The sequence below is a fragment of the Corvus moneduloides genome, chromosome 4, assembly GCF_009650955.1.
Source record: "Corvus moneduloides isolate bCorMon1 chromosome 4, bCorMon1.pri, whole genome shotgun sequence".
Classification (NCBI taxonomy): domain Eukaryota; kingdom Metazoa; phylum Chordata; class Aves; order Passeriformes; family Corvidae; genus Corvus; species Corvus moneduloides.
In genome coordinates, this window is record NC_045479.1 from 11525847 (window position 1) to 11597413 (window position 71567).

The 71567-nt window shown below is 45.5% G+C and overlaps 1 protein-coding gene and 1 pseudogene across 8 annotated transcripts; both read right to left on the reverse strand.

Moving 5' to 3' along the window:
* Window positions 1-11717: 11717 nt before the first annotated feature.
* KCNA5 (potassium voltage-gated channel subfamily A member 5) lies at window positions 11718-38935 on the reverse strand. 8 transcript variants are annotated; one of them, XM_032105732.1, is made up of 6 exons: window positions 35435-38935; window positions 22811-22967; window positions 22257-22315; window positions 16803-16909; window positions 14845-14969; window positions 11718-12453 (listed from the first exon to the last, which is right to left on the reverse strand). In XM_032105732.1, exon 1 carries the CDS (start codon window positions 38862-38864, stop codon window positions 36972-36974), a length of 1893 nt encoding a protein of 630 aa, XP_031961623.1. In that variant the 5' UTR covers window positions 38865-38935; the 3' UTR covers window positions 11718-12453; window positions 14845-14969; window positions 16803-16909; window positions 22257-22315; window positions 22811-22967; window positions 35435-36971. The 8 variants fall into 8 exon arrangements, with proteins under 8 accessions (XP_031961623.1, XP_031961622.1, XP_031961626.1 ...); XM_032105731.1 differs by lacking the exon at window positions 16803-16909; XM_032105735.1 differs by lacking the exons at window positions 16803-16909; window positions 22257-22315; window positions 22811-22967 and adding an exon at window positions 16241-16301.
* A 928-nt stretch (window positions 38936-39863) lies between these two features.
* LOC116442566 lies at window positions 39864-57477 on the reverse strand (annotated as a pseudogene).
* Window positions 57478-71567: the final 14090 nt, after the last annotated feature.

Sequence of the window (71567 nt, forward strand, 5' to 3'; positions counted from 1 at the left end):
ACACAAATTCAGGAGCAAGCCTGCTTCTTGACACTTGATGTTCCCAACTCTCCCACTACTTAATTCCATCTAGAGGAAATAATGGGGTTTTGCCTTCTTAGATTGTTCCATTTTTATGGCCAATGTGTTTTCTAAAGACAGGGAAGGCTTTTAAACATAGGCAAGCAGAAGCTGGAGCTGTCCCTCTCATAGACTGATTTCTGCAGCTGAGGATTTGAAGGTGCTCAATGCCTAAAGTTTATGATTGGACCCATGTGTCCGAGGTCCATTGAAATTTATGATGTCACTATCTGGAATTCACTGCCTCAGTCTGGAAAATAATGTTTCCCTTCTTCTCCATAGCTATCCTAGAGCCACCAAAACTGTTCTACACTGTTGAAACATTGCAAATCTGGAAAGGGATACTTTTGGCCTACATGTGACATATTTTTGGCATCTGCTTCAAAATCCATCCAAATCAGTGGACTTGGAGGAAGAGGGAACAATATGAGTCCACATGGGCCAAAAAGGTCCACTTACAGTGACCTAATTCCAGGCTGAAGTCTCAGAGCAAAACAAGCAGAGCTATATTCCAGCTATTGCTACTGGGTACCCATTTTACCAAGTGAGTTTGGCAACTATTTAAAAAAAAACCAAAACACCTCAAAAACACCCCAGAACCATCATATCAGAGATATTGTTGTATGGTCAGTTGTATGCTCAGCCTGATTGCAGGTTCCTTTCTCCACACTCAGCTGGACACTCTGACAATGATGAGAAACCTCTATGATTACAACTCTCCCATGTGTTTTACACCTGTTTCACCGAGGAATGAAAATGCTACAGGTCAGTCATTCCCGAAGATTTCCTATAATTATGTTATCTGACTATGATGCCTCTTCCTAATTATTTTTTATATCCTGTACCCGTGTAGATCTTCCTTTTAATGGCATCCCTGGACTCTCACAGAGCAGAGGACAATATCCCTCATCCTCTTCTTTTTGTCTGGCTTTCTCATTGGATCCCCACAGTTTGCACCCTTACCTGTTTATCTCCTGTGCCCTTTGGGGTCTGTAATCCCTCTTCCTACTTTCAGAATATTAGTATTTTGACTATTTATCTCCCAGGATCATACAGTACCTTCTTTCTCCAGCCCATGGCTGCCCTCATGGTGGGAATTTCACCCTCACAGAGGAAACTAGATAAAAAAGCAGGCATGTTGCCTTTGCCAAGAGCCACTTCTGCAGAGACCATTTGGAGGGCTCTGCTGTCCCACAGAACTTAAATTGGGACCTTTCAGCAGCTCGTGATTTTACTTGAAAGAGAAGGGAAAAAAAAAAATCAGAGCTGTTGAGAGAAGTTTCCCAAGTGAAACTCAAGTCTCAGAAGGCGAGGAAAGGAGGTTCTTTTTTAAAACATAAACTGCTATAAACTACAGCAATATAAACTGCTGCTCTGGAATTGGGATAAATTTAGTATGAATTCATCACTGAGAAGTAACTTCTCCTGGTATGTGAGCTATCTGTGAGCTTTTGAAGCTGTCTTCACTGGACTCTACAGAGGGGTAAACAGGCTGGCATGTATCTCACTGTATACATGCTCTTGCATGGGAAAATCCAATTTAATCCCTGGAATTTCAGCTTTCCCTGTTCTGTTCTTAGCGAGGCAGCTGCTTTTAGGAAAATCTTATCTTCAAGAAAGACAAGGAGCAAACAGTACGGACTGCATGTGACCAGAAGCAAAATTTCTACTGCAAGCACTGACTACTTTGAGGACTTTCAAACACCTGATTTCTGCTAAAGAGTGTTGTGGGAGCAAAGGACAGTGGACCAGAGAGAAAGGAATCAGAAATTAGAGGGAAATTTGGGATCTAATAATAACTTTTTTTTTTTTTTGGTCACAAATTCTTCCAGAAGTCATTCCATGGTTTTTGAGTTTGAAGACCCCATGCAGGGCAAAATAATCTACTTTGGGAGATCAACTCAGTGAGCCAAGAACTTTACATTTGCAATATTTGTTTTCCATCTTCCAGTGCTCTGCTGACTGTCAAAACAATGCACATTTCATGGAGCATGAAGAGAATCACTGGAGAGAAAGGGGAAAGAGCCACTGAGGTCACTGATCCCACAGCTGATGTGAGGGCAGATTTTGGGGTTGTCAGGTCAAGTTTTCTTCATGTGGTGAGCAGTTCTATCTCTTTGGCCTGGAATCTTCTCCCACTCACCTGATGTGAACTGAATGGAGTTATCTGAAGGCCAGCACTTAGACTTCTCTAAGTGTGACAAATAGAGAGAAAAGTCATTACTTTGTGCATTTATTTGCACTTCGATTAAGTGCAGCTCTGTGGTCTTTCATGCTCATCTTGCATTTGCATATCATCAGATAAGTGTTGGGGTGGAGAACAGTCAATTTAAAATTTAAATCCTGTGTGGAAAAAAAAAAAAAAGAATTGTTGGGCCACCTTAATCACCAGATATTAGTAGGGAACCATGCTCATTCGATCCAAGTTTCACAGCCAGAGATGGAAAGATTATTTTCCTAAACATCTGAGTAAATAAAGAACAATCCACAGACACAGGGGAAACTTCATGGGATACAATAATCTGGAAACCTACTCAATCAGATTTAATTTATATATATATATACACATATATTTTAAGAAGAAAGGATAAGTAATTACAACCAAAAGAAAAAAAATATATTTTGAAGGACATTAAGAAGGATGACGGCAGAAGAACTTACCAAATTTACCAAAGCTCAAAGACTAGGTTTTTGGGAAAGCTGGAGCTTTGGAAGATGGGAGTGCCTGCATAAAAAATGTTCCCTATAAGAGCTCGGCCCTGGTGCCAGGCTGTTTTAACCTTAAACTACCTAAGGGAATGTGTTGCAACCATACAATTTTATCTTAATTTATGTATAGTAAAGGCATTTCTGTGCCACATTATGTGATCGCGGTAACTCTTCTGACCTGTTAAAGCTCCAAATAACATGAGGTCCAAACTAGATCAATGCTACTGAAACGAAAATTTTATTATTTCCCTGAGTTATGTTCTGTGGTATCTGAGATATCAAAATAAAATTTCAAGTACTGATAGAAACCTTAACCTCCATTAAGCTTTTCTGGCAACAGAGAAACAAACACGAGGTCCGTAGCACCAGGCTGAAGCACAACGGAGCTGTTACCTCAGTAGGGCTGGTATTTTTAAAATCCTATTCATTCTTCTTAACTCTCCCACAAGTATCAGCTGTTCCATACTTTTCTTCCTTGTATAAGTGAATTGACAAACACACTTTGAGATATGTGTGTGGGTTCTCAACCCCCACATGTCCTCCCCGGATGGGGGAGAAAGTCCTTGCCAGGAATAAGAGACGAACGGGACTCTTGGATCTTCTTGGTCTTCAGATTGTTTATTATATCTTATCAGCAATTTACATGCTGCCAACATAGCATGAAGCAGAGCAAGTACCAAAAGACATGATACAGGAAATTCCAGGCCCTTTTAAAGGTAAATCACCCAATTGTCACCAAGAATGTACATTATTTATACTTTTCCACCAGTGCTTAATGAACTATCCATTCACGTAGCCCTGTACTGCAGCATCTCCTAACCAAGCATTCTGTGCTACGAACACTGCAGGAAATGGAGTAGGTGAAGAAGAAGGAAGAGACCTGAAAAACCACAGGGATCCTCCGTCTTGTCTTCATCTACTTACCATACTAATAAACCTAAAACTCTAAATTTTTCACCCTGTAACAAACTATGTATTATACTACCACCTAACTCACACCCTTGTAGATTCTAATTCACCCCAAAGCCTTGGCAGCCCTCTCCATGGACGAAGGTTAAAAACAGTGTTTCCCTGGGGGGATGGGCCCGTCAGGACAGGCAGAGAAACATTCCCTGCACTCTGGGTTCCAACAATATGGGCTCTAATTTCGGGTATATCTGGAAAGGAATGATTTCATTTCCAGAACGGGGATCAGAAATATAAAACTACTCTCCTCACAGATTATTCTTCATATTTCCACACCACTCTTCCTGCACAGGGTTGTGTTCATTGCAGGACCTGTTTTTCCACAGCTTCCAATGGATTGCTGGAGGTGTTTTGGGACTACAAGGACAGAGAAAAGCTCACAAACAGGCTGATGGGGATCCTGGATGGGAGCCACGGAAAGCTGACCACACACATCAGACCACATGATCTTCCACACTAGAATATATCCACACTTTATTTACTCTCAGTTTATGTCTTGATCACCAGTGTGGTTTTCTCAGCCTTTAACTCCCTGGAAAATGGGAAAGTATCTAATGGATGTTGAGTCAAAATGGAGCTAGTGGAAAAAATTAGAACAATGTTCTTCTGGATAACATGGTTTAGGTGACTGGGGACCTCTCATCCAGAGCAGTAAAGCTCTGTTTCACCTTCTTATCTGGTTTCTATGACAATCACACCAAATAATATTATTCAGGTGTAGCCATAATTTCATATATATTCTATTCATGGCACTCTGTGTCATTTCAGCTAGGACAAAAATTGCTGACTTACAAAACACTCCAGTTCGAGCTTTCGAAATTTCCAATTATTTTCATGAAGTATTTTTATTTCTGTTCTAAATTTTGGACAAAATATAAGGGGGAAAATAGAAAAAAGATAAATAGAAAAAGTAGAAATTACTACTTCTCAATTTTTTAAAGTGTTGGCACAAGTGACCATCTATAAACTGCTATTATGCATCAAACTACATCAGGAGAAAGCCAAAAGTCTTTCTGAAAACAGTTTGTGTTTTAAGTCTCACACACTGTGGTATGCCTCACAATCATAAACTCATGTTGGAACAGAGCTGAGGTCTTTACACTATTTCTAGCCTCCTTTAGAAAGGGGTTACACTGGTAATGTGGCCCTTGAGTGAAGCTGATTTATTGACATTTCTTTCAGAAATGTCACGAGAACTGCTCTCAGTGCCAAGGCTACCTGAGACAAAAGATTGATGGAAATTTCCTGTACACATCCTGCAGCTTTTTCACTCGAGATACTACCATCAGAATCCTGTTTAGCAATATTACCATCACTTTTACTGAAAGGAAAAGGCTGATGAAATTGATTCACCCCATGAAAGAAAGATAGCACTGTGCTGGCATCAGCCTTTTAAAATTCACTGGGATCAGTGGCCATGGAATCAATTGGCCATGGGATCCTAGCTAGTGCAAATGTTCCTTCTTTCCCCTTCCCTTGCTTGCTGTTCTGTGACTAGCAGAGACACATTTCCAGCACAAAGCAGACAGGATAACAATGAAGAAGCAGAAAAGGGGGGTGATTTTCACTTCACCCCATCCTTATACCTTGAGAGGTTCAAGCTGGTCACCAAGGAGTGTTTTCACCAGCTGGATTTGAGTACTCTCTTTGGGAGGTTCATTACATGGAAGTTTTGGAGCTTCAGGGTTTGGGGTTTTTTTCAGTCATTCCCTGTTACTTTCTTCGCCACTGTACAACCTTCTTTCCCCAAGCCTTTCACACCTTCGTTATAAGGCCATCCTATTCCTTCAGGAATTTGGTACATTTATTTGCTAAGATGGATCTTTGGGACGCATCCCTACACAGAGAAAGGGGTGTTGTGTAGGCTGGAATCAACTTCCACTTAATCAAAGCACCTTGCTCAGAGTGGACTCGCTGTGCCCAAGGGGAGAACAAGAGAATATTCTTACCTCACTTTCAGCTGATTCACCTGCTTATCAGCGATCCCATCTTCCTGGCCTTGAGCCATGGCAAAAGAATTTATTATTATCCCATATCCCATCCATTCTCCTACAGTGTTTCTGCTTTTCCTTGGACTGTATCTCTTCAGAGGATGGCTTTCCCTCATGCCTATCCTCAAACTATGGGCACCATAAAAAAAATGAACAATTTTTACACCAGACCCTTCTAGGCCTGAGTTTCATTTTTTTGGAGGGTGGGTCAGGAGATACTTAGCTAGATTTTATTCTTAGAACCTTCTTATATTGTGAATAAAGTAAGTTGTGAGGAGAAGTTTTTATTCTGATTCATAGCAGTGCAAACAGAGAGAATGGCAAAGCTCACCATGGAGTCCTTAAGTGTTCATCTCAGGGGAAGGGAAGTCTTACCAGCAATTCATATGGACAGGGCCAGGGAAGTCAGAGTTTTAGCTGTCACATTTACTCAGCTGCACTAGCCTGGATGGCCAGTTTTAAAAACCACCATTAACTATTGCCTGTCCCTTTTTTTCCCCATCAGCTCTTGCTCATATTCCTCACAGAAAACCTGTTAGATGATCAAAGGCAAGTGATAAAAGCTGCCTTTTGTGCACTGCATTCTGGTGTATCAAAGTGCTTTAAATAGACCTTATAAAAAAAAAAAAAAAAGGAAAAGAAAAAGAAAAAGAAATTATTTTATATTGGAGGGTTTTTTTTCCAGAATCTCAAACCTTGCCTAGCAAAACCCCAATTTAAGTTGGGAAAAGTTGGGACAGCTATGAACTCTTTGACTCTTTCTCTTCATAGTTATTTGTACTTTGAAGGTTTTCAGTATAGGCTTTATTTGTAACAATTTCCAAATGAGGCTGAGCAGGGAGTGCCAGTTTGGCAAAACAGGCTGGAAAATCTACTGAGAAAAATATGTCCCTCAGCATTTAAAGATCTTTACTCTTCCCTCTATGTGTGCCTAACAAATACATGCTGGGAGCAGCCTGGTTTTTTTCACACTAATGATGCACAAAAAGAATGGAAAAATCAAGCAAAGACAAAGCAACCCAGAAACTCCTCTGGGTGTGGTGCTGAGCCTAGGAATTCTCCACCTGCGTGACCAGGCAGTGCCAGTGGGGCCCAGGGATGCTGGACAGAGGATTGAGAATGGCATTGGGAAGGCTCTGAACGGAGAATTTTGTTCTCTAGTGCATAATTCTCATAGTGCAACACTGAGCAAAGGCAATAATTTCTGTAACCAGGTAGGAAAGGGTTTGCTCTTACATCCTCTTTGCCTGTCAGCCTGAGATCTGCAGTCAGTGAGAGAAAGAGTTGAAAGAAACCTGTCCAGTGAAAGCTGAGACTGCCCCATCCCTGGCGGTGTCCAAGGCCAGGTTGGATGGGGCTCTGAGCAAGCTGGGATAGTGGAAGGTGTCCCTGCCCATGGCAGGGGGTTGGAACTGGATGGGCTTTAAGGTCCCCTCCAACCCAAGCCATTCCATGATTCTGTGAAACCCATGGAATATCAGGGTAAGGAATTCTAGCAACCAGGTGGTTTTGTGAGAATTCTGCACTGACAGATGGGATATTTTTTCCCCTCAGTCTTGTTTGTGACTCTCTGCTGAGGTGCTTACACGGATACGTTGGCTCCACACTGTTGCGGTGAGTTGTCCTGTTTAAATGAATCCAAATGATTGGTTATCCTCCACAGAGGCTGGCAACCTCCACGCAGCTGAGGGGTGATAGCTGTGCTCCATTTATCAAACAGTCCTTAGCCAACATATAAATTGCACTGAGGCTGCAGCCACCCCTTCAGTCCCCAAAGGCTGCTCCGCTCATTCCTCACTCTTTGACACTTCTCCCTACTGGAGTGTTAGAAGCCCTGTTCCGATGTCCTGGAGGACGGCCTGTGGCAGAGAAAGGAGCACTCTGCTGTGCTTCCTAAGCAAGAAGGGAAGCAATCACTCACACTTCATTAGCTGCTGGAGCACACATCTGTTCCCAGCTTCCACACTGCCATCCATCTCACCGATGGGGGCAGACCTCAGAGTGAGCAGAGGAAAATTAATTCCTGCCGTCTACCCCCTCTTCTTCCCAAAAGCTGCTTTGAGCTTTACTCTTTAAGGACAGAAATCAAGGGCCCTTGACTCAGCCAGGACTCAGCATGGTTCAATAAGGTCACAGAATCACAGAATACTTTGGGCTGGAAGGGACCTTAAAGACCATCATGTTCCAACCTCCTGGTCTGGGCAGGGACACCTTCAACCACACCAGGTTGCTCAAGATACTTGTTCCCTCCTTCCCCTGGTCAACAAAGAGGGGAATAAGGGGACACTCTCCCTAGAGGACCCCTCAGCAGCAGCACTGATCTTGGCACTGCCAAAGAGACCAGATTTTGGCCAGTGAGGTGCAAAAAAGCTCCCACGCAGACACATTCCCCCCAACATATTAACTTAGCCTGGCTCAAAACAGCAGGTTCAACTCTGGCCTGAAAGGCACTTTTAAACCCAGAAGCACATGAGCACAGAGCTCCTCTGCCTTGGCTTTGTGGGTGAGGCAGGTTCAGGGCCTGGGTGAAAGGCTTTACTCCACCTGAAAGTGAGGCAGCATGCTCACTGCAGCACCAGACCTGTTAATCTCTGTGGCTAGAAAGATCACCCTGGCCCTGTCTAGCATCAATTCAGTATTTTCTTCCTTTTCCTTCTGCAAATTACATAAGTGGGGAGCCCCTCAGAGGCAGAAAAGAGGGGCTGTGGGGGCAGCTGCTGCTACCTAGGAGGGAAGGAAAAGGGAGCAGTGAGTGGAAAGGGACTGTCACCACCAGAGTGGTTTTGCTGCAAGTAAAGGCTCTCCAGCTGGGGCTGTGTGGGAGGGAGCAGAGATTCTGCCAGCAAGCAGAAAGGTGGAGGATTTGTTGTGATGTGGTTATGTTGTTTTTTTAAAAACACAAGCTAATTTTATTTCTCCCGTGGCCCCTTCCTCATGCAGAGCTCTCGAAAGTAAGAGATCACAGCTCTTCAGACAGACTGGGCAGACAGGGCTTGTATCAACAACCCTCAAGCATTTTAAACCAACAGCAAAGAACCCAACCAAAAGTATCCCCTCCCTATCACCAACAAAACATTTTTGGTCGTTATCAGATTTCTCATCCTACAGCAGCTCCCGTGTCCCATCCTTGTGTCCCACAGAGCCAAGTGTGTGTGGGTCCGCACATGAGAGACAGCAAAATGACAGCTGAGATCCCTGAAAGTTGTGAAAATCCAACATGATTCCAAGGCAATATTTTGGGGGGGAAAGGATAATACAAATACCCCAAACAAATCAAACTCTTTGTGCTCCTTTCCCACCCTCAGTTTGTCTGCACTCAATGAGCAGGGTGAGAGCAGCTCTATCAGAGCACATCATTAATATCTTCTGCCTGCATCTCCTCTACCCAGGCAAAAAATGCTCCCAGCCCTGCCCCAGCCTCACATCCCCCAGTGCAGCTAATGTGCTGAGAGGCACTCTTTTGCCCTAGTAATCTTGTTCACACATGTTTCTGCTGCATTTTATTTTCTGCATGCCTGTGCTGTAATGTCATTTGCCAGCCTGAAAGGTAAAAACAAAATAGAATGAGCTACCAAGAACAAAAAAAGAAAAGGCAGGAGGCTCGCAGGAATGCCCTTGTTCATCTCACGTAGGCAGGAATGTGCTTTTTCACCGCTGCCACGTGAGGAATTGCACCTCTGTGCTCAGTGTTCCCCGAGTCCTGCCTGAATTCCCGACTGGGCAGCACAAGGCACGGGGATTTGCGGGCAGTTAATTCAGATAATTGTATTTTCCTGCTGCCTGTGTAGCGGAAATGCCGGAGCTCCGGGGGCAGAGGATTCCACGTGCGCTCGCCTGCCGTATGTAGTGCACCGTATGCCTGCAGCTGCCCTCCTCTAGTCCCATCTGTTGGAGATTGATGTTGATTTTGCTCATCTTGCCTCCTGAAAACCCAGCAATAAAAATGAATGAACTCAGTGCTCGGCAGAGTGTTGGCAGCCGATTCAGGCTGATGGCAGGCACACGCGCTGCAAGGTTCCTCTGCTGCAAACACGCTCACAAGGCTATGGGACTGGATCCTGGGATTAAAAGTCCTGTCCTAGACAGGTCTTTGCACCACATTCACCTCGGTGGATTTCAGTCCGTCACTTTCTTATCATTAGGAGGCTTCTGTTGTGTTTCCTGACTACCTTGGACCTTTTTTCCTGTAACTACAGGCACAAAGCCCAAGCACAGAGCTGGCAGCTGGTTAAGGACAGTCAACTTCTAAGCAAAATCCCCTTTTCAGGTTGAAGATATTTTCATCTAAATTGAATCTCTTATTGCAAATTAAAAACTGATAAAATGACCAAAATGATTTGATTAGCCTAGTCTGAAACTCAAGCTTATTAAACCATGAACATGCTTCCTATCCTCTAATAATGACAAGGAGAAGCTGGAAAGAAATTAATGAGCATGCTTTTGGCAAAACAGCAGCAGTAGTGCACCTAAGTGAAAGATGATGACCTATAAATAGAAACCCTAATTATAAACCAGCCCCAGATGTTTGTTTACAGGAATATATCTTGTTTCTGATTGGAGATGTCTAGTTGTGTATACTATGCCTCCAAGATGTAAGAGGAATCAGGAGCTGTCATTTTGGGGTACATGGGAAAATAGAGCTCCACTCAGTTCAGTGATGGAGGTGTAGGTAAGTCTGACAAGTCACCTGTCCCCATCACCACTGTCACCACTCACAATCCTCAGGCTTCCCCTTGGAGGTCCTATTGCCCATTCCCTGTGGTAAATATCCCACAGCTTGAGTGGGTTCAGCCTTCATTCTATTTGGATGGGACACTTTGCAATTTGTACAATTTAAAATCCTGAACAGAGGCTTGGCATACAGCATTAAATAGACAAGGACGAGAAATGTCCTTCCCTCTTTGCTTTGTAAATAGCTGTATTTGATGGGGTCTTTCTTGCAGCAAGGACATGTTCCCAACACACTGAAAGTGATAGAAAATTTCCCACTGACTTCACTAAACCTTTGAGACCCAAAGCAATATTACAGCAGTAAAAAGCCAGCATTGTACCATGGCCTCAAGTTTCTCCTGGCAGTGAATGCCTTTTAACAAATATGCCAAAAAAAAAAAAAGCTGAATCTCCCCAAAGCAAGAGAGACACTGAATGGTTTCATGTCCTTGCTCTGAGGGACTTTAATGTCCACGAATGCTCAGAGCGCTCAGAATTTTGATAAGTTCACTCTAAGATCAAAGCCTGTTTCCAGAGACTCAGAAACCTCCTCATTAAAGCCTCAGTCCTGAATCCACTTGTGCATCTGTTCATGTCAGTCAGGACTATGCCTCAGCACAGAGCTGAGTACTTCACTGGATCTATCCAGCAAAAGAAAATCAAGGGACTTGGAAGAACTGGAAGATCCATGTGACAAGGATGAAGCCCTCCAGTTAAAGGCCTAAGGCTTGCATCAGCCCACAGATCTCCCAGGTCATGGTACTCTGTTCCTTAGTAGAGAGGGTTAGAAACAACCCAACAAATTCCTTTAAAAAGTTTGCGCTTCACAGAAACAAGTTTCATTTAAATGCAGATAAACTCTGAGGTGTTCAGTGAGCAAAAAACAGCAGAGCTCCACTAATGTCAAGGAAATTAGGCTGGTTCATGCCAGCTGAGAATCTGCCTTAAGCACTCTAACAAGGCAGGGCCAGGTCCTACAGCATCCAGTTCCAAGAGTAGCACAGGGAAGTACTGTCCTCACACAAACTTCTCTGGTGAAATGGGTGACACTCCACTGATTCATGTAATATCAGTTCTAAATTTAGCCATGGATGAGAACTGAAATAAAGAACATAAGCCTTTAGGGAGCAGGACAATCTACCTTTCAAGTCCAAACAGGTTTATGAAGAATTATCCCCGAGCCGAGCTTACCACTCGCTGGTAATTTTTTCACCATCTCAAATCCCACATCAGAAGAATTTCAGGCTGTGACAGACAGATATACAGAAATAGATATAAATATAGATTAACACATTTAAAATTATCAGTCATTATTACTCAGAAACTGTTGTCGCTGTCACACACGTGATATGGTTCTGCAGAATGGGGACATTATTTTATTGAGTTATAGATGGGGAAAAGGCATAAAGAATACAGGCAATGCACATATTTGAAATAGCAATATAAACATAAACAGAAAAATGTTCAAGTCAAAGTCACATGAAAAATTAGACTAATCTTCAGATTCATTCTAGACTTGTATGTACAGCGTTTTTACGCTAAAGGTAGAAATACAAACTCCAGAGATGCAGCACATCTCAAGAATACAAAATAAATAAACAAAGAAGAGTGCCAGTAAAAGAAAGAGAACAAACACTTGAATCTTCTTCCAGAATGATGAGAAAGTTTGATATGTAAGAACCATGGGAGAAGATGCCAAATCTCTGACAAGAACTCAATTTATTTCCAAACAAAAGCTCAAATAATAAGTCTTGTGCCTGGGAGTGAGCCCAAAGCATTTAAACTTTTCTCACTCCTGTTGCGGAGCTGAACAATTCCTCTATGAGAGAAACCTTGGAGCAGACCAGTGTTTCAGCAATCTCAGTGAAGAAATCCAATTCTGGGGATGATGGGGACATCACAGTTATTTATCCAGAAGGAAGTGTTTCGGCAGCTTCCAACCCAAGATGACTTGAGAACAAGGAATAGGCTGGTTTGGTTTCAGACTCTGCAGCAGTGTCTTCCTAATGGTCAGCATCTGCAGGAGGAAAGCAATCAGGAGACTGTCATGCAAAAAGCTGCAGTAAGTAATGAGGAAAAATCATTAGGCTCCACACTGGATACAAAATGATAGCTTAGAACAAAGTGGAAGGTGTCCTTTCCCATGGCAGGGGGTTGGAACTAGAGGATCTTTAAGGTCCCTTCCAACCCAGGCCATTCTATGATTCTCTGATTCTCTGAAAGGTTCACTGTTATTTCACTTTCCTTTCAAGAGTGTTACAATTAATCGAGTGGCACCGAGCACCATTAGTGGTTTTCCTGCTGGAATTTTCTTCTTCATCAATTTGTTTGCATAACCAAATATCCTAGAGAAAAAACAGCCCTGTTTCCACTCCCACAATCCTTTCAAATTAGATTTTTATGGTAGATTTTTCCTCTTCAGAAAAATAGGTCAGTTCCCCTGCAGTAATGCACACAATCTGAGGCCCACGTTTCTGCCTGGAATTGAGCACACATGGAATGCAAGTGCCCCTTGGAGCTGGGCATCTGCACATGCCACCGACTACTTCGACTGGTCAAGAGACTACTTGCAGATTTCCCCTGCCTTCAGAGCTGAAGCGAGGCCTAAATACTTAAGCCCTTTTCTACTTCCAATCTCCCTCTCTGAAAATATGGACCATAAATATCCTCTCCCAGAAGATTAGTCCTGGAACCTTACTGGGCTTAAAGTTACGTTCAAACAATGTCCTAATAAAAACAAATAGTAAATAAAGTGCGTTCCAAGGACATCAAATCATGATTACAATGACTCCCATTTTTGTAGAACTTCCAAAATAAGTCTTTCTTTCTTTACGCATTGGAAAATAAAAAGCCTTGGTATACGGGAATAAGTTAAATAGATGGGAATATGGAAGTAAAAAATAACAGGAGATTGCTTAAGAAGAGTATTTAAAACCAGAAAAGCTATTCCCAAGTAGCTTCCCAGGCAGCCTCTGTAAGACAAAATAGAAAAGAAAGAAGCAGAAAAAGAGGGATTTTTCAGCTTAGTGGGATCAAAGAAGTTGGTTTCAATGGGGTCTGAAAGGGAGCAAGGAGTACTCTGACCATAACTGCACACCTGAACCACATGATTTTACACACAGACAGCTTAAATCCATCACAATCGAATGGTGCCTTCTTTCAGCATGTGTGCTAATGCTCCACTTCATAAAGCAGCCCTGAAAGGGTAAAGAGGAGAGAGAGCCCTACAAATATTAGTCATTCACACTGTGAGTCCTGCAGCGTGGGGACCACACAGCCACCTCCCTGCCTGCCTCAGAGGGCTGTTCCCCAGTTTTGATAAAGTTTTCCACAGTCTTGAAAGTGAACTTAAGCCCAAAGGTGACTTACATGGAAAAGAAAAAAACAAACCAACGACAAAAAAGCAGCGAAGTGAAATCCTTTGGAAAGGTTTTGAACTGAATATGTGTGAAATGAAATAAACAGTTCTCCCCACCCTGAAATAACAAGGGCAGTTTCTGTCAGAAGAGCTCCCCATGTGTTAATCTGCAGTGAAGCCTCAGTGCCAGAGCTGGCACTCTTTGAAGTTAAAGGAAAAGCTCCTTCTGTCTTTATGGTGCCCAGATTCCTGACTGAATTGAAAAATAATGGAGCAAGAGGCTTCCTAAGCTCCCAAGAGCTCTTTGAAGATCACTGCCCAGTGATTAGAGGAGATGTCAAGGGGACTGGGTTAGAAAGCTCACACTGGCTGAGCTGGAAATGCTCCCTAAAAGGGCTCCTGATTTTGTTGTGAGTGATCTCAGAACAAAGCTCAGCAAATCTGATGGCAGATTTGAGTAGAAAAAGAGAGATCCATTTTGTCAAAATAAAATACTTGGCTTTTTTTTTTTTAATTTTATTTTGCCAATTTCACTTTTCCTTTTTTTTTCCCTACAGATTTATGTTAGCTAGAATCAAAGTTGAATTTTATGTGGGTTTTTCATAGTATTTTCATAGTCTTCTCCTTTCTTTTCTCCTTTGGAAGGAAGGAAGAAGGAGAGAGGGGAAAAAAGAAGAAGGTTGGAAAATGAAAGGGACTTTATTCATTTAAATTTTGCATAAATAAATCTTTTAGTTGAAGTCAAATTAACTGAAATCAACGTTTTCATGTAAACATGAAAAATACAAATGTAGCATTTTGACACTCTTTGATTACATATTTTCTACAGCAGGAACTTCTTGATTAAGAATTTTCAGCCAACTTAAAGGCACAAGTATTAGGAGTCCCTGCAATCTGGCATCCTGAGCCATAATCTTTTTGAGCAGCAGAGCATCTACGCTAGAGCAGAGTAGCGCCTGTAATACAAGCGAGGATAACACAGGGTAAGAGATTAATATTCTGCATCATACTGGGCTCTGTTATTTTTATCCTGCTGTTTCCTTCACTCACCATCTCATGACTCACACCCTCCCCACACTGGAATTTCTGCCTCGGTCTCCTGGCTCACTGGTGTGTTAGGGAAGACGTGGAGAGCCATCTGGAGAGCACCGCTCCTGCTTGAGCTCCAGGTCGCTCTGGAAAACACAGAGAGGCAGCAGAATTTACTGATTTATCATGCACCTGCACTGGCTGTTGAATCCCTTTAGCAAACTGTCTTCAGCACTTGTGAGGGTTGCAGTTCTTCCTTGTTTTCACAGCCTTAGTGAATCCACTGGATACAAGTCCAAGTTCCAGACAATCTCGTGGAAAGCTGGCACTGCACCAGCCTTTAGTAAAAATACAGGGCTCAGCCTGTGAGGTGAGAAAGGGCTTGTGAGAGGTGAATGTAATTCAAGATGAGTAAAAGAGCTGTTCCCTACACATTTCTTGGTTATCACCTCAGGGATATGGTCCTTGATGCCACACTAGGCAGACCATCCAGGATCAATACTTCCTGAGGCCAAACCACAGTTCCCTGAAGTGGGATGGGAAGGTCACAGGAGGAATTAGATGTTTAAATCCTTACTAATTGCACATATAGCTACCATGATCCCAAAGGCGGAACATATGAACCCCAGTACAGTCTGCTGCTGTAGAACTCTGCACTCACACTTCCCAGTGGATTCAGTTCCCCAAGTGCCTGAACTCTGCCTTCTCTTTACATCCAGAAGTAGCATGGAGTTTGCTAGTTAGGAACTTAAATTCTACCTCCTCCCAGAAATGAGTCTGATCAGAGGAAGCATAATTATTTTCTCTTACCTTCCCATTGAGTGGTAAGAGCCCCTGCTCAAGAATCACAATTCTCTCCCTTCTCTGTATCTGAACTTCCATCTCCATCTTCCTGAGGGCATTTTCTAACCAGTCAGCAGCCGAAAGCACAGAAGGTTCACTCTTTATATGAACAAGCAAATATTCCCTGGGCTAGAGGGAGTACTTTAGGCAGCAATTGGACACCATATCACCCTTCAAAAAAAAAAAAATCATACCAGAAAATGACCTCTAAATCTCAATCTAGAAGACGTTTCCTCCTTTTTTGCCCTGCCACTTTCAAAAATGAACTTCATTGAAAGGTGTCAGAGAAGCTTTGTCCACAGAATGTTTACATCTTGCCAAAAAAAGGTGTTTATCTTGGGAAGGGGGGAAAAAAATCTTAACTCAGTAGCAAGATTCCCCTCATGCAGGTAGTGAAGCAATGGGCTCTCCAGGACCTTAGAGTGTGTCTAGCCAAAGTAATCCCCTTTTTTGCTGAGGAGGCAGGTAGGAGTCAGCTTGGTTCTGGAGTCAGTTTAGCAGAAGGATCATTTGTGTTATTCCAGCTTTCACAGGCAAACATAGCAAAGGATGTCAAATAGCCCTTTCTCACAACCTTTTAGATCCTCTGGCCTCCTGCTTTTTCTTTTTTCTCCCATCTGGCTCTCCAGGTAACACTGGAAAACACAAAGCATGTTTTATTTTTGTGGATGTTTTATTCTCCAGATTTGCCCTGGGTCAAACTTCCTACTCGGGTCACATCAACTCAAGTCCTTCACATGGACTGCTGATGATGACTCAGAGCAGTCAATGAGCCTTTTGTTGGTGAAACAACCTCATCCAGCAGAGACTTTGTCGCTCAGAACCCAAACACCAGCTCAAGCCACCCGTCACATGCTCTGCCCTCTCCTCTTTTGCCTTCCCAACATAACTGGCTGCCTGGAGGGGGGCAGATGTGCATGATGGAGCAGGAAGGCTGACGGCTTGCACATCCACGCCACATCCAAATGTCAGGTCTCCCCTGAATCCAAAGGGCAGAAGCTTCCCTCAGTCCACCCTCAGTCTAGAAATGTGATTTCAACACAACAGTCATGCCCTTCCTCTCAGACAATTCCTGCAGCTGGAGGATGATCAATGCAAGAGCCCCAGGAGAGGCTGAGGAGGATGTGATTGCTGACCTGAAATGAAGCCTGTGCACACTGCAGGAGAAGCTTCCACTAAAATCTCTTCCACTGGAGTCAGCACCTCAGGACAACAAATGCTGCTGCAGTTTGAAAGACGATTACTGAAAAAAAAATAATAAAAAAAACCTAGAGGGAATTGGAGCAGCCAGAGAAAATCTCGTTAATGCAGCAGTGTCCTGCTGTGAGCTTTCTATTTAACAGAGAGGCTCTTGGTACTACTGAGTTAAACAAGTTTTTGCTGTCAAACACCTGTCAGCAGTCCTTTAGAGTAAGGTTTGTCCTGAGCTGCAATCTCCTGTTCTGAACCTGTCTTTGCCTGCAGCTGTTCTAAGTGGACTCTAAGAATCAAGAGGAACCCTTTCCATATCTTACCTTTCAACTCTGTCTTATCACCTGAGGTGCACAAAAGGTCAGGAAAGGACATAAAAATATCTCAAAGAGGGCGCCAAGAGGGTGGTGACAGGCCCTCTTCAGTGGTGCCCAGCGACAGGACGAGGAGCAATGGCCGTAAACTAAACACAAGAAGTTTCCCCTCAACATGATGAAGAACTTCTTTCCATTGAGGGTGGCAGAGCACTGGAACAGCTCCCCAGGGAGGGAATGGAGTCTCCCTCTGGAGACATTCTAAACCCACCTGGAAACATTCCAAACCCACCATCCAGGTGGGTGTTCCTGTGTCACCTGCTCCAGGTGACCGTGCCTAGTTGGAATGGATGATCTCCAGAGGCCCCTTCCAGCCCTAAGGATTCAGTGAAAGCAATCACTCAGAACAGTCAGGAAATGACTTGCAAAGAGCAGCTTTCCTTTCACACTGAGTTGGTGTCTGCACTTCCTCCCACTCCCCTCCTCCAAACAAAAGGAAAGGAAGATGCAGGGACACTTTTGTGGTCAGCTGGAACATTGGATAGAGCAAAGTGAGGGACTTTGTCCATGAACTGTTTTTTTTCTGGAGGATTGTTAGGTGCTTGGAAGATACATTTTTCATGGAAGTGTTCCTGATTCAATCCAGAGTTCTCTGGCAAAGGTTTCGTCAATCATATGGGAGACGAGCTCTTTGCCACCTCTCACAGACAGTAACTTCCAGGAGAGGCTGAGGAGGAGGCCTTCCTACAAGCTGGAGCAGGGTGGTTCATTTTACACAAGATTTTAAATATTCCAGAAAAAAAAAAAAACACCTAGTGTGATTTTCTTCTAGTGACTCAGAAGACAGAGATGCAATCCAGAAGGCAAACTAAATACTGAAATGTATATAACCACTGTAATTTCCAGAGAGCAATGATCAAAATTGCCTCATGTCTGTACACTGCATTCCCTGGAACTCAGCCTTCATGGCAAATGGATGCCTACTATTGGATAAAAATGTCATCTGGCACTGAAAACAGCAAAGAAGGATGGTAGTTCCTCGCTCAGAGCATCACTGAAAAGCACTTAAAATCACTGATGTAAGATTAAAGCCTTAAAAATAAAATCACATCATTAAAGAGCAGGAATTTTGCCTTGAACGTGAAATGTCACCAGTTTCAAGACAAATACAGTTCTATATTTGGAACAAGAATTAATGGGAAAGGAATCTGAAAAACCCAAACATCACTACTTGATCTTTCGGCACGAGAAACGTGTGAGATATTTCTCCATCTCACAAAGAGTTTCTGTCCTAAGAGGAAAGGTTCACAGTTTGCTTTTTTAAGAAACTACAAGTCTTGTACTTTCTAGTATTAACTGATTTATGCAAATTTTATACTTATCCTGTCCATGAATTAATGAGTTGCCAATCTCGCTGTATTTTCAGTCAGATCAGCACCAGGTGGAGAGCAGACTTGCTTAATAAGGGGTTTTATCGAAAGAGTAATTCAGCAAACATACATCAGAAATCCAGTGTCAATACTGACAAGCCTAACAAACTTTCCTAAGGAACCACCCAATTCTGTGGGGGCTGGATTCAGTTTTAAGTTCTTGGCAGAGATCAGTAACCTCTACTTGAACCGTGCTGTCCAAAATGTCTAAACTGAGCCCTGAGCTCAGTTCTGACCCCCACCAAGTCAGTGGCACCACACCAAGTGTCTTCCACTGCATCAGGACTGTGACTTAACTGTTTTTAAGCCAGACACTGGCAATTACCCAAAGTGCACCCTTTGGCTGCCATGGCAAGGTCTGGATTAACTCTTTCATCTCCAGCTTAATTAGATCACCCTTGATACATTCAGCAGTATGAGAGCAATCTTTCTGTGGCACTGCCTTTCCTCTGTTCCTGCTCCTACACAGGCTCTGTGGGCACAGACTTTATCTCTGTGAACTGGGAATGTAGCCCAGGAGCAGCTTCCCATCAGAAAAACACAGGCTTTACTGAAACAACAGCAACTCCCCTCATAAAATGCAGCATCAGGTCAGGTTTGCCTATGACAAAGGCAAATTGAGGCTGGCATAAGGCAGTGTTGAGTCTGACAGTGTGTGACTTCCACAGGTGTTGCTCGAGCTTGTGGGAGGTGTTGCTCTGACTCATGGAGGCTGTCAGAACTAACAGGGCAGCTTGGTGAGGCAGTCTTGCTAATGACTCTGGTGGTTGTATGAAGAACTAAGCCATTCACAAACTGAAAAGGAGCAAAAGATGTTTCAGGAGAGGGCATGGGGGCAGCCACAACTCCTCTGGGCAACTGGGCCAGGGCCTCACCACCCTCACAGGGAAGAATTTCTTCCTAATATCCGATCTAAACCTGCTCTCTGTCAGGGTGAAGCCATTCCCCCTTGTCCTGTCACTCCATTTGTAAAAAATTCCTCTGCACCTTTATCCCTTCAGGTACCGAAAGGAATTTCTTCCTGTGAAGCCTGCACCTGCTTCAAGAAAGGCTGAATGTCCCCTCTCAGTGAGTGACACACTTGGTGCAATCATGGGAGAAGACCAGGCAAGGCTCCCTGGCAGTTGTGTTCGACTGAGTATCTAAATTTTCTTTGGAAAAATGGAAATGAGACAGAGTAGCCTGCAAATAATCAATTCATTTAGAGTAGCTGGGACAAAAAGAATGTTGAGATCCTTCAGAGAAAGAGGAAAAAGCTGGGTGAACACACAGCAAAATGGCCAATAAAACTTGCAGCTGCATAACGTGTAAGAAAAAATCCTCACATGTATCACAGAGATCTAAACGTTTGTCTTCTGAAAAAACATGTTCTGGGTATTTGTAGTGATGCTGGTCAACGAGAAGCCAGCCCAGATTAAATCTGAATCAGCCTGACACTTAACCAACAATGAATATTCAAGAGACCTGGCTGCCACCACTTCGGGTCAGTGCTCTAAATTCTACCTGTGAGAGACCAGCAGTGAAGTTTCACTACCTGCAAAGTGAAGGCTTGTGTTCACTACACAGGGTGCAGCCAAAGCTGTAATGGTGACAGGGTGCATGAGTAAAAGAGAGTGAAAATATCATCTTTACTGTAATCTGTGGATCAGCCCATTTTAGGATCCAGCTTTAGGTGCTGGAGTTTAAAACTGAATAGGAAGCCTTACAGGAGATGTGTGAATGATCCACAGCAGAAAATTTAAAAGCAGGGGAAAGTAATTACTTTTAAACACAAGATGTAATTAGGCTATGGAACTGAGTGACACAGGTAATCAGAGAAGCCAAAAACTTAACTGGATTCCAAAGGGCCAGGACACTGAAGGGAATATCCAGATTCTAAACTACAGAAGATAAAATCATGGAATAGATTGCTATTCCAGCTATCTTTTCAAATAGTAAGTACTAATTTGGCAAGGTCTTTACACATCAGTTCAGCACTTGCAACCCCTCAGTTAAGTTTTCTTAGGGGGAGTCCAAAAGTCCCATTTGCCTTGAATTGTTCCTACCTTCTCCAGCTCCATTTTTTCCAGCTTAAGCATTATGGACTGACAGTGACACCCAGCCTTATATAAGAGACCACAGAAACAGACTGATTCATAATTTAGGCTCCAAGCTGACAGTGAGGAATAATTGACTCATCCTGCTCCTTTTCCAAAGTGATTCTTACCACTAGTTCAAAACACAGCTGAGACCGACCCTTACTCCATCCACCTAGCAGTGGGAAAGTACCAAAAACAGCAGCAGTGCTATTTCATGCTCTCTCTGTCTGCTGAAGCCAGTTGCAAAATATCCATTCAATTCTACAGCACAACAGATCTTCAGAGTCCAAATATAATTTGAATCAGGTAAGGGTGGAGTGGGCATCTCTCTGGTCCAAATTCCAGTCTTAGAATCATGGAATGGTTTGAGTTGGAAGGGACCTTAAAGATCATCCAGTTCCATCCCCCTGCCATGGGCAGGGACACCTTCCACTATCCCAGGTTGCTCAGAGCCCCATCCAACCTGGTCCTGGACACTGCCAGGGATGGGGCAGCCACAGCTTCTCTGGGAAACCTGTGCCAGGGCCCCACCACCCTCACAGGGAAGAATTTCTTCCCAATATCCAATCTAAACCTGCTCTCTGTCAGTGTGAAGCCATTGCCCCTTGTCCTGTCACTCCAGGCCCTTGTCAAGAGTCTCTCTCCATCTTTCCTGTGGGCTCCCTTCAGACACTGCAAGGCCACACTGAGGTCACCCCAAAGCCTTCTCTTCTCCAGGCTGAACAATCCCAGTTCTCTCAGCCTTTTTATATGGCTCTTTATCATCCCCATCCTGGACTGATCCTAGGGGTTAGTGCTCTGCAGCTAAGAATGGTACAGGTTTTGTATCCCTTATAGGATTAAGTTACTCTTCATTCAATGCCTATGAAATTTGGTAACAGCTATGACATAACTGGTACTGAGCAGCACAGGTCACCCTCCATGCCACCTGTACTTCACCATGGGTGATACTGATGGCCCTCAACACCCACACAGGATAAAAGGAATGCATCAAAAAAATGTTGCTCAGCACCTTATTGAAGTGTTCCCTTTGTGTACAGCAAATTATGGAGATGGCATCTCTGTTTGCAATAACTTCAGTGTCCCCCCTGACTTCTGAGATGACTTTTAACAATGGGGATTGTCTACCTAGGAAAAAGCCATCTGTGTCCTGGGTAGTCCCTGCACAGCCATTCTCCTTTCAAATAATAAAAATGAAATTTGTTTTAGTATTCCCAAGTGGACTCAGTTACACATAAGTCAGGCCTACCCTTATTCCAAATGTGATTATCCACAAAGGAGTGTGCAACATTTTGAGTCATCATAATCAAGAACTAATTTTTTCTAATATCCATTCAGATTACACTTCCCAAGTGTTCCCACGTAGGTGAAGCCATGAAGCTTTAGGAAAAAACCTCTTTCCAATCTCTGGGCATTCTCTACAGAAGAAAACTTGGTGTAAATTCTTGCCTGTAAAATCTGAAGAGCCACAGTACTGTCCCTGTTACATGCACTGCCTTTTCCCCAAACAAATGTAGCAGGAGCAAAATAGGCCAAAAATCTGCAACAGAAACTGCAAGATGATTCTCAGAACATACCTGTGTTGTGGCAATGCCCCAGATACACTTCTGTTCCCAAATACCTTTTGATTTATCACCTAGGGTACAACAAAAGGTAAGGCTCAATTATTGGGGAATTCTCCTTTTCTTTTTTCTCTTTTCTTTTTTTTTTTTCCTTTCTGGAAAATATGCTTTTGTAAGATATTTCTTGCTTTTAGCCTGTGTGCTTATAGCATTATTTTGAAAAGCCACTGGGCAGATGGTCCCCAAATGTGAGTTAATAACTTGTAGGTAGCTTTTGGGGAAGCTTTTTGAAATCCCTTCATGCAAAATGATTTCACGAACTGCCTGCACGCTGTTCTTTGGCCATTTGAACAGACTATTTCAAAATGGTCAAGGGAAAAAATGGCAGATTACGTCCCATTTGTTTTGCAGCAGGCTGCTACATTTATTTTACCGTGGTAAAAGACCAGAAAGGGAAAATTAAGCACGTACAAGACTTTCACTGAAGATTTTTCTAGACCCTGAAAGCCATGACAGGCTTCAAGGTGAGGATGTCTGGGCCACTGCCCCTCTTCTGCAGCATTTCTTACCTTTCAAAATAAGGTTGCTTTTAGAGAGAGCAGCACAGGCTGAGTGTTCAACAACCATGAGTCAGACTTCACAGCATCATAAGGTTAATGTAAAAATCAGATTTCAAACAGGAGGCTCTTCCTGCTCACCACTGGTTTGGTAGAGATACTGTGTGCTCTGCATGGTATAAAGTTAAAAGTGTTTTAAGTGGCTGGTCTGGCAAGAATTTCATCATCGGTTTTGAACACATTTCAACAAAAATCCATCACTGCATCGATGACAAAATTCTGCAGCCTTTCTTAACAATGGCAGCACATCAAATGCCTTCTGATCCTCACCCAGATCTGCCTCTGTGTGAACCAATCAAGCATGACTGCCCTCTCTCCAGGGTGATGTGTAACTTTAGAAAATAGAACCGAAAAATAGAGTATTTTCAGTTGGAAAGGCCCAACTCTCTGAGCACTCCTCTCCCAGTGTATATTGTGCCCAGCATTCCTCTGTTCTAGGTGCAGAATCCAGCATTTGTTGTTGTTAAATTTCACTCCATGGCTCACAGCCCAATGCTCCAACCTAGCAAGGCCTCTTGGCTCTGAAGAGAGTCAACAGCACCTCCCAGTTTGGTGTCACCAGCAAATTTCTCATGGCGTGTTCGACTCCTGCATCCAGCTTGTTGATAAATAATTGAACAGGACTGGCCCTAGATTTGAACCCTGAAGAAACAAGGCCCAAGGTATGAAAAACCATCAGCTCAGAGCCCCAGGTCGATAGTTACAGCAAGTGGTACTTTTTCCTCAAGCACAGCAAACTCTCCCACCATAATGGACCAGGAAGTAACACTTCTATCTTGACAGGGCCAAAGTTTTGAGGACAAAGGGCAGGTCTGAAATGTACTTTCTTCTCAGAAATCACACATTGCTAATAGATATGTACCTATATTTTCTTTTTCAAACCTTCAGCTGCCTTGCAGCTCACAGAGAGCCAATCCACGTGGGCTACGAGCCACATTTTAGATGGCATCATTGAAAGGGCCTCATCCAGAGAATCAGTGATGAGCACAGTCTAAGAATGTAAGCAAAACTGATTGCATTGGCTAGACCAGAAGGGTAAAGTCTGGTGACCAGAGTGATAAACATGATGGTAAACAACTTTACAGTTTCATGTTAGCTTATGTCTATGAAATATGTGGGCATAAAGTGTGGCCACATGGTCCTTCAGGTTAAGGTATTGGCCTCCCCATCAGGACATGGGCCCTACTCTTCTGCAGCCCAGCACTGTGGGATCTGGGAAAGTTATCTAGAGCTCACTCCTGCTTTTCAGTTCCAGTCTTAACATGGCATAGTTATAATGCTTTGCTTTCCTTCCTGTCCATTCTCAATTCAGTCCAGAAGTCCTACAGTAAAAGCCACCAGTATGGAAATTGGGTAGGGAAGAATCAACCAACTCTTTTGCAGTGTCTCATGCCTTGAAAAGCAAATAAAATTAGGTATTTCTCAGCTCCAGGAGGTAAAGGAGCTGCAGACAGTACTGATCCTGTGCAGGTTTCCTAAAGGAGGACTTAAACCCAGTCTATTTAAAGTCCAATAGTAAAGATCCATTCTTCTTGTAAACTATTCCCTTCTAAAGCGTTCCCTCTCGTCCTGCTGCCTCTCCAACATCACCAGTGCAGTGCAGCAGAAAAGGATACGAGCTTTAAACTCAAGGTTTTCTCTCCTCAGAGAGGGAGGGAGGGATGAAGGCAGGCAGGAAGGCAGGCAGGAAGGCAGGCAGGAAGGCAGGCAGGGAGGAAGGCAGGGAGGAAGGAAGGCAGGAAGGCAGGAAGGCAGGGAGGAAGGAAGGCAGGAAGGCAGGAAGGCAGGAAGGCAGGAAGGCAGGAAGGAAGGAAGGAAGGAAGGAAGGAAGGAAGGAAGGAAGATCTGCCTCAAGATACAAGGCACTGTTTGCCTTATTTCTAAGCACAGCTCTGCTTCTTGCTGTTGTCCTGTAAATCCCATCTAATCAGCATCTGCAGCACTTCAGAGAAGTCTGGAACATACCACGGTCTCTCCTGTGTTGATAGAGCGACAGCTTAGGACAGCTCATGCCACAGCTTTTGCCTAACAGAAGCAGTTTTAATTCCAGTCTTTCTTTCCCCCACGCAGCCAGCTACCTTTCCAAAAGCTGTAAAAATAAGTTATCTTCTTCAAGGCCAGTGTCCTTTGGCCAAATTCGGTTGGAAATGGCTAACAAGTTCAAAAATTACTGATGGACAAAAGAGTGACTAAAAAACCACCAAACCCTTCTCCAGACTGAGCCCAGCTCAGTCCACTTCTGTCTGCAGAGCTGATATAAACCTGTTTCTGTGGTGCTCCCCAGAGCCAATCACGTGTGAAAATAGCTGTACCTAAACTTTCTGCTAAGGCCACGGCGTCCCTGTGTGGGGAATCATCCCCAACATGAGCCAGCCCTGCAAGGCCTGCCAACACCAGAACATGTGCTCCATGGCACGTACTGGCATCACCAGCAACCCTGCTGGAGGTGCATCCAACTCCTGCATCCAGGTGGCTGATAAATACGTTGAAGGGGACTGGCCCTGTTCATTAGGGAGCACTGGGCACAGCCACATCCACTCGGCCTGGAGTACAGAAGTTGGGAGGGAGATGATGATGAGGCAGAGCCTGCTGAGCCTGCAGAAGAGAGAGAGGGATGGGCGAAGGATGGTGTGCACAAAAGTGCCCTGCCACTGTCCAGGGATGGCTGATGTGCCCACCAAAGCTGGAGGAGAGCCGTGCTGGCTCTGTGGAGCACCGAGCCAGGGCCAGCTCAGCACATCTTGATCTTCCCCATGCCAAGAGGCTCCCGGGCAGCAGGGCAGGCTCAGCACGGACTCTGCTGGAGCTGCAGGACCCTGCCACTCCCTGAGCGCTGCCTAGCCTCAGTGAAAAGCACCAGCTCCAGGCTCCTACCGAGATCCAGAGCCAGCAACTCAGCGGGGGCTGCCTGTAGCCCTGGCTAGAGACAGAGCCGGTCTGTTGCCATGCTGCACCCTCAGAGCACGTCCTGCACTGGCTGAACCCCTGTGCCACCCGCTGCTCGCTCAGTGTGAGCCTGCGATCTGCTAACAAGGCATTTGCTCTGACGAGGCAGCAAACACGAGCCCCCCACAGATCCTACAAAAATTGCTGACATTCACAGAACCGCGAATCAGCTGCACTCATCCTCCAAATTCCACCACCTCGCCGGGAATTAGAAAGCTGCAGGTTTGGTTCACTGCAAACAGGCTCAGATCTATGCTATGTCTTGTCCCAGTCATGTCAGCACCAAACTGGAAGGAACAGCCGCAGGGCAGGCAGATTTGTCTGCACCACTTTGTTACCTTCACAGTTAAACCTTGGAAAATCCACTTTTTGCCAGGAACTTTTCCTGTTGCTGTTCCTCCCTTTGGAAAAGATGCTAAATGGCTGTTTGTCATCTGATCAGAAAGGGGAATTGAATATTGCCTGGCTGAGTCACAGACTGCTGAAATTCACTCCTGCCCTCTCCCTAAATTGAGAAGGCATGTCTGGCACACACCTGAGTAAGACACTTTATGAGTAAGGCTTCTTCTCAGTACAGGTACCTGGCTCATGCTTCCTATACAACAGAGACTAAAACTTTACAAAATCAGCCATGGGCAGCACTCCCAGGATATTTTTCCATTTGCACATATTTCTAAAAATGTCAACACCAGTCTAACCATTCTCATCTGGGGAGCCTGACATCAGATGTACATTAGCCTGGGAAAAAAAACGTCCAAAATGCAAGCCCCTTCTAAAAAGGAAAACAAATTCAAAGTATGTTACACTGGCTCCTGCCTCTGGGCTCTCTGCAAACGAGAGGAGGAAATTTTACAATGTGATTTTACACCCATGACAATTCAATTAGAAAATCAGACAAAGGAATGGGCATGGGTTTTACAGGGATGAGACATGGGTGATATGTGAGATTCCTGTTCAGGCCTGATTTCCTGTTTGTTTGGGTTTGCTACCCAACAGCAGACAAAAAAAAGTCCCAGGCAGGACCTTAAGAGCTATGTGCAGTCCTGGAATGAAATCCAGACAGCTAAACAACACTGCATCTGACTGTGGGAGAGCTTCCCTGGGGAGAAAGCATTTTGGCTTGAGCATTTTTTTCCAGTCATCAGCCTCTGATTATTTTCTCTTCCAAATTCGGGCCCTTCACACCCCTCCCCAGCATCACCTGCCTTGCCTGAGAGAAGAGTACAGCTGAGACATGCCGTGCTACCATTTGGCCACTCTGAGTCCAGGCAAGAAGTGATGTTGTTTCCACACCATGCCCACAGCACATACTGTCAGCATTCCCTCACTGTTAAGAGAGATCTCCATTTAATTTGGGCTGCCAGGAGTCAAGCAAAACAAAGGATATGACTGCAGAGCTCAAGTCTATCTGAGCAGGATTCCTGGAATGGAATCCAGTTGACTTCAGTAGGACTAATCTACAGCTACAGAGTGAACAGAGTGCAGGGTGTGCTTCTGAAATATTTTAAATATACATTTCCATGAATGCTGCAAAAATGACTTTACAACTGCTCTCCCTCGGGGAAATAATTAGAAAGCCCTCCTCCCCTTACTGGCTCTGATGATGATTGCATCTGCTCACCTCCAAGATGTGTTTGGCACCTGAATTACACTTTTGCTTTCTTGCAAATCTTCATGTTTTCTACATGTGCATTTTCACTATGTGTCCTGCCTCTAAATATTAACTCATAAATACAATAAGCAGCATTTTCAGCCTTACTTATTGAAACAGACCTCAAGGAGTGATACCCTGACACAAAAAGTTCCATCACTTTTTCCCAGGTGGTGCACCTCAGCATTCCAAACTCCACAGTTCTGGTGGTCTTTTCTGTATGACACCCACACTAAACCACGTGCCCACTCATCTGCTGAAGGAAAAAATCCCATCAATAGGTTCACCTGTCCTTAGTGGTCCCTTCAGAGGGACTTACTTCTCACCCCTCTCTCGGAGTGGTTGACAGCATCAACATCTTAAACTACTGTAGTTAGAGCTGCCAAGACCCATGGATTACAGGAGAGATTTAAAATGGAAGTTTACTTCTAGACATGCACCCTTTCTTCTCCCTCTGACTGAATTTAGCTCATGTTCCAGTCCCTGGGGACCCCTGGCATGTAGGCTCACCTTGAAGCCACAGAAGAATTCTAGTCCTGGTCCACTTCCTGCCTGTGCTGGGTGGTCCGTGGTTTCTTCAGCACTAGAATGCAGTGTGTCCCCACCCCTTCCTTATTTTTTTATAGTTTTTTCTTTTAATTTCAAGTTATTTCATGGTGCATCCTGCTGGATAGCAAGACCAGGGGATGTGCTCAGCCACCAGGGCCTCAACTGGAATTCTAAGCAGAGTTAGAAGATGCAGTGACTGAAACGCAAGGCACAGCCTACACTAGGGCCGGGCTAGGAAAATCAGGAAAATCAGCCAAAACCCAAAGCAACAGTATCCCCCTCTCACTGTCAGATCCACTTGTGCTCCTCTGCGTGCAGCTGGAAGAGTGTGGTGATTTTTAGTAGAGTTGCATATAGATGAGTGCAGGTGGAAGCAGAATTAGATGAGAACAGATTTTGGCAGGAGTAACTGTGCTCAGTGAATAGAGGCTGATTATTGTTTAAGAATGTGCCAACAGGGGGAAATGTGTAAAGCTTTTAAGATACCCCAAAAATTGCCTGAGGGCAAGAGGCATCAGAACAGGGCTGTATCTACACTTGCCACCTCAAGAGTTTGAGGGAACTGTTCCCAGGAAGTTAATCACAATCAAAGGCTCCTGGCCACGCTGGTAAGTCTGTACCCAAGCACTCTCTCCCAAAGTACTTCCTAGGCACGATGTGGGAATGAGCAGAGGCCAGGAAGGGAGCCCAGTAGGCTGAGTGCCGAACACCTTGTTTCAGAGGGAGCCTCTGGCAGCAGGAGCACAGCCTGTCTCCTGCCAGCTGGCCTCAGTGCCAGGGAATGGTCCTGGGCACATTTCATTTTCTAATATAGATGCAGTCAGGATGTCTATGAGAATTTGTATCTCCCCCTCAGTGGAATATCCAGCTTCCTTTTTAAGAACAGAGCTACCCCATTTTCCACTAGCAAGGAGCAGTGCAAATTCTATTTCGAAATGCCCAGGGTTTTCAAGCCTTCCAGAGAGATTTCTCTCTCATGCTCCAGAATTCTGCACTTCTCAGCCTCTGCTCCATTGTCAGTATGTATCACTGAGATGGAGACACTCTGGGAGACAAGTGGGAAACAGGAACCTGACCAAAATTTTGTTGGTTACTGGACCCTACTCCATCAGGCCCGCAGGAAGATGCCAATGCCCGCCTTAGAGCCACACTTCAGCACATTCTCCTAAAGGCAGGTACCTGGGTCCTTCCAATGCACTGAGCAGACTTTTAAAACGTGATCCTGTGAGATACTGTGCAGGTATTTTGCCCAGTGGCTGAAATCCAGAAACAACTGTGGGAGCCACCATCCCTTTCTCAGCCAAATGCCCGGATACCTCAGCTGTGGACTCCTGCTCTTCGCTTTGCTCCCTATTTGGCTCAAGGAACACTGTCTCCTTCAAAGCACAGCGGCTAAGCTTAAGCTAGAGGGCATTCCTTCCCAGAACAAGGTTTGTCACCCTCCAGACTCCCTGCTTCTTTGCATCATTCTCTTGCATAATAAAACACCATGTATTTGCACAATAACCTTCCTTTAAACAACCCCCTTGTGCAGCACTACCTTGAAAATTACAGTGTTTGCTGAACTGAGAAACTCATACAATTTGCTCTGCAAATTCATGTTAAATGAATCACATTCAATCACACCCCATTAGATATTCAAATCATTTTAAACAAGACAGAGAAAAAAATTATAAGGCTACGTTGCTTAAATAATTCAAATAATTTCTCACCTCCCCAATCACAGGCATTTCTACCTACAATTAAGCAGGGAGGAGGGAGAGGAAGAGGTTTTAAATGTGTTGAACTTGCTTGAGAGAATTAAATAAGGTATAATGTAACTAATCTCCATGAACTGAGGAGAGCAAAGCAAGCCGTGGTATGGATCTGTGACAGTTTTTGGGGGAATTACTACATGCTAGGACACCATCACTAGAGTGAAATCATGCAAAGGAAGAAATTCTACCTGCTCCTTGTACACACCAGAGCCTCAGACCAATGCAGTCAATTTAAATCACACCTTTTCCTCCAGCATCTTCCCAGAAACATCAACCCTGACGTGAGTATATATCATGCAACTGTATCATCATGAGCAGAGCTGCAAGGTTTCATTGCACTCCTTGCCCACAGGAATGAGGAAACCACCACTCCTGGCCAGGGTTGGAGATGGGATTTGAGAGGAGACCATATATATTCACCATTTATCTCCAAACTGGCTTTGTCAGAAAACTAGAGAAGGTCAGAATTACCACTGTCTCGAGAGGGAAATTATTGCCTGTTTCCACCCAAGGTGGCTTCTCCAGCAACATTCTTTCCAATGTCAATTTTAACACAACACCTGTTTTCCACAAAATTGCAAATGACAATCTCCATGGCACACCATAGTTGAAGCACAGAAATAAGATATATATTTCTTTTTTTCTCTTCTTCCTGTCAATCAAGTGTTAAAACCTACACTGATTTATTTGGAAACATCCCCCTGATGACTGTGAATTACTAATACAGGAGACAACTTGCAGATGATTTTTGGTAAATTTTAAATTCTATCTGGAAAATTATAAATTCTTTAGTAACCATAAAGACTGTGTGCTAGGAAGCCCAGGCTCTAATGAAAACACTTTGCTGCCAGCTAGGAAGGTTATTCATTTTACTATTAGATCAGGTAACTTCTGAGGCATCCACAGCTTCTCTGGGCAACCCGTGCCAGGGCCTCAGCACCCTCACAGGGAAGAATTTCTGCCTAATATCCAATCTAAACCTCCTCTCTGTCAGTTTGAAGCCTTCTTTTTCTTTAAACAAGTTGGTATTTCTCTTCACAACTTCTAATTCCAATTAGTTCTTTAGTCATATCATTATCAGCCTTACTTTTTTCCTATTCCAATTAACATGAAACTTCTTATTTCATATTATTTCAATGGGTACTATACCCACATTTTTCACAATATTTCATCATACAAATATTAGGTATGTTCTGGTCAATGGGCCCACAGAGTTACTGGAGAATTTCCATGTTTACTCCTCCTATGAGCTGACATGCTGATGTCAGATGGGATGACCCAGGTCTACTGAAGAGTATCAGCACTCTGAGGTCCCAAATTTAGGCCAGAGAAACAGAACTTTAACAAGCTGACAAGGAGAATTGGGGACCAGTTAATGCATACAGAAAGAAAAAAACCACCAACAAACCACAACCAAACCAACCAAAACTCAAACATTTCAGAAACTACAAAAAGACTAAATGGCACAATCTAAAAAATATTTAGTCGTGCTTTATATAGCATAAGTGTTGGCAGAATGATTTGGGAACAATGATTTTAATTGGTCACAGGCTATATTATTATAAAGACCTTTTCTGTTTCATTTTTTAGACATTTGTAGCTATGGAGTGAGGCTGGTGGTCACACAGTGACATGGCTGAAGCTGCACCAAAGGCAGGCAGATGCTGCTAGAGCTTCATCTCCCAGTTTCCTTGCTGCCCCTCTGTCCTGCATGGGACCAACCTTGTTATTCCCCCACACGCTGCCTGCCACACAACATTCCGATCCCACCACTGGCCAAGTGGCAAGGCCAAAGCCTTGATGAGGTGCTTAAAGCCCTCCTTCCATTATTCCCTAAATCTGGCAGCAATCAGCCTGGAGGCCCCTGCCAAATTTCACTCCTGTTCATGGCATCTTGCTAAATGTCTGGATCAGATGTCAGTGAGGCAGCTTGTCCCTCACCACGGCTCAGTGGCACTGTCACATGCCACTAAACGCTCTCCTCATTTGACCTCACCACCAGCTTCACTGGCACTGATCAGGAAGGAGAATTCCATCACAGAAAAGGTTGTCAGGCATTGGAAAGGGCTGCCCAGGGAGGTGGTGGAGTCACCACCCCCTAAGGTGTTCAAGAAGCAACTGGACGTGGCACTCAGTGCTCTGGTTCAGCAGACAAGGTAGTGATCAGTCACAGGTTGGACCTGCTGACCTTGGAGGTCTTTTCCAACCTCAGTGATTCTGTGACAGGTTTCAGAAGAGCCAGACCTTTTGTGCACACATGCATCTCCCACGGAGAGTGCTCTGACATGTGCTTTGTTCCCTGATGGGAGGTGAAGGGCAGTGCCTAGAGAATGGCTCAGTGAGTGCACTGCAGCTCGACGGCCCCACCAGCACCACCTCCACCAGACCAGCAGTGTCTGCGGCTGGAGAGGCCAGGGAACAGCCAGCAGAAGTGCCACGTCCTCCTTACAGAGCCCAAATGAAAAGAGCACACAAAAGAGGGACTTGTTCGTACCACTCAGAGCAGCATTAAGTCCCCTCTGTGTTCAGTGACCCCACCAGATGGGTCGCAGTGCACAGCTGCTGGCACCCAGTCCTTGCCTGCAGAGCCACTCACACCCATGCAAGAGACCACAGGGGGAAACTCTCTCTTCCCTCAGATCCACGTTTTAGACCTCCTAGTCCAGCCAAGCCCACTCCTATTTGTGCTTGTGTCCAAGCCCTCTCCCCCTTTGAAAGGCTTGGTCTTCCCTTCCACAGCCTTTTCTTTACCCTGCCTGTACACAGAGCATGGAACAATGGTTCACAGAGCTCCAGGAGATGAATGGTGTTATATAACTGCTTGTTACTGTTTTATCGTTTTTTTAGGATGATGGAAAAGTAAAAGGGAAATGTGGACTCCCCTTGGGGCCAGGCCAAGCAAACTAAACTTACATCACTGGTGACCCAAATGAACATTCACCTCAGGACCCCCAAGAATGCATTTTAGTGCAGTGTCCCCACGTGAGAGCACAAGCCATTAATAACTACAGCATGTGTGGGGTGAGGGAGCTTCCCCGCTGCAGCTCCTAGCCAGACGAGTTTACAAGGAAGTGTTGGTTTGTTGTTTGGCTGGGTTTGCTTGGCGTTTTTTATGTCTGCAATGAGTTGCTATTCATTAAGCTCTGATATCTTGATGCTTTTGATAGGGCAAAGAGGTTTGATTGCGCTTGCTGTTCATTCCAGGTCAGCTAACATAAAATCAATAGTGGTCAGGACATGTTTCCTTCTTGTGATGGGCCTGGAAGAGAAAATTCTCTTCCTGTCTCACATTTCCAGGAGCTTTCTTGGAGGGACTCAGTTCTCTCTTACACTCTTTTGCAGCACAAATTTGCATCAGCACATTACGTGACTGTACCACATACCCACATATTAGCCCCAAAATCCAAGGGGAACCAATGGCTCCAAGGTTTCAGCCCAGTTTATAACTCATCTTTAAATAACCACCAGAGAATCAAAGAATACCCCGAGCTGGAAGGGACCCACATGGAACACCCAGGTCCAATTCATGATCTCAAATCTCAAAATCATAAAGATCAGTGCATCTACAACGCCTGCTGTAAACTGAGTTGCTTGAAGCACGTGTCCATGGTAAATGCTCTGCTGAACTAGGCTCTGACCATGTTTCTTGTCACATTACTCAGTGTTTGGCAGCAGTACCTCTCATTAGAAAGCAAATCCTTTACTGCCCTATAAGCCAGTAGAAGCTATGCATTTATTTTTAAAGGTGTCAAAGCCAAATTTGCCTGAACTCTGCTTAACAACTGTTTAGAAGCCCAAGCCAAACAAATATTTTTAACCATATTTTGAGAATAATTTGTTTTCTTTCTATTGGAAAGTTCTGTTGTTCTGTTATGGAAAAACAGCATATTCAAACTAGAGGTTGAAGAATTACTTGACAAGCTTGCGTGGAACCCTGTGCAGCAGTCAGGGTATTTTGCTCTCACTAGGCTTGGTTTTGGTTGGGACGAACCCTACTCTCAGTTGTAGCAGGGACATATTAGAAAAGATTCTTTCCTGTGAGGGTGGTGAGGTCCTGGCACAGGTTGCCCAGAGCAGCTGTGGCTGCCTGGAACCTGGGATAATGAAAGGTGTCCCTGCCCATGGCAGAGGGTTGGAATGAGATGCTCTTTAAGTCCCTTCCAACCAACACCATTCCATGATCCTATACAATGGAATCCAGAGCTGAATTTTGCAGCCTGGCTCCCGTGGGAAGTTAAAGGCCCTCAGCACCTTGCAGGACTCAGTCCTGTGAGGTACTTCTGCAAACATGAAGTAGGGTTCAACAAGCAGTCATGATAATGTCACAGTTCATGATAATGTCACCATTCAAGATAATGTCACAGTCCACTGCCACTGAGGAGTGAGGATTTCAGTCCTTGCTTCCTCATTTCCCCACACCACTGATCTTCTCCATCCCTTCCTTGCACCAGCTCTGGCACTCACTTGCTTTCCAACTCACTAATTTGACACAAAAGATCTACCTTGTTGTTGCTGCATTTAATTTCCTGTCAGATGAGTGAGCTCAGGCAGCTCCAGGAAGAGAAGGCAGCACCTGCACTTGTACTTCCACAAGGAGAGAACCAGTTCAGTGCAAGCAACAAAAGGACACACGGTGGGAAGAAGAAAACTGAAAAGGAGGAAGGAAGACCAGGCCTTCCCTTTGTGTCATCAAGATCAACTTCACCCACCCCCATAGCCCTGATCTGCTTTCGTCTACATCAGCTTCCTGCAACAACTGCAGAGCTGTAATCCAGACCCCTAAAATCCTTACACAGGGTTCTAAACAAGTGGCTGTGTGGACACAGTGCCCCTGCTCTGAGGAGCCGACAGCCCAGTTGATGTAACACACAATTGGAAGACCAAACTGGTGGTCAGGAAGGTGGGGGTAGTGGTTAGAGAAAGACCACCCCAAAACTTTATCCTGAAAGACTCACTGCAATTGTTTGGTGCTTATTCAGGCGAGTCAGATGGATGTGATCACTGAGAGCAAATCAAACCACTTGTCTGACCAAAAAGCCTTACTCCAAGTCCATCAATGACCTAGATCTCAGCACATGCAGCAGAGCTACACCACTTCTTTGTTTCATCTGAGATTCAGCCTCACCAAAGAGCTGATTCTGCACTTCCCCCTGATGCAACAACTCCCACCAAAGCTCACTGGAGATCTCCCTGAGTCTGGAGTGCAGCTGCACTGGGCGCTTTTCCTGTCAGTCTTGTTTCAAACAGCTCCTCAGCATATTACAGCCTCACTCCCCATTTAAATAAACAAGCAAACAAACCAAGAAACCAGCATCTAAAATCCTAAAATTAATGTGGAAGATGCTGTTCTCTATTACAAGATTCAAACTCTTTCCCCTCAGGCCTGGGTTTTAGGCTAAGCACTCTGTTCATGAAAGGTATGACTTGCTTGGCACTTACTTTACTGACTAGGAAGGAAAAAATCACCATGCATTTGGGCATTATCATTAAAGAGCACAGTCAGGGACAAGGGAAGCAGCATTTGTGTCTGGGGAAGAGAATGTCAGAGCACTGCTCGGCAAAGCTCATCTCATTTTATCTCAGGACATAGATGAGGTACTTGAATAAATTATAATCCCAACTGAGCACTTAGTTATATTAGCAAATTTGTTAGAAAATTTGTTAGAAACAAACCTTGAGCAATGTTGACAATCAAGCCTTCTCTTTTCTACTACTCTTGCTGTGCCACAGGATGTGGGAAAGGCATGGAACATCCTTCAGCAATAAAACAGAAGTTGGAGGGGGAAACAGACATGTCCTTTGCAAGAGAAATGGTAACACAGCTCTTTGAGCTAAAGGAGCAACTTTGTGTCGGTCTTCAGAGTAAGCTGTGATCTCGATGAAAATGTGTCACTCGTCTCTCAACAACACCTCAACTGTAAAATCCACAGCGCTGAGAAGGTTTTGTTTGGAAATAAAAGAAACCAAGGGTGTGTTTTGATGCAAAGATGGTGCTTTCCATCCGTGTCCGAGAGAAAAGCCACACAATGGTTATTTAAGCAGCACGGCATGCCACGTTCAACTCCTGAAGTGCCATCCACTCCCAGTCTGTGGTAACTAAAACCAGTGAACTGTGTACACAAATGGTGTGTGGATACATAGAGGTGACTGATACACATGCCCAAGGAACCTGGAGTGTACACTGAAAACAGTTTTGCAGATATTGCACTCAATATTCTACTTTCTTGTTGTGCCTGTCCACTCCCTCGTGCTTTCGATCTGTTGTGCACTTGAAAATCTGTTCAGATCACTTTTGATCTGTTGTGCACTGGATTGAAACCAGTAACAGCAGACAGTGTATTTTTTCCTTTCGGTCTCAGATATACAACAAAGATACAAAACTGTAAAACTACCAAAAAAAAAAAAAAAGCTGCACATACTTTTTTGAGTGGGGCCAGTAAGCACATGACTGAATTACTTATAAATTCTGAAACAGGAAGGTAATTAATAAAATTATTTATAAAGAAGTATATCTACAAGATTTAATAATTTAAGGCTCACAAGAAACTAACATATCAATGACAACAGAAGTTTTCTGCTCTAGGGTTCAAAGCACCAAATTCACTTCACATACAAGATAACCAGATGTGTACTGATCACAAATGGAAAACTCAGAAAGTGCTGATCTGCTAATGTTCCTAGTGCTTTAATGATATCATATTTCACAGGAATAAGAAATGTCCTTTCAACCATAAATACAGTCATACAGATACAAAATATATTTGAATAATTTCAATTTGAAACTACAGTACAAAACCCCTCAACCTCCCCCCTCCCATCCCCAATCCATTCACTCTCCACACACACATCCCCGCAGTTCTTTATACTAAATTTGGAGCAACTGAATTGGTTACAAATTACCCATTTAAAACCAATGACCATTTGCTAAAATAAGTTTCTACCAATTAGATTTTTCACTGTCATAATTTACCAGCTCCTGCATCATGGAGCGTAGCTTATTCTTAGTCTATTTTAAAAATAGGTGACCCTTTGTGTCATGGAAAAAGAACATAAAAACATGTATTCCTGGAGGACTGCTCAGGACAGTGATCAATTTATAAAATACAGCCTGACTTAAAAAACTAATTGCTACTAAAAGAATAATTATAGTATCAAGATTCTGACACCAGAGAATCCTTCTGCGCCTCTGAACTCTAACTCTCTCCTCTCCTCACAGGTCTGTTTCCCTATTGGTGTCCAGACAGAGAGCATAGAGGGATTTTCTGAGATCTACGTTACTTTTTGCTTTGATATTGGCTTTCTCTAAGGAGCTGGTGCCACTGTTGAACTCCTCACTGTTTTCCAAGTGCACAACAGATTTGTTCAGAGAGTTGTTACTGGGTCTTCTCTTCACTTCTCCCCCCGCAGTGCTGCCCTGAGCACTACTGTGTTCATCTTTGAGGATAGCCTGCTCTTCGTGGTCAGTCTCTCGGTGGTAGAAGTAATTGAAGTTGGACACGATGACAGGGACAGGGAGGGCAATTGTCAGCACACCAGCGATGGCACACAAGGAGCCCACAATCTTGCCCCCCACGGTGACAGGTCTCATGTCCCCATAGCCCACAGTAGTCATGGTTACCACTGCCCACCAGAAAGCATCAGGGATGCTGGAGAAATGAGACTCGGGGTCATCGGCCTCAGCAAAGTAGACAGCGCTGGAGAAGAGGATCACCCCGATGAAGAGGAAGAAGATGAGGAGGCCCAGCTCCCTCATGCTGGCTTTCAAAGTCTGTCCCAAGATCTGCAGCCCCTTGGAATGTCTGGAGAGCTTGAAGATCCTGAAGACTCTGACTAGGCGGATGACTCTGAGGATGGCCAGGGACATGGCTTGCTGCTGGCCCCCACCCCCATTGCTACTGCCGGCCCCGGGCTGCTGGTGCTGAGCCAGCTCGGTGCCCAGGGTGATGAAGTAGGGGATGATGGCCACGATGTCGATGATGTTCATGATGTTGCGGGAGAACTCGGGCTTGCTGGGGCAGGCGAAGAAGCGCACCAGGAGCTCGAAGGTGAACCAGATCACACAGGTGGTCTCGATGATGAAGAAGGGGTCAGCCAGGCTACTGGGTGACTGCATGGGTGGGGAGTCCCCGGGCGTGCCATTCAAACCTCCACCTTGTGGGGGCAGGGGTACGGGCAGCTCCCTCTCGTCCCTGAACTCGGGCAGGGTCTCCAGGCAGAAGGTGATGATGGAGATGAGGATGACCAGCACGGAGACGATGGCGATGGCCCGGGCTGAGCTGGAGCTCTCGGGGTACTCAAAGATGAGCCAGACCTGGCGCTGGAACTCATTGCGGGGCAGAGGCTTTTCCTCCTCTTTGATGAAGCCCTCGTCCTCCCGGAAGCGCTCCATTGCCTCCTCACCCAGCTGGTAGAAGCGGATCTCGTCGGCGAAGACGTCGATGGAGACATTGACGGGCCGGCGGAGCTTGCCGCCGGACTGGTAGAAGTAGAGGATGCCGTCGAAGCTGGGCCGGTTGCGGTCGAAGAAGTACTCGTTGCGGAGCGGGTCGAAGTAGCGAATGCGCTTGTCGGGGTCGCCCAGCAGCGTGTCGGGGAACTGGTTGAGGGTGCCCAGCTGCGTCTCGAAGCGCAGCCCCGAGATGTTGATCAGCACCCGCTGGTGGTGCATGGCGCCCGGGTTGGCCGCCGCCGCCGCCTCCTCCTCCTCGTCGCCCGCCGCCGCCATGGCCATGCCCCGGCGGTGTCCCCCTTCCTCCGGCGGCCCCATGTCCGCGGCGGGGCGCGGGGCGCGGGGCGGCGGCCGCGGCGGCGGCGCGGGGGCTGCGCGGGGCTCCGCCGGCCGCTCCTCGGGGCCGCCCGCGCCGCCGCTCCCTCCTCCGCGGGGACCCGGCGGGGGCCGCTCCCGCTCCTCGTCCCCCGCGGGCGGCGGCGGCGGCGGCGGGGCCGGCGGGGCGCTCTCCTTGCCGTCGCTCAGCTGCGGCGAGCCGCCGAGGTGCAGCAAGTTGCCCCGCCAGCGCGCCCGGCCGCCGGCGGCCGCGGCATCGTCGCCGCCCGCGATGGCCGTGGTGCCGCCGTTCTCCAGAGTCACCAGCGCGATCTCCATGGGCAGCAGCAGCAGCGGCGGCGGCGGCGGCGGCGGGAGGCAGGCGCGTCTGAGGCGGCGGGCATGCTGCGCTCACCGCCCCGCTGCCGCCGCCGGCCACCTCCGGGCGGCCGCGCTGCCCTGCCCTGCCCTGCCCTGCCCTGCCCTGCCCTGCCCGACCCGCCTCCCCTCACTGCGCCGCCGAGCGCGGCCGAGCGCGGCCCGGGGGAGCCGCCCGGGGACCCGGATATGAACGAGCGATCATTATATTATGGTCGCTTGACGTAAAAGAGGATCCCTCCTGCTCCGCGCCCCCGCGCAGGCAGCGGCAGCATCCCCCGGAGAGCCGGGATGCCGCATCCCCCCGCGCCCCGCCCCGCCCCGCCCCGCCCCGCCCCGCCGGGGGAATGCGCGTCGGGGCGCGGACGCGCTCCGGCAGCCGGGCCCGGCCGTGGGGATGCCCGCAGGTGCCGCGGCGGGGGATGCGCGGTGCGGGCACCGCTCCGGAGGTGCGGGAAGCCGGGCGCCGGCGGTACCTGTGGCCGGGCAGGGGGGCTGGGGCCGCCCTCCGGCCCGGGGGGCGCGGGGCACAGCGCTTTCCGCTCCGCAGCCCGCGCCCCCGCCGCGCCGGGGGATTACGGAGCGGCCCCCGCGCGTGGATTTGCTCGCTAAAGGGATTGCACGCAGCGAGCGCTCTGGCTGCAAACCCCCGCTCACCTCTAATGAAAATCAGAACTGAAAGCCCCGGGGATTCCTGGTGCCTCTTGGCGTGTGTCTTCCCCTCCCCATTCCCCAGCGGAATAAGAACAAAGGAAGGGATGGATTGGTTTGGTTTTTTTTTTTTTTTTATTCCGTTGCGTTTGCTCTCCCCGCTCCTGCTCCCTCGAGTTTCTCGCTGAATTAGCTCCAAAGGTGCTTCCCAAGCCAGCAAACGACATTTCTACCATGCTACTTTCATGTTAGCATTTGCAAACACTTTCCCGTTGATGCATTCTTAAACCCACATCCAAGGCTGAAACATTTCAGTACATGCATGTTTTATTAGAGAGAAGCAAGCAGCTTTACACAATTACTTCAATTACAGTTCAGCAATACAATCTATGCTAAGATCTTACTTCCTATATTCAAGCCATAAACTCATCCATTCTATTCAAGGTCTGCAGGGGAAGACACTAAATACGTATATGAATACTATAGGATTAGAACCTGTAGGTATATATACCACTCCAGTCTTGTAGAGTTTCTGGTTTTCTAACAAAATTGAGTGTGACCATTTTGCCTTCCAGTTGGCATCACTGCAGTGACATTTTTTCCTAAATCCTTATGTTACTACTCATAGCTCCATCAAACATTTAATCTAGATTCACTGTGACTAGTGGGTTTCCCTAAATTTAAAACATTACCCCTGTGTATGAAATATGCCCAAAGATATTAAAAGCAGTGCCAAAATAGAAAACCATAATTGTATTAAGCGGTTTCTGTAAGTGGTGGCTTGCATTTTATCTCCAAGAACTGAGCACAGAAGTGCCAACCTGTTTCGCCACCATGACAGTGAAGTAAAGGACCGCTTTACTCACACAAGTAATTTGTAGAAGCAAAATTATCTGGAAAATAAGTTCTTCTTTGAAAATAACGGCCCTTTGATTTACAGTTATTTAATGGAATAACATATTAAACCTGCAAAAGGTAGGATAACACCCTTTGGGACTAGCAAAACCCACAACAAATACAGACACACCACACACACACACACCTGTGCACCCCAACAAGGAGTGGCTGATCTGCTCCCAATGCACATGAGGGATTACAACCAGAGAAGGGATTGCACACTCAAAAACTGTTCTGGTTTTCCAACTCTGTCAGCTCCTGTAATGCAAGGCATTCTCCCTCGAAACATTGCCTCAGGAATAACCATTTATTTCAGGAGAAAACATCCTCAGACATCTGTGGTGGTGGGCACCACACAGAGCAGAATAAAGTGTACAGAGGAGAAGTAACTTGCTGCCCCTCAGATGGTTGTATCCATTCTGCCATTCCTTCATCAGTAACAGGGAATGTCTGGGAGGAACCATGCTGAATTTAAGTTCAAGTTTCTAGCCTTTTCTAAGTATCAAGCTGCGGTGTTTGCATCCTGATTTTGAAGGCAGATGGGATTATGCTGAAGTACAAAGAAAAAGAAAGACTTGCCCAAATTCACCTGGATGAAACCTTGCAGAAAACCCTATGAAGAAAATGTACATTATTAATTGATAGATCAGAAAAATGCAGCTGCCTGTACAGCATTTGAATAACTTGTAACTACTTTCTTTGCAGCTTGAAAAGGTCTGAGAAATCTATTATGGTGTCTGTATGCATGCATACAAAAGAAGAGCAGAGAAAAGGGACAAGAGAAAGTGGGAGGATGACATGAAAGGGGAAGGAACATCCACTCCAAGCAGGGAATTTTGAAGGACAATTTTTATTTAATAGCCTTCGTTTTTTCAGCTCAGTGTAAAGACCCTGAACACTCTCTTGAAGAGCAGCAGAAAGCCAAGGTACTGGAGAGAAAGGATGACATGCAGACTAGGGAAGAATAGTGCTGAGATGCGGTACTGATGTTTTAACCAGGCACTCCCTGAAAAGAATTTATTTGTCCCCATACTTGTGATTTAGCCAGAAGTATTTTCTACCCTGAGCACAGAAAATCAGTCCCTTACACTCCAGCACATCCACAACAAAACCTAGCCTTCACTGCTGCTCCCACTGCTCCTCCAGCTCCCACTGTGCCATTCCATAGCCAGGTGTGGCTGCTGGGAGCTGTCCTTCAGTGTCCCACAGCGAAATGAAAGACCCATCCCGTGGAGAGGTCCCACATATTGAGAAATGAGCTGTGGGGATGGTCTGCAGGGGCTGCATTCACCTACCCACACCCAAACACACTCATGCACACACTACACCCTCTGGTACCCTGACCAAGGACACCCTGGGGACATCCAGTCTTCTCACAAATACGCCCTCCTGGGCCATCCCTGTCACTGACAGGGAGTTGCAGCATCCCAAAAATAAAAACACAGTGCTGAGAGGTGAAGAGAGGCACACCAAGCTCTTGAGGCTGCCCACAGCCCTCCTTCTCAGCACTGATGGGACTCCATGTGTCTCCCTCAGCACATTTTGTGGGTACAGGGACCCCAGGGTGACACGGGTGACTCCTTTTTTTCCTTCTCCATGTGTTGACTAAATAATAGCGAGGTTGTGGCAGATGGTGAGGAAATCATCTGAAGGTCAGAGGAAACAGAAGGGGTTAAAGGCAAATCTATCCCTCAGCCACTTGGTTAATTCCTCAGCAGCCTGATCCCATGTTGAGATGATTCAGGCCAGAGAGAGAGACTGCCACAGTCCCCAGGGGAGACCCCAGAGGAAAGACTCATATTTCCTGTCCAAGAGGATTAAGTACAAGGCCATTGACAAATCACAGTAAACATCTGGATGTGAGCACTCCATCTATCAAGCCCTAATCCACGAAGCTATTCATTAATGAATTCAGCACATTCACACTGTTCTATATATAGGGCTGGCTGATCTTTTTAAACGTTTGGCTTGTAGGTAGTTTACATCTGTATCAACAGATTTTTATTTCTCGAGTAAAGCAATCTACTGTATTCTGCTTTTGCTTGTTTAATTGTTTAGAGTAATTCTTTTGCCTTTAAAAAAAAAAAAAACCAACCCACACACAGAGCCATATTTTCTGATAGTATATAAAAAAATCCAATAGCTAAAACGCAACCATGTCCCTGCATTTTATATTGCTTTGCAATTTTAAGCCCAAGTTCTTCTGGAAACTTTCCATCACACAGGGATGGAAAAAACATTAAATAGTAATTGATTTTCTTTTCTGTATTTTGTTTTGATTAAAATGAGAATCCCTCTCATTTATCTTCAGAGAGAAAGTAAGCACTGAGTAAATGGTCTGGTTAATTCAAAAGTAATTTGATCAGAACATCCATAATTTACATTGACTGGAACAGCAGGAAAGATGCTAAGCACTACCAGATATCAAGCTTATTCATTTCACCAGCCTACTTACACTGCGCTTTACATCTTGTTCATGTAAACTGCTCTGAGAACGTCTAATGACCCACATGTTATAAGGGGGGACTTACACACCACCGTGCCCTTAAAGGTCATCTGTTAAGATTGAATAACACTCCAGCCTGCTCCCAGAAAACAGGGCTGTGGAGCCGAGCGTGTTGTTTTCCACACAGCTGTGGCAGCCTCCTTCCAGAGGAATCTGCAGCCTTTGTCACTGATATTGGTGGAATCAGCATTTGCCCAGAGGTTTTTCACAAATCCAGCTGCCACAGGATATTTTCAAGTCATCTTCAAAGCTTTGGACTCTACCAGGCAGCATGAGCCATCCAAGCTTGCAATTTATAATTTTCCCCCATTCTCACTTCCAGTGCTTTGCTGTGGTGTAATCTTTAACTCCAGGGACTTGATCTCTAGAGGGGAAATCTCATTCGGTGCCTTTATTCTCTGTTAAATTCCAGGAGCATGTACCTGTGCTCTCAGGGTTTTGTCACAATAGGGTGGCCCAGGTGGACAGTTCCAACTGGGATAACCCAATTTTAAAGCAGGAAAATGAAGATAAGCACGTGGAATCTGAAGGAGCAACCTACAGAGCCACTGAGCTATACCCCTGCAGTTTTATCCTCACTGCCAGTGCGAATACCCTCACAAGTGAATTGTGCTTGCATCAATGCTTCTGTAACAGCTGTGCTCCATGCCAGTGTCTGTTCCTGTGTGGAAAGCGTGGTGTTTCTGGGCAAACTTAATCCCTCCTTATCAGTCAACTGAAAATACTTCATCCTATGCCACTGAAGTCTCACCAACAAAAAGCTCTTACTCATTCAGGATCAGGCCACTCACTCAGGCTGTGAGGAAGAGGGACAGGAATAAATCAAAGGTTCGTGTCTAGAACAAATGGTGACAGAGGTGTCTGATTTAGGTGATCAGTCACTTCAAGCTGTCAGGTGACAGATTTGTACCTTCAGGTTTTGTTACCACCTGTGTGGCCAGTGACACTCCAGAATCCATTGCTCTGTCACACACAGACACGAATTAAGCTGCATAGGCTGCCTTAAAAAAAGCTAAATGGCGTGTTTACAAATTCATCTATTTTAAGAGTGGAAAAGCATTGAGTAATCTCATTCAGATTTCGTGCTCATTTCTAATTTTTAAGCAGTCATGAATCAAAGAAAATCAAAATACATGATGCTTAGTCTGATATAAAATTATGAGTGAACTTAGTAACTACATTCTGAAAACATTAAAGTGAGGAGAAACTGAGGTTGAAACCTACTCATGTATAGGAAAAAGAGCATTAGATTGCTTTGTGAGCACAGATAATTTAGCCAGCTGCAGGAAATGCTCTACCATGAAACTAGAGGGCCAAATGTACTGATGGTTTAAGCAGGAGAGGGCCCTAAATGAATCATTAAGTGGACAGGAGTAATGAAACAGCTTTACATGCACTGAATCTTCATCTCTGGAGAGGCCCCAGGGGAAACCCTCCACATGAATACAGTATGTTAGACACACAGCAGATCCTGTTTTCCTGTCTTTCCAAACTAAGGGAGGAATGAAGGACTCACCCAGGGATCTGCTAGTTAAAATTCTGACAAATGTAGAATTCCAGTATGCAAAAGGGTCACTATTTATTTATTAATTAGCCCAGAAAATACTTGACAGGAAGAAAACCAACTAGCACAGATGCAGTGATTCTCATACTCACCAGTGACAATCAGAAGAGAGACTGCTCGGATCAAAGGAAGGACATTTATGATGTGCCCTTGTGACAGTGTAAACAAGTCCTTTGTGGATGTGTGTGAAGAGGAGGAGGGCAAGGAACAGCAGAATATTGTTTTATCTTCCATATGTGTGTGGAGGGGCTGAGGAAAAGGTCTGGGATACGAACACAGAGCAGTGAGGAACAAGTTGAATTTATTTTTTGTAGCCGCTCAACTCCAGATTGGTGTGGGGCACACAGGGTATTTTGGGGTACATCCATCTGCTAGGTTCAGGCCAGCTCTAGTCCTCTGGGCATTCCCAGTGGAGTTGGACTTCTTTACATTTGAGGTGGATTTGGTTTGGCAATGCATCATGTCACTAATTCTCCTTCAACACCTTTGTGTTTCACAAAATACCACTACTCTCTAATACATTCAGATGTAGTGTTTTAATCAACTGAGCAGAATTCAATCAATAATTACCACTTTGTAGTTTAATTAGGATTTTCAAAGCACTCCAACATCAAAACTTTAACAGTATTTAACAATCTGCAGGTGAATATAAGTGCCAAGTTCTTGTTGTCGTTGATTTAGGAGCAAAAAGAGAAGCCAACTAGTGATGTGTTAAAGTCAATGGAGCTATGCAGCTTTGCACTAGCCAATGAATTGATTTTATAAATTTTGTATTAATTTTTATACAAATAGGAAGTGGAGGTGGTTGCTTATGGTGTTGTTAAATTCTTTATGTTTGATGAGAAGCAAAATTTTAAAATAGCAGTATTAAAAATAAAAACAAATTGGAGGAAAAAAATTACGAATAGGGAACATTAATCTATTCTTTTTAGTTCAATTGTGGCATCTGTAAGGAGCAATACCAAGTATCTTCATGCATTAAAATCCTCTATTGTTATGAGAGCAACCAAGGGCAAACAAGCATTCCAGAAAATGGGACATGGTAACTCTCACTGCACTAGTTTCTTATTAGGATGAAATAATAATGCCTTCTTTAGCTTCAGAACAGTGAAGACACCTGTCCAGCCAGACAACATAAAGCCCAATTTCCTTCCTGCTTATACTGATATGAAGTTAATCCATCAGGACCACCCCAGTCCTAGTAGGAGCTTCCTTAGCAGGACAGGGTAGGATGCAGTGTACAGGTGAGTGCATCCTGCAGTCCCTGTGGATTCCTGGCTGCTGCTGCTGCTACCTGGACATTGATTTCCAGGCTGGAGGCACACGACCCTGCCTGATCTGCAACACCAAGCTGAGATAGTATTAGGGATGCAAAGAAGCCCTGAATAGCCTAAGAAAGGAGGCAAGGAGTTGTAGCTGCCTGCTAGACCTTGGACACTGAGTTAAAGATGGAAGGGAAAAAAACCTTATCTTGTATATGTCCCAAAGCCTCCTATGCTGGTGATGATTTGGCTTAGCTTGGCCTCATCTTATTTGTGCTCCTCAGTTCCTTAATCCCTGAGTTTACATCATTCCTTTCTTCTCCCTAACCTGGCATATTTGAAGGCAAGACATGATCCTCACACACACTCCCCAAACACATTTTCTTCCTGAAACCACGCCACAAGCAGCAGATAATGTGCATGTTCATCAGACTGTGCTCACTGTCCTCTTTGATTTCCTTTAAGTCAGCTTTTCCTGCTTTCCCCTAACGCAGGTCCAATAGTAGAAGTGTAGGAAGAGAGCCAGGATGTAGAGGAAAACTGTGGTGTTGAAGCCATCAGGGTACAGGCACTCTGTGAAGAGGTTGTAGGAAGAATGAGCAGCAATGGCCACAAACTGGCACTGGAAGAGGTGGAAAAAAGAAGCAGCCAGATTAGGGAACCTACATGAGATACACCTCAGCTGGCCACTGAGACCATCACAAATCTCACAACATCCTAGCAGTGTTCTCAATCCAGAGGATCACCTGCTTGCCTCTCCTGACATCCCTGAGAACCTGCTTTTCAAGCCTAGCAGTGTTTTCCCACCAGGAAAGATGCCCATCGAACCTGGAGGTTGAACAAATCCAGCTTCTCCTGCCCTTCACCCATTTCTCTGCCACAGTGCAGTAACTGAGATGTTGGAATATGGGAACTGAAGGTGGGAGATTCCTCTTCCTCAGTGGTAATCAGGTTATTATACCCAGAATTAATTTGATTTGTATTTTAGCTTGCAGGGAGGAACTACAGATACGACCTTTATTCATTTAAACATTAAACATTAGTCCTTTTTTTTTGTATTTTACTAAATCACCAAAGCAATGAGTTCTACCTACCAAAAAGCTGTTAATTTTTTTTTCCTGTGCTATAATTTGCATTACAAATACCCTTTTATTCCATGCAATGCTTTCTTGTTCTACTTTGCCACACAGGCTAAGTGAGAATTCTGGAGCAGCCTTCACTGCACCACTGCTTTACACATATCCTCTTCCTCTTCCCTTGTAACTGCATACTTTTGGTTTGCAAAGCCTCTCTTTGAGGGAAGAAAATTCTCCTACACCCATTGTCCTTGTCTGGATCATTGCATTATGCTGTATCTTTGAAAAAACACAGGGTTTTCAGGATCTGTAACTTTGTCAGAGATGAGGGAAAGAAAATCCAAAGGGATTTTCTAGAGAAAGAGTAAAACTCACAAATTCCTCTTCAACTTGCCTGTTTTCCTACAGTTAGAGACATTCTTCCTTTCAGAAGGAACTGAATGAAGGCTCCCCAGTCTGCTGCCCTACTGAGAATCCAAAGTTTCCCTGAATCACTGCCCCCACCTCTCAACATCAAGCTCTGTTTTCAGTGTTCCATAGACAACACAGAAAGGAGGAATCCAATTGCTAAGTTTTCTCTCCCCTTCCCACAACAAAGCTGTGGATAATTGGTTTGGTATGGTCACTGAAGGCCTCTTGATAAGTCTTGTGAAAGCAACATTTGGAGCAAGTCACCAGTGGCTTCACCTCTGAGAGTGGCACAGGAGGGCACCTAGGGACGTGCTGCTGTCTGTGGGCAGCAAGCAGAGGCTGAGCCAGTGAGGTGACACTGGCCAGCAGGGGCCATCACACCTGACCCATGGCAGGGCAGGGATGAACACTTGGAGCTAATTACCAGCTGCAGGATGGTCAGGTAATGCTTCCACCACACGTGCCGGCGCTTCCGCGGTCCAAGGCTGGCCAGGGCGTAGTGGTCATACATGAAGATGTGGACAAAGGAGTTCAGCATCCCAGTAAAGAAGGCTGAGGAGTGAAGAGGTGAGGGTGAACAAGACACATGACCCATTCCAGGCTAAGCCTGTGAAGGGCTCACAGCCACTATGATGATGCTTCCAAAACACATCACATCTACCCCTGTGCATGAACATTCCATCTGGGTCCTGCTGTGGAAGCACATCAGCTTCTCCCTTCCTTCAGCATATGGGTTTGGGTTGGAAGGGACCTTAAAGGCGATTAGCTCCAACTCCCAGGGCCCATGTCCTGCTGGAATTGCCCAAAGCCCCATCCAATCTGGCCTTGAACACTGCCAGGGTTGGGCATCCACAATATACCCATCCCATACCAAGTGTTCAGAGACAGAGAAGAGCTTCAAAGGCAGAGGAGAAACTTTTTGATCTTCTGACCAAAGCATTTCATACCATTCTGGTGTCAGGCTCATGTAGCCAAAATGACTTCCAAAAAAAGAATGCTCCAGCATCTTGTATAGGGCCTACCTAGTGTGGCTTGGTACTCAGATGTTTCTCTTCCAGTTGAGCAAAAGGGGGCAGTGGTCTGGATACAGCCCAGACAGGGGCACAGCCAGAGCAGGAAACAGGGAGCCAGGACCTGGGCTGCTGTCCCAGGGCCTCTGCCTGGGGAGTGAGGGAGCACTGCTCTGGGAGGAGATATACACAGACCTCCTGTGGGATGTTATTTTTTTCTGTTTGGACCCACTCTGTTGGAGCACTCTCATTGCAGTGAACATGGCAGCCTGAACAGCCCCAAGAGCTGAGCAGATGGGATCAGCTGAAATGCACATGTTTTTCACACCTCAGCCCATCTGCTGATGCTACCTCCACAGCCCAAAAAAGCCCTGAAACACAAGGTTTTCTTTCAGCAGCATTTCTTACAAGCATACCTTGTCCTCCAGGTACGTATTTGACCCCTGACCACCAGCTGAAGAGCATAGAGCCATGATGGTACACGTGCAGAAAAGTCACCTGCTCTTGTTTCTTGCCCAGAATTAAAACCTGAAAGAAGCCAGGCAGAGGAGAACCTTGAGTCGATGTGTTTAGACAAAAATTTCACAGTAAAAAGTTATAAAAATAGCTAATGATGAGTGCAAATCTCCCAAACCCATTTCCTCTGCTGTTGATAAAAACTGGTGAAACTCAGTAGATGCAACAGAACTTACAGGAGGAACTGGAAGACAGAATTTCTTCCACAAAGCCCCAAATATTTTTATGTCTGGATTGAGGTCCCAAAGTCCAAAGAGGACACATGTGAGACTCTGACTGAGCTTCCATACAATTCACAACTGCTTGGGTCTGGTCCTTTTCAGCACATAGGTTGTATGTTTACTGCTACCAGACAGTAACCCACAGAAAAGCCACTGTTGAATGGCCAAACCCTCCTGGAATTTGCATTAGCAAAGAGAATGGTTTTGCCAGATGAATACATGTCAGGTCACTGTATTTCACCATGCACATGCATAGACACACACACCAAAAAGTGAAACTGCTTTTCAGGCACTCAGGACTGGCAAAAAGCTGATTTTGTTGCTGATGCAAACAGACAGGGGATTGGCCAAACCACTGGCAACAGCCTAGGAAGGATCCACATGTTTATTCACATTTCAGTGCGTTGTCAACTTACACCCCAAAGGGCTGTGAAGTTTTAGGCTAGGACACAGCTTTCTCCTGCTGGCCAAGCAGAGACCTTGTCCAGTCATTTAGCTCATTCATAGTGCAGGAGGAGACCTGAAGACAAGCTCTAAAGAGGTGGGCTTTCAATTCCCCACGGGACACAAAGCTTTAGTGCACAGTTCCGGGATAACTGTGGCAGCAGAGATGTCAGGACTTGTCCCCTTGCAGCTCCGTTCCTGCCCCACTGACCACTGTTAATCAGCCAGCCAGGCAATGGCAGAACCTGTGTGGCACCAGCAGCTACAATTTTGGGAGCCCACCTGGCAGTAGGCAGGTTAAAGCCTCTCCCCTAGCACTGTACCCAGCCTCAGGAAGGCTGCTGGGGAGGGAATGTGCGTAGCCACCGGGATGGACACAGGCAGCGAATCAATACAGGATCAGCCCAGGACATCAGTTCCGGCACGCTGCCCCTTTCTGACAAGGAAATATCTGTTTCCAGCCCCGGTGCCGCTGAGGAGCTGCGCCCTCCTTACCGCATCCAGCAGCTGGACGGCTTTGGAGGAGAACCACCAACACACTCTTGCCATCTGCTGGGCAGCGCAGGGCACGGCGCTGGTTTTACCCAAAACCAGCACATTTCCAACCACGCCCTGTATCCCTGCCCACCCGGGGTCTGCAGCAAGGGGAGGAAATTAAGGGGTTCTTTTCGTTTTTCTGTTTTGTTTTTTTTCTTCCAGACGGCAAGTGGCTGAAAAACTGAAAAGATAATATGACGCTTGCATCTGTTCAAAGCAAGATATTGTAACTCCAAATTCAAACAGAAAAAACTCATGCAGCATTTTTGGAAAGCTGAAGCTGGTGGGACTCAAACCCCCTGTGATGAGCAAGGAATAGTTTTAGCTAAACTCCTCTGCTAAAAGAAGTGTTGGGGAAGATTTCTGTCATGCAAAGCAGAGGATATAAAAATTGGTTTTCTTGTTGGAATCGATCAGAATCCTTATAATGCATGCAAAGAATCACATCTATTTCAGAGGTAGTTTGCAATATTGATACTTCAGCTGGTAAAATCACCTTCTCTGCAGTGATCAAAGAGCAAACTTAGATGGCTGCGTTGACTGAGATGATTAATTTTAGAGAACTAAAGCAAAATGCAACAACTGTTGAAGCAGACACTTTAGTGGAACAGATTTACAGGCAACAACAAACTGGAGTCAAAGCCTTCTTAGCCATGCAAATTGCTATTTATGAGCAAAAGAATCTGCATAGGCATGGGAGGGCAGGGCCTAAGCCACGCTTTTTCCAGAACTGTACCCTCATTCCCAGCTCACTCCAGATGTGATCCACTGCCTGGCACAGCTACCTGTAGCTGGCCAAGACTGAATGACCAGAACCTGAAACAAACAAAAAGCAAATAGAAATCAATTTTCTGTTCAATGCCATCTGTTCCAAAAAAGATGGGCACATTAATGCTGAGGTAGTAGGGTCTCAGTCTAATAGTCACTGACAGAAAATCCATGAACAAATAGTAAAAACCTAAAACAAAGTACTTCACATCCTGGTTGCAATCTCAAAAGGCAGATTTGGCCTGGGAAGATTTGTAACTCTTTGTGTAAACACTGGAGGGCTCAAAACTACTTCAGCAGGAATAGTGAATTCTTGGCTTCTAAGTCTCTCTGAGAAGACACTGTTCTCCTTTGCAAAGATCCGAGGCTGTTCTGTTTTGGTTGGTTGCATTTGCCTGTTCATTGGAAAGCCAAAAACTGGACCAAGTAACCAGTATACTGAACAACCAAGCACAGAAAAGCAATTTTCACACCTGTCCTCAGATGGAGCAGCATTTGTTAAAAAAAAACCAAACCAAAACAAAAGCAATTCATGTTAATGTAATGCTTGTGATACAAACTAACACGGCATATTTGTTGACACCAGAATGTTTTTGAAACCTATTTGGCCATGTTCCCTCTCAGAGTTTTCAGTGGCCTACATAAACTAGGGGGGCAGGCTTGTGGAAAGGCTTATGCATTAAAAACAAGCAGAAGAAAAACCATTCTTTACACTCTCAGCAGCAGGAAGATAGAGAGTGCTTGGCACTCCTGGAGAGAACTGCCAGCTTTGGAAAATCATAGAATGTTAAGGGGTTGGAAGGGACTTTAAAGATCATCTAGTCCCACCCCCCTGCCTTGGGGAGGGACACCTTCCACTAGATCAGTGGTTCTCATCCTCAGAGATGGATCCATCACTAGCCAGACTCGAAGAAAATGAGGCCGTTCCACATCCTCCACACACTCCGTGCCTAATGTGGAGATCTCAGCTTGCAATTCATCCATTCAGGATGAATGAAATCCCGTGTTAATTTCATGAATGGCAGGAGGATTGAGAAATGGGAGGAAATAAAGTACAGCAGGGCAATAGTGCTCCTCTTGTGGCAAAACACGGGACATGTCCAAGCCAGCTCCCACTCCCTTCAGCAGAGTCCATCAGCAAAAGCTGTTCCAAACCTGGAATCTGGAGGCTCTGGAATTCAAACCCTTCCCAGGTGCTTACCTAGGAGCCAATCCTGCCTCCTCACCTCGTAGAACATGTAGCTGGATAGTGCCACCACAGCCAGGCTGTAGGCGACCAGCAGAGCCCGCAGCTCCAGCCGCCTCTGCTGCTGCATGTAGGAGGGCCCCAGTGCCACCACAGAGAGGTGGAAGTGGGGAGTAGACCAGTGGCCACAGGTCTGTCCTTGGACCTGGGAAGCAAAACACACAGCCACAGCTGGCACCGCCACATACTGCAGGGTGGATATATTTAATTATGTTTAATTACTTCCCTTCAGCGCCCTCCGTGGCAGAAAGAAAATTGGTGTCTCTGTGTCTTTGCAAAGCTGCACCACAGTCCTTCTGCTGTGACTCAGCCAAAAGGCTTCAGCACAAAGGTTTTAGCACAATTTTTGGGTATGGACTGCAGTGCTGGAAGGCAGATCGTTCCTGGGATGAGGTGGAGCCCTCCCTGGGCAAAAGGAGCGATCCCAGACACTGTGCAGGGAGGCACAGGAGCAGCCAAAGCAACAGTGGCTCTTCAGGAGTGTAAATCCTTACAGATAAACAATAAAAGTGTTTCAATCACCGGTGTTACTTCCTCACAATCCTCAGGACATCTGAAATTCTCCACTCCTTCACTTTTATACCTGCTCAGAGAGCGGACTCTCTTAAAAAGCATGAATTCACTGGGAAATGCCAAAACACCTCTGCTGGAACAGCTCTTCAGTCCTACAACAAAGGGAAACTCAACAGATTTTCTGCCATGCCACCTCCTCCTAATCCTGCTCTATCACCCAGGATATGTTATATCAGCAAAAACGTCCCAGGTGCCATTCGTGCTTTCCTTTCCTGTTCCCCATGTGATCACTGCTCTGCCAAACTCCCTCATTTTTTTATAAATGCCACACCAGTCTGCACATCTCTGTTAATCCCCATCCCTTCTAAACCGTTCAGTTCTTTACTATGGCTACTTTGGGCTGTGTCAGGAGCTCTTTGATATTCCATTTCTGGATTTAACAGTTTATCAGAAGTCCTGAATCCCAATTTACACTTTCTTGTGAAATTCAAGTCCTGAAACATTTACAGTCTGAGCATTATGCCCCATGTCCTCCTCCTGCCAAAGCCACCATGCAGGCCTGGTGTTCTACCTTCATGGCATTTTGTGGCTTTTCTTTACATCCAGAGATACAACAGAGACCTTTGGGACCCAATTGAACCTCTAACTACTGAAGATCTGATGTCTCCTCACTGCAAAGTGTCAAATCTCAAGCACTGAGGAGTGGTTGCTGCCAATATTTCATTTGATAATAGGTTTTACTAGCATCACAAAGAGTTTAAACCCCAAAGTATTAACTCTTTGGTCAGCTAAGCTTTCCCATGACACATGAATATGCATTTAAAAAAATTCACTTCCTTTAGTATTCCAGACTTAACAGGCAACCCCAAGCATTTATTGCTCCTGGTCCTGTCAGAGCCCACTGGGAAATCCCCCATCCTTTTATTCCTTGCTGTGATCCAATGGGAGGGTCCCTGGGATATGTTTCAAGACTTAAGGGAAGTTTGTGATTGTGCAGAAAGAAAAGTGGAAATCTGCCTAGTGAAGAAAATGTGGGCTAATAGAAGGGTTGCATTCCTCCTAGGTTTGGTTTTCATGATCAACCTGTTTATGCAGAAATTCCCGTTTTAGACAGCATCTCTACCTACCTCCACTTTCTCCAGTTGTAGAATTCCTGGAGTTTTCTGCCAAGTTGAAGCCATCCCAGGTTCTGGAAAGAAATTAACTCAACTGAATCTAGAACGAGAAGGCTCCTTAGACAAAGGCTCAGGACTACAGCTAATGAAAAGACAATAGTTTGCTTTCTAAAAATTTAACTTTTAGACCAGGATTAAAGGCCCCTTTAAAAAAGGAAGAAAGAGAACCCTGCCCTGCAATGATTAGCTATTTAACTTCCAGATTTTATTCATTTATAAATTTAACTAATTTATTATTTCATTTCCAGGTTTTGATATTTTGTGGAGGTTTCACCTCTAAAAAATGCTCTGAGCAGCTGCATGTGATGATCTGCCAGAGCCAGGAGGGAACTGCCAGCACCACTGGGAAATCAATCACACGCCATTTTTTCCTAAAGCACTGTGGGCATAACATTCACGTGAGGACACACACCAGGTGTCATAACTGCATCCTTCTGCAGGTGTTCTTGGATATTCCCAGTGCTGGAAGGCAGCTAGGGATTCATTCAGTACTGCTGCAGTTCCAGAGCTGTTAACAGAGCTGGTTATTTGGCTTTCTGAGGCCCTGGTTTATACAGTAACTTTGTTTTATCTGGTATAGATTCTGTAATGTAGTAGATAAAGTAGAATACTCATACATATTATGATGATCCTCCTCTTCCCTTCTTTCCTTTAGCAGGGAGATGTTTTCAATGGCACTTGGAAGTTCTCCTAGAAAACACTTTTCTGCAGTTAGTTTCAACAGCTTGTGCTACCTGATCCAGCTCTCTCCATTAGCAAATACACAGGACCAGTTTCCTCCCAGGTTCCTCTCCTGCTGGCATTGAGAAAAGCACATTTTCTCCTTTGACTCTTCCTCACAGACTGTGACATCCACGCCCAACACCGTGTTGGTGACAGACATATTCCCAAATTTCTCTCCTGCAGTTCATCCTTGCAGTCTGTCCCAAACCCCTCTTTGGGGTGTTCCTCTGACACAAAGCCCGAGACCCTCAGCAGGCGTCACACCCATTCTGACACAGAGACACATGCCCTTGTAATCCGGGTGGAATCCGCCAGCACCGAGATTAGTCGGTGATTATCAGCTGGCTCAGAGTCAAACCAGCAGGGATTTCATATGGTTACATGCCCCCAAACAATCCACACGCATTCCAGCTCACTCCACCTCCCTTCTTCCCCCCCCAAACCGTCAGGAAAAGCCAGGAGGGAGGAGCGGACTCACCGCAGCTGCCTCCGAGCATCTCTCTCTCCAGGGCTGTCCCCAGCCGGTCGCGGCGCAGGAAGAGGCAGCGAGACAAGAAGCTGCAGACTGCGCTCAGCTTTCTTCTCCACAAGGCAGGTGAGTACATCACCTGCTGGGTCTCCCACAGCCGTGGTGGATCTTCATGTCTCTTCTTCCATCTCCCGGTGGCAGCCACCAAAACGGCACCGCAAGCCGCAGGCACCGTGGGGTTGTCGCGCAACTTTGCCAGAGTAAGAGGTTACAGCACCTTCTCCTCCCCCGCCGCCCTCTCTTGCCTCTCCCCACACGGTTTTATCAGATTAGGGGACTGGGAAGAGGCCAGAAACGAATGCAGAGGGCTGGGATCCCCCAGGAGTGAACCACTGACCTTTACTGCCAGGCTTGGCAGCCCGGCCAAGTGGGAACTGGGCCAGCGTTTCTTCTGCAGGTTTCTTCAGGACATGCCACGACAGCTTTGCAGACAGTAAAAGTATGTGGGATCATGCCTGGAAACCAGTCTGTTCAGAGCACTCCTTCAGACCAGCACAAGGGGCTGTCAGCAAGCTTTTTGTGTGCTCAAATAGGTCCAGACCACCAAATGAGGGGGCAGAGAACAGTGGGAACACTAACTCACTCACTCATTCACTCACTCACAGAAGGCAGGGAAAACTCAGCTGGAGTCACCCCCTCATATCCAGCCTGTGTTCCCAGGGGAGTCATATTTACCGTTTTTAATGAGACAGGGAAATATCTGGATAGGGTGTGACAGTGACACCAAGTGATCCCCAGCGACTGCCCAAGGGCAATGCAGAGAGCCGCAGTGATTGGGTGCCATGTGGGGGTACCAGTGCAGAACCAGGACCCTGGATCCCCACCCTCCAAGAAACAGCCCAAAGCCAAGTGATGGGGTTCTCTTGGTCATCTGGGGTGTGGATACATCCTCTTCTTTTCCCAGTGGGCAAACTCCAAATAAAAGAGAGGGTAGCACCATTTCTCATACCATTGCACTGGGTCTGTCACCAGATCCATCACAAACCCGTCTGAAGGGCAAAGCACCAAAGATTAGCTTTTCAAAGCAGCTTTAGGAATTAGGCATATCATGTGCTGGGAGTTTTTCATTGAAACACATCATGTGCTGGTGCTGCTGGACAGCTACTGCGTTTCTATGATGTATGGAAACTACGGAAGAATTTAAATAGGTATTTTTGGGAAAAGTGATTTAGGATGAAGGTTTTGAATTTTGGGGGTCAGGGGGTTAGAAGGGCAATCCAGTTTAGAAGAGGGTTTGACTGACCTTTGGTATCATATTGGGTTTTTGCTGACCCAGGTTCAGGGAGACAATTATAGTGAACTTTACAATTATAGTGGACTTCACGCACCTTTTTTTTTTTTTTTTTTTTCCCCAGAGCTTCCTATAAAGACCCTTTCTTGAACTTTTCTAATTGCTCGTGAACCAGCAGGTTTCATTTCTATATTTTTGGTGCCCCAGTCCTAAAAAAGGTTCAGTGATTTATCTGTGTGAATAGATGGAAGTGATAAACCAAACCAGTCCTTTCTATCTGTCTCATGTAGATGGGACTATGTTTTATTATATCTATTTGGTAATTTAAGTAATGTTTGTTGAGCTATTTATATTGATGTATAAGACTCAGAATTACAGACACAAAACTTTTCCATCAAACTTTTTTTACCCTGGTGAAAAAAATTCACCTGCAGTGAATTTTCATAAATTTCATTTGGGGCAAACTATTTTATTGTTCACATAAACTGGATTTTTTTTTTTTTAATACCATGAAACATATTTTATTTTCTAAAGCCTTCCCTGTTCCCGAAGTATTCCCAGTGGTGCTGTTGCAGATGTTCACTAGCACCACTGGCAGATGGAGAGATGTCACCAGTAACGTGATACTTTTACACTCCAGGAATGGGTGTCCTTTGATGAATGTCAGGGCAACTGTGAGGAACCACACACGAAAGCCTCAGGGCTTTCACTTTCAGCAAGAACTCAGTAGGAAAAAAACCCCAACATTGCTCCTTCACTGAAATAGTATTAGGGGAGCTCTGAATGCCAAAGTGAATTGGGTTGTTCATTCAGTGACTTGGCAAGAAAAAAGGGTATTGCAGGAACATGGATGACAGGCACAGTAATAAGGAATTCAGTTATGTACAGTGTGTGACAGCTCAGCCAACTCCATCAGAGATTAAGAAATATTTTAACTAATGACAAGCCTGTCTCCAGCATAGTCTAGAGGTGGCTGCCACAAAATCATTATCAATAGCAAATACCAGCAGTAAAACAATCCTGAGGGCTTCTAGACTGTGCAGCTTTTGCTCTTTGGTCCTATGACTGCTGTTGCTTCCAACCAAAGCTGTACTAAAAGCACAAATTACCAAAAGAGACCGGTTTTAACACTTGAGAAAGACAAGGAGCAGGGGGCCACTCTCATCTGGATACCCAGGCTACATCATGGTGCTGCTCTGAACCCCACAGCAGACACTTGGCAGATCACAGAATCACAGAATGGTTTGGGTTGGAAGGGACCTTACAGACCAATCAGTTCCAACCCCTGGCCATGCACAGGGACACCTTCCACTAGACCACACTGCTCAGAGCCCCATCCAGCCTGGCCTTGGACACTGCCAGAGATGGGAGCTTCTCTGGGCAACCTGTGCCAGGACCTCAGCACCCTCACAGGCAACAATTTCTTCCTCATATCCAATCTAAACCTGCTCTCTGTCAGTGTGAAGCCATTGCCCCTTGTCCTGTCACTCCAGGCCCTTGTCAAGAGTCTCTCTCCATCTTTCCTGTGGGCTCCCTTCAGGGACAAGATGGCCAAAATGAGGTCATCCCAAAGCCTTCTCTTCCCCAGGGTCAAGAATAAGATGATCTCTAAGGTCCCTTCCAACTCAAACCATTCTGTAATTCTCTGATCCCTTCTGCAGCAGAACAAACCTTCACATGATATCACCAACCTCCTCAAATCAACAAAACACCAAATAATAGCAGCAGGACTTTCAAGCTGGGTCAAAGAATATCTAACCAGTTAAGGCACCACAACCTTAATGACCAGCACACACACGAAGATTGGATGTGGCCAGATACTTTCTAAAACTTGTACTCACCTGGCCCTTGGAACACCCGAATGGCATCAAATTCACTTCCTGTGCAATTCAAGTGGATCAAACCTCTCAAGTGTTTGGTGCATGCAAGTGATTCAGATGTAGTGGTATTTATGCAGATAATGAGAGGTAAATATCAGAGCTGAGGATGCCAGAGAACAGGAAGGAAGGTGACAGACCTGCAAATCTCTTGCTCAGCTCATATCTACATCTGCACTCTTGCTAAACATGATGCTTATGGGATAACACACGAATCAGGAGATTGTCAACAGTTCCAGCAGATGAAGCACCTTGCTCCTTGGCAAGAGTGCCCTCCAGAGAAAGCCCTGAACTCCTGAAATGGCATCTTTGTGAATATATTGCCGAGGGAGGTTCCCGTCATCTCCCCTAATTCACGCTTTTCAACAACCACAACTGCTCACAACAGAAATAAATGACAGCTGGTTTTATGAGTACTCTCTCAACAATGGGGACACAGTAATAGGTGTTTTTACAGCAATAGAATAATAATTCTATTATATTCAGAATAATAATTGAATGGCTGTGTTAGTTTTGCTAATATGCAATTACCAGCTTACATATGTTTCTGGGGAAATACAGTGGTTTCAGGTGACAATCAGCCATCACTAAAACACTCTGAAAACCTCACCAAACTTTTCAGCACATCTGGGTCTAGTCCACAAAGGTCCTGTGCATGAAAAAATCCAGACTCACATGTATTTAGAGCAAAAAGAAGCCCTTAAGAGGCACAGTGAAGCAGCTGAAGCTGCTTCTGGCACAGGGATTCTGTTTCCTGACGGCCTCAGTTATGCACCATGCAACCAACTTCACAGACCTTGAAAGGTTTAGAACAGATTACAGGGAGGAATTTTTGGCAGAGGTACTGAGCAGCCTGGCTCTGTGCATAGGACTGGGAGACTGCATCAACTCTCGTGTAAATTGCGGTCTTAAACCCCAGTATTTTAATTTTACCAGTACAGATTTTTCACTTTAATTAATCCGTGGGGGCTTCAGAAAAGTCATTTGGCCTCTCCGTGCCTCAGTTCCCAGAGCTGTAAAGGAGCAGCAAACCTTTTCTCTCCCACAGGAGGGTGGTGAAGGTGACCTGCAGTAAGTGGAGAGCCAAATCTGCCATGTTCCACCCATCTGGGTGCAAACTAGGGTACTTCCGGCTCTGGGGCTGTTGTCTTTGTGACCTTGGGCCAGTAATTTCGAGTGTGAATCATCTGGCAATAGCCCTAAATTTAGGTGTCTACATCTAATGAACTTCTGCAAGGCTTAATGAACTCTGCAAGGAGTTCTAAGGGCTGGTCCAGCTGTCCACACAGAGGAATGGGCTGACTCTCAGGGTGCCTCAAGGTATCTCACCTGAGCTCCAAGTGTTCTGGTAGGCAAAGGATTCCTGCAAGTTCTGTGCCATATCCGTGAGATCCACATGGATATCAGAGCTGTCTTAAGGCATCTCCAGTGCACTGGACACCTACCTATGTACAGGCCTCTGAACTGAGTCCTCTTTGCTTCTAGACCCACCTTTTGTCAGCCTTGCCTACTTACCTGATCAATTCTTTGAGATAAGAACGTTCTCCTGTGATGTGCTTTTGTGACCAAGCATCAGTCTTGGCTGTAGGAGCCTGAAATAGCTCTGTATCCAACAGTGCATTCCCAAATAACTCCTAGGCCTAGAGAACTCAGAAACCTTCGGCTCTCATCTCAAAATCTGCTGTCCTTTCAGCATGTCTTGAATCAGTGTTATTTCAAAGTTGCACTGGGACTGGCAAGGAGAACGGACTTAATGCTGATGCCAAATGTCATTCAAAAACCTCCCAGAAATGAGCTTAAAATTATGTATTGATCAATAATAACAACCTCTTATTAAAGTAACACCCAAAACCCAAACCTTAGGCATCACGGTAGCAACAAGGTTTTTACGCCAAGATCTTGGCATAAAAGGAGTGAAAAGCCAAAGGAAAGAGAAGGTGATGAGCCTTCATTTAGACATCCAAGGGATGCCAGGAATATTGTTCTAGTCCTAGAGCTCTACAGAGAACACAGAATGAACTTGATTGTCCAAGGGCTCCAGCAGAAGCAGCCTGTGGATCTCCAAACCCAGACTCCATGGCATTTCCAATATGCTGGAGCCACAGGTAGAACACAGATTTAATTCCTGCTCTAATTAGTGCAGTACCCATGTAATGAGAGTACAGTGCTGATGACTGCTGTCTCTTGTTTTCCCATCCCAAATCAAGGGAATACAGAATTTCCACATACCTGTGTGTGGAAATGTCTCTCAGTAATACTTGAATCCTTCACTGCTTCTGAGAACTCTCCTCTTCCATTTCACTCCCACACAAATCCACCAACAGCACTGAGCTGAGAAATTAATTCTGACCAGCTGTTCCTATTGGAGAGTACATGACAGAACTTGCCACTGAACATCCACTGCCATTGGAAAAGGGATTATTTTGCCTTTTTATTTTCCCTCTACTTTCTGATATTCCTCCACTATGTGCACTCAGCTGATCAAACATGCCAGTCATACCAGATGCTACTTCAGAAGCTGAAGAGAGACATTAAATGGTGTACAAACATTGTGCACGCCACCTGCAAATGTCTGGGGTTCACACTGTAGGAAAGAGGATGGTCTTGTAATTGAAATGCTGCTGTTGAAAGAAAATAATGTGTATTCTGTTTTTAAAATCAGATGCTCTGAATTACCACACCAACATCTGTCAGCCTCATGGGGATTCTGGAAGTCTAAGACAACTCTTCCTTTTTTTTTTTCGTTTGCCTGGTAAATACCTGTAGGAACCCAGAGTGCCGAGAACATTTCTCTGCCTGTTTTTAAGGGTTCTTACCCCCCTGAACAATACTGTTTTAGCTTCAAACCTTGGAAAAAGTTACCAACAGTCCGACAAGAACTAGAAAATACAGTGGTGTGAATTAGGTGATAGACTACTATGTAAGATTGTCACAGGGTGAAAAATTTACAGGTTTTAGGCTTCTCTTTGTAGTAAATACATAAGAGTAAAAAATAGCAAAATGGAGGATTGTTGTTGTTCTCTAGACCTTCTTCTTCTTCTACTACTCCATGTTCTGCAGTGAAAGTAGTTTGGAATGACTGGATAGAGAATTCTGCAGTTCCTGGCCGTGTTACTGAATAATTGGTAGGAAACTGAAAATAATATACGTTTTTAGTAACTATTGGTTAAAATATCTTTAAAAGGCTGTGTAAATCTTGATAATGGGGCTCACTCCTGCTTTTCTGTCTTCTATGCTGTACCTGGGTCACGCTAGTGGCTCTGTTCCTCTGATAAGACTTAATAAACAACTATCTGGAAGCATTGAAACTCAAGGAAAAGTCTCTGTTTATCTTTGAAACTCCTCGCAAGGACTGTCAGCAAATTCTCTCCCATCAGGAGGGACTTGATTTACAGCATGGTTCAGTGTCAAATACCCATATCATCCTCCCTCTGCAAAGATGTCTCCACCGAATTAGACTTAGCTAAATCCCTCTGTGATGGTACCGTGCTTTCATCCCTGCTGTTCCTGCCCCTACACCCAGAGAAACCTCTCCACAGAAAATAGTATGGCTCCTTTTCATCATCAAACCTTTCACCCTAATTATGCCTGCAAGTTGCTGACATGTGGTGGTCAACCAGGCCATGATGTGTCCCCAGTTTTTTCCACTTCACCTTTTATTCCCATTTTGCCTGCTCCTGCCGTTATCCTGCCTGTGTCTGCAAAGCACTGGATCGTGTCTAACATGCAGATTGCAGGCTCTGCAGACTCTGACTCCCCGTGCAGTGACTACCAAAGTATTTATGGCAGCAATAAAAATTGAGGATGCAAAATCCTCTTTCCTTCTCTAATGATCTGGTACATCTGCTCCCAGTGATCTGGAAGCCAAATAGAGCAGATATTTATAGGAGCCAGAAAATGAGCAGTTAGACTTTCAAACTTCTAATGGTGGATTTTGGAGCCAATAGGCAGCACAGAGTGTTCTGATCTCTGTCCTTTAAAGAATTACTGTTTGGAGAACAGCAGACACCTTTCTGAAATTGCCTTATATTTACAGTAGCAAAAAAGACTCAGTTTGGTCATGGTCCATCCTGAATCTCTTATCTATGTGTGAAAAAAGAAGATTTCCCCCTCAGTTAATGTAACTCATGGCAAAACACAGTGATGTGAAGTCCTTACTGAGGCAACAAACTCCTCCATGCAGAAAAAAATGGCAACATCTCTACTGGGCAGGACTTTGGCTGGATTTTATGTTTTGCTCTCACAGCGATGAACACTCTGTTCAAGCCCTCAAGGCCAGGTTTTGCTCAGGGGCTCTGAGCAACCTGGTCTAGTGGAAGGTGTCCCTATCCATGGGAGGAGGTTGGAACTGGGTGATCTTTAAGGTCCCTTCCAACCCAAACCATTTTGGGATTCTCTGAAAACAGCGTGGGTGATTCACTGGAGAAAAACTGCCATTCCCCCCTCCATTTATTGCAGAAAAAGGATGTGGTTGGGACTCCTCCAGTTCAGATTCCTTAGACCTGTGGTGAATCAGTCAATAATAGAAGGGCATACACAGTCAAACAGCTGCAGAGCTGCATCATAGAAGTAGCATGACTCCTTTGCAACTCCCCGAGGTGTTTTGAGGTTTAATTTCTGTTTTATTCTTAGGAATTCTCACAGAAAGACAATCTGTTCATGAGAAATGCTGTTAATATCATTGCTGCTATTGGCAAGTACAGTCCTGGTAAAGGTAGCAACAAATGAGCCAGAGTAACATGCAGGAATTCCCTCTCCTCCTGTTTTCCATTCCCCTGCAACCGCATTACATACTAGGGAAGTTAACCTGGCCTATAGGCACAGGTCTTGTCACAATTCCAGGCTACAGACCAAATCCTGAGGAATGATGTGGGCTAGCAATCCTGCTTGGGTAGCTCACAGTACTTCAATAGACTTCATCCTTCCTTTTCATCTTGACTACTGTGAGAAGTTTGGAACTCATCCATTTGGGATTGTGCACGCTCCTTAGGTTTGTGGGTTTGTCCTTGTTGCCCTACAGTGCTTTGAGACACAATCTTCTACACACCAGTGTGGGAAAAGCACAATGATAGAATATTCTCCGAGCTGGAAGCCAGCAAACCACCCCTGTGGGAGGAAAATCCTGACCTCTGCCATGGGAGATATGATGGAATACAGAGCAGGCACTGACCTTGGAAAGAAAGCCTGGTTCTGAGTATGCAGGTCACATACGTCTGTCTCATCTGTTTGTTAAAAAAATGGAGGGTGTACAATTTGTCTTCAACTGTCCTATAGCAGATGAAGGAAGCCTTTTAAATGACTTTCTGTCAGGAGGAGATTTAGACAATTAAAAGATGATATAATGACTGTGTAGCTAGCAAGGCCCAAACTAACGATATAAAGAAGGCAGACAGAAGAAAAAGGGACCTCCTTTGGCAAAAAAAAGTCTACATGGCTCATGGGCTTCCTTAAGACTACAGAGATTGTGCACTGAAATTAGGATAATATGCTGAGCCCCAGGCTGATAGTTCCATCTCTATGCTAAGTAGGTAAGGAAGAAGATTTAAAGAGAGATTTGAAGGTTTCCTGCTGCTCCTTGCAAAAACATCTCCAAAGGCATGCATTTAGGATGCTGGTAAGTGCCAGCACAGGCAGTCACCAGGCTGGTTTGTGCAGTGCCAGAATTGCCCTCCACACAATTCATCAATAGATCCCTCCCATCTGCCTACAAAAGTATTCAGGATTTCATGGCCTCACCTGCCCAGCCCCTTCCCCAGGAGCAAAGTCTCAGCCAAAAAACAGCTGCCACCAGTAAAAGGTGACAAGGGAAGGGCCTTGTGTCACATCTGAGAGCTCTCAGGGGTATCCTGGGGAGCTGGTGATGCTCCCTCAGCACCGTGGGAGGGGTGCAGCAAGGTTTCCACCGCATGAATGGCAGTGATGTCTCATAAAGAGGACAGCCCAGCTGTGGCCCTAAATTAATAGAATAACCCACCCCTTGGCACTATCAGGAAATCACTTCTGTTGGGGCCCTTATACCTCAGTTAAACGGATTATCAGAGATATCCTGTAGATTCCAGGCAAATATTCATTCTCTCTGAGCTACCTGGAAATCAGCCAAAGATGCCAGGGCTCAGTTGTGGACTAGGGACTTAGGCCAGTTCTTTTATTACCTGATTTTTTTTTTGTTGCCATGTAGCCATGAGTCTTTAGTCATGTCTCAGGCATCACAGTCTCTTCTTCTATACTTGGGAACATTTAACAGCTGCAAGAAATCTGTTTAAAAAGTTGATTTAGCAATGGAATCATAGGCTCTCCTGGATTCTAGGATCATTGAGTCCAGCTCCCGGCCCTGTGCAGACACCCCAACAATCCCACCCTGTGCATCCCTGAGAGCGGTGTCCAAACGCCCCTGGAGCTCTGGCAGCCTTGGGGCCGTGCCCATTCCCCGGGGAGCCTGTTCAGTGCCCCAGCACCCTCTGGGGGAAGAACCTTTCCCTGATACCCAGCCTCACCCTCCCTGACACAGCTCCAGCCGTTCCCTGGGTCCTGTCCCTTGTCACACAGAGCAGAGCTCAGTGCCTGCCCCTCTTCTTTTCCAGGTGAGGAAGCTGCAGAACTGCTGTGAGACCTCCCTCAGAATGCAACTGGACTATTGTGCTGAATGAAAGATTTTTTTTTCACAGTGGATCACGAGAGGGAATGTTTGAGAAATGTTGGCACTATTTGTACCAAAATAGTCCAACTCACACATCCCCTGGACAGGACTGGCAAGTGTAAATCACAGAATGGCCTGGGTTGGAAGGGAACTTAAAGATCACCCAGTTCCAACCCCCCTGCCATGGGCAGGGACACCTTCCACTAGACCAGGTCCCTTCCATAGATTCATGAGAGGGTCTAAAGACACTTAAGCTGAAGATGATGCATCTCACAGGAATGCATTCACTTCCAAATACAATGCTCTGGCTTGAATGCCACCCTCAACAGAATTTTACCCTCTTCTGCCATCACTTCTTCCATGGTCTTTGTTCACACAGAGATTTTGATGACCTTAAGCTTTCCTCCACAGCTCTTTAGTCCCCATATATACAGCATTTCATTTGACCTCTTCTGAAGCCTCTCAAATTTGCCTGCTTCTTCACCAAAATGCAGTGATCAGTGACCAAACCCCGTTGTCCAATAAAAAACACCTAAGGGGAAAAAACCTTCAATCACTTCTAACACTTCTCTTTTTTTTTTTTTTTTTTACATATAGTAGTCCTCTCCTTAAAAATGCAGCAAAATGCTGAGAGTTTTGGGAAGTATAAGTTTGCATCATATTTATTTCAGAAATGAAGAGTTTGAGAGTAGTATTATTATTATTAATCTTAGCAAAAAATTGTAATTAAAAAACCCAAACAAAAAAAAGAACAAAAAACCAGAAAACCAAGAACAAAGCACCAAACAACCCTGTGGGAATTGCTTAGTCACTGCCTGGTACTTTGTGCAAAAGAAATAAATTTGTGCTGAGTAAATCAAATGTTAAATGCTACAAGATCAGCCCTGACAGGAGGCTCCTTTTGCAGGGCCTGAGAGGAGGATGCTCCTGGGCAACTCTCACCTGAATTTGTCAGGGAGGTGATAGCAATGGGGCTTTGAGATGGACTGGCAGAGTCCTGTGCACACACAGACCTGGCAGAAAAAGGGGTGGGAAGGCTGGAGCCTCAGCAGGTGTGGTGTGGCATGGCTGTACCCTGCCAGACCCACAGCATCCTATCTCTTTTGGCTACTGCAATTAATTAATTAAGCAAGATGAGGGCTATGCATGAAGTGCTTTTCTCTTTTTTTTAAACCTGGTTTACTTTCTCATTTTTTTTTTTCAGATTAACAGAGAATTGTCACTGACACCTCTGACCTATGCTGAATTTCCATTTCCCTCAGGTGAGCAAACTACAAGGCCAAATCTATAAACAGAAAGCATTATGTAATTTATTAAGACTGGAATTGAGCACCATCAGGAACTGTTACAGTTAGGATGGATCCTAAGCTAGATTTTTTTTTTTTATTTCTACCACTAGAGGCCTGTAATGTGCTGCACATTTGGAAAAATCCACATTATCTGTCAGTAACATGAGAGTACAATGAGTATGAATCTGCATTGTGATTGTAAAGAAGTTTCTATGTATTTAATTTCAACTTCCGAAGACAACTTTCTGCCAATGGAAGAACAAGTTCAAATAAGCAACTTTTCAGCAGTTTAATAAGAGAAAACACTTAATAAGCAAATCATTTAATCATTTTATTCTCTTTAAAAGCCGTGGACTGATCTCTTGTGTAACATTGCTTAGACTGGGATTCATTGAACAGACACCCAGCCAGCTGGTTTCAAGTTAGGAATAAATAGCAATTTAGGAATAAATGTTCACATCTAGCATGTTTGTGCATTTGTTTTGAAAGTATAGCACATCTGACATCTTCACTGGTGTTGGTGGTCTGGAAAAAGTACCTTACCTATGCATGAAGGCTTAATGTTAGAGAAATACTATTTTCTTCTAAAGTAGTCATAAGAGATGGGTATTTCCAAAACAGTGGTGCTGTTTATCATGTTGGGGGGGGTTGTTTTGGTTTGGTTTTCTTTCATGTTGATTTGGCCACCTGATCACTCCGCTTTGCTCTAACAGGCAAATTTTCTGCATGTATAGAGAAAACTTCTCTGTGGATTTCAGAGTAACCCCTGAGATCTGTCTGTAACTGAATCTCTGTGGGTAAAAACAAGTTGAGCACTCAGACTGGTGGTTTTCTACTCCTGACATCCCCCCAGTCCAGGTGTAATAGTTTCTCTCTTACAAGCTGGCCATAGAGCCACTGACATTTCTCAATATTCATTTCAGAGCTGCTGCTTCATCCTGAAGAGCACATTTCTGCACAAGTCACTGCACACCTCTCACTGGAGGTGTTTGCAGAGGAAGGCAAGAGCAATTGCTTCCCGGGATAAGATCCATCTCACCTAAGTTTACCCACCTGAAAGTTAGATGTCTTCAGCAAGCCCACAGACCCTGGAGACAAACCAGTGTTCTTGGGAGGTGAGTCACCGTGCCTGTCAGCCCTCCCGTGAATCACCAGTTAGCAGTGCCTTGGTTTTGTTACTGACAAAATAAAGAGCCCAGACAATTAACTGAGCCTTTATGCCTGAGTGCCATCGTTCAAATCAGGAGAAATGTCCCTTCTGCAGCCCCCAGTGCGGGGTACCGATGGCACTACTGGAAATACGCAGCTGCGAAGCTCTCTGCTGAGGGCTCTGTGAGGTAATTTCTCTGTGTGGGACATAAAGCAAGCAAAGTCGAATGTAAAGAACTGGAGAGGCTTTGATTTGCTGGTGCTGCCTCCCCCAGCGCTGTGGGTGCTAAGTGACTACATAAAACATGAGGGAGTCAGGCTCACCCAGAGCCCCGTGCCAGCCCTCTGACAGCCGCTGATGGCACCGCGGACAGGCAGGGCTGTGACATGCCCACCGGAGGTGCTGTGCTTTCCTGCCCTGCCCTGCCCTTCCCACGCTGGGGCACTGCCGCCGTCCCTCTCCGAGCCCAGAGCCAGGGGTCACCGCAGAGCCTGAGCGCAGCAAGGCAGTGAAAAAGCAAGAGGAGGAGGCGTTCTGGAGGTGGAGGCGCTTCCCTTGCCACCCAAGCCAAAGCCTGAAGGTGACTCATCCTCCTCTGCACTCGCTCTCGAACAGCTCCTTCATGTGCTGTTCTTCCCTTCCTTCCCCTTCCTCTCCCTCCCCGTAGAGGTGATCCAAAAAGTCCTTCTTTCCCCAGGAACTGATCTTTTTTTTGCTTGGTCACTGGTGTATCCAGCCCTGTTTTTTATGCATTGCTTCAGGCACTGCAGAGCAGGGCAGCAAATCTGACACACTTGGTGGAATAAGCATTCCAAGTCAGGAGCTCAGCAGATATAAACTGATGTGGCTCCAGAAAAAATATGACCCTCAGTTCTCCCTTTGTCTCTTGGGACAGCAAATGCAAAATGCCCCTGGTGAAGACTTTGAAAGCAGACCGGCTTAAACCAGGCACAGCCTTGCTGATTTTTAAAACCGTGCTGCTTCTAATTCACACCAGCATGGGAATGTTCGATAACAGCTTTATTTGTGCGCTTCGGCGCCCAGCAAAACCCATCTTCCCACACGCAGAAAGGAGGTGTCTGCTAAAATTAAACGTCATTCTCATTAGCATTGTAACACGCTGAATTTTCGGACTGAAACGTGGCATGTGGAAGAGCTGATAAACAAATCCTCCGGGCCGAGGCCGCAAACAGGAGAAGGCAGTAAAGCAGAATGATGCTGCCTCTCCCCAGCTGTAGATTTGGTGCTGTAAATCTCTGGAACAGAGACCATCCGAGCCTCGGTGTCCCTGGCACACTCATCCTAACAAAGCACAAGAACCAGAGGACTCTGTGACCCTGGGAAGCTGATCAGCTTCTCCCTCCAGGAAACTCTCACCATGGGAAGCCAGCATTCCCTTCCTGGGGTTGTTAAAGCACACACACACACCCCTGGAGTCATCAGGGAAGGCTTCCCTCCTCTCTTTCGCAAGGCTACATCAGTAAGCTGATGCAAATGTTTCAAAAAACTACACGGGAAGTACAGAAGCATCGATCTCATCCTAAAACAAGTCCTTCAGCCTGGCTGAGGCTGCCCTTTAGGCAAACAGCTTAGCTGTGCACACACGAGACAGGCTCCCTCAGCTGCCCTGAGCAGGTGTGGTTGGTCTGACGTCAGGGGACACCAGCTGAGGCTCAGGTCAGACCTTTCTCCCAGGCCCATATGTTCCACAGGACACTGGGGCCACGCTGTTGCACTTGAAGCAGTCACTCAACTCCTGTAATTAATAAAAAGCAAAAATGAGCCTTCTGGCAATGGAGGCAGCACACCTCAGCGTGACTCCATTGCAAATTGTTCTCTTGCCTCAAAAAACATGGGGAGCCATCAGAAAAAATGGAGGTGATAACAATCCAGCAACCAGGGCCAGGGATGAGATCCACCACCCCAAATTTCATTTTCAGCACCAATTCTCCAATGAGCTTGCTTTAGCCCTTCTGAAAAGCCTTCACCCTCTCATGCAAGATGGATATTCACACCAATATCCTTTAGGCAAGCTCAAACCACCACTGACAGATATACAGTATCACCTTCTCTGATCCTGTTGCACCTTCTTTGGGAGGGAAGGTGTTCCTCCTGTCTCACTGGAGACTGCAAGCTTAAGCATTTATGCTCTGGAGATTTCCCCTCATTCCTCAGTCTCTGTACAACACACCGAGAATTTAATGGCAAGTTAATGAAGGGCTTCTAAATTACAATTTTAACATAGATACAGATGATGAAAACACCTGCACTCACAGAATCACAGAATCCCAGGATGGGTCAGGCTGGAAGGGAACACAGTGGCTCATCTGATCCCACTCCCTGCTCCAGCAGGACCATCCCAGAGCACACAGCACAGGATTGTGTCCAGAGGGGTCTGGAATATCCCCAGTGAGGAGACTCCACACCCTCTCTGGTCTCTGTTCAGGGCTCAGTCACTGCCCAGGGAAGAAGTTCTGCCTCCTGTCCAGGTGGAACTTCCTGGGCATCAGTCCCTGCCCGTTCCTCTGGTGCCATGGCTGGGCCCCACGGAGCAGAGCCTGGGCCCTGCTCGGAGCCCTCCCTGCACACAGGGACACCCAGGGCTGAGGCCTGGGTTGGAAAGGGCCTTAAAGATCATCTTGTTCCAACCCCCCTGCCATGGGCAGGGACACCTTCCACTATCCCAGCTTGCTCAGAGCCACATCCAACCTGGCCTTGAACACTGCCAGGGATGGGGCAGCCACTGCTGCTCTGGGAAATCTGTGCCAGGGCCTCAGCACCCTCACAGGGAACAATTTCTTCCCAATATCCAACCTAAACCTCCTCTCTGTCAGTGTGAAGCCATTGCCCCTTGTCCTGTCACTCCAGGCCCTTGTCAAGAGTCTCTCTCCATCTTTCCTGTGAGCTCCCTTCAGGCACTGGAAGGGACAATTGGGTCACTCCAGAGCCTTTTCCTCCCCAGGCTGACAATCCCAATTCTCTCAGCCTTTCCTCACAGCAGAGCTGCTCCATCCCTCTCACCATCTCGGTGTCCCTGCTCTGGACTGGCTCCAGCAGCTCCCTGTCCTTCCTGTGCTGGGCCCAGGGTTGGATGCAGCTCTGCAGGGAGGTTGCAGCAGAGAGGGGCAAAGGGGCAGAATTCCCTCCCTGTGACCTGCTGGAGTCCATGCAATAAAACATATGGACACTGGAAAAATTGACAAGCTTCATTTCCCCCCTCTCATTTCAATTTCTTAGCTTATGGATATAACTAAGGAACAATTCTCCTTACGCTGATGGAAGTTCTGCTACTACAGCTTTCTGTTCAGCACACACACTCAGATGGGGTACAGCTATTGAACACATAAACCAGGGATGCCCCGCATGCAAACACAGCTTCTGTCCTTTCTGGAAGTGGAAGACTGCACAGGGAAGTGACGGTACTCCCACCACAGTGGCACCCTTCCTGTTCCCATCTGGGAACAAGGTGGGAAGCAGAGATTGAGCATCCTGCTTCCAGCATCCCACTCCCAGTCCACGCAGCAAAGTCACTGAGGCAAAAGGCTTGGATGCAGGAGAAGGGGAAGGTGGGAGGAAAGACAAGGTCCTACTGGCTTTCAGAGCTAAACAACAGATTTGGAACTCATGAGCAGCTTATGCATTTGACTTGAACCAGGTTCAAGGCAGGCAGGTGCTGGGTCAGCAGCCTCTGCAGTGCTGTCAATGCCTTTCACTCCTGATCTGCAGTTTGTTAACATCTTGGCATGTGGGGACTGCTCTGGCATCCACCTCACTTGAAATCTGCTGCCCACACCCTCAGGAAACAGCCAATGTCCTTTGGGACCCTCATTCCCTCTTCACAGAGAAGACAATGACAGCAAGAATAGAATGGAATAGAGTGGAATGGAATAGAACAGAATATTTCAGTTGGAAGGGACCCACAATAATCATCCAGTCCAACAGCCTGAGCACTTCAGGGCTGACCAAAGGTTAAGGACATTGTCCAAATGCCTCTCAAACAATGACAGAGCTAGGGCACTGACCATCCCTTCAGGAAGCCTGGTCCAGTGTCTCACCACTCTCTCGGTGAAGAAATGCTTCCCAATGTCCAGTCTAAAAATCACACGGGTCAGGGGAATATGCTGCAGGAGAAAGATTTCTGGGAACATTGATCCTTCCTTTTCCCAGTTCTCCGTCTCTGCAATAGCAGAAAATGCAGCATATTCCCCTGCCCTGTGTGATTTTTCGACTGGGCATCGGGATATTTAAGCTACAACTGTTGTGATCAACTATTAAATTCAGGTAAGGAAACTCTCAAGTAAAGGCTGAATGAAGACCAGTGATTTGTCATCTTTCCTTTCTTTTTGTCCTATGGGCATATTTGAGGTGAAGGTGGCGTAGAAATGACTGCTTTCTTTCCTTTCAACCCTTTTACCAATCTGGGATTTCTGC

Bases quoted from the DNA above. Each gene is read 5' to 3' on its own strand.
- KCNA5 (XM_032105736.1), bottom strand. From the start codon at position 38,864: ATGGAGATCGCGCTGGTGACTCTGGAGAACGGCGGCACCACGGCCATC.